This window comes from Leopardus geoffroyi, chromosome A1 (genome assembly GCF_018350155.1).
Source record: "Leopardus geoffroyi isolate Oge1 chromosome A1, O.geoffroyi_Oge1_pat1.0, whole genome shotgun sequence".
NCBI lineage: Eukaryota > Metazoa > Chordata > Mammalia > Carnivora > Felidae > Leopardus > Leopardus geoffroyi.
Window position 1 is genome coordinate 116,972,181 of NC_059326.1, and position 70,291 is coordinate 117,042,471.

The 70,291-nt window shown below is 41.6% G+C and overlaps 10 protein-coding genes across 11 annotated transcripts in view; all 10 read left to right on the forward strand.

Moving 5' to 3' along the window:
- The window catches only part of LOC123604977 (protocadherin beta-17-like), a 9,597-nt gene extending 8,353 nt beyond the window's left edge, over positions 1 to 1,244 (forward strand). Inside the window, exon 2 of the mRNA XM_045491167.1 lies at positions 1 to 1,244. This exon is cut by the window's left edge and continues 1,449 nt beyond it. Within this exon, the coding sequence (XP_045347123.1) occupies positions 1 to 576 (576 nt within the window). The 3' untranslated portion in view covers positions 577 to 1,244.
- An 8,568-nt stretch (positions 1,245 to 9,812) lies between these two features.
- LOC123605027 (protocadherin beta-7-like) lies at positions 9,813 to 14,784 on the forward strand. The gene has a single exon (XM_045491291.1). The coding sequence runs from the start codon at positions 10,148 to 10,150 to the stop codon at positions 12,533 to 12,535; it is 2,388 nt and encodes a 795-aa protein (XP_045347247.1). The 5' UTR covers positions 9,813 to 10,147; the 3' UTR covers positions 12,536 to 14,784.
- Positions 14,785 to 15,055: 271 nt separating this feature from the next.
- On the forward strand, positions 15,056 to 21,076 carry LOC123604987 (protocadherin beta-8-like). The gene has a single exon (XM_045491195.1). It carries the CDS (start codon positions 15,574 to 15,576, stop codon positions 17,968 to 17,970), a length of 2,397 nt encoding a protein of 798 aa, XP_045347151.1. The 5' UTR covers positions 15,056 to 15,573; the 3' UTR covers positions 17,971 to 21,076.
- A 423-nt stretch (positions 21,077 to 21,499) lies between these two features.
- LOC123605003 (protocadherin beta-16-like) lies at positions 21,500 to 36,503 on the forward strand. Of its 2 annotated transcripts, none has more exons than XM_045491233.1 (2): positions 21,500 to 25,829; positions 27,524 to 27,864. In XM_045491233.1, exons 1-2 carry the CDS (start codon positions 23,574 to 23,576, stop codon positions 27,569 to 27,571), a joined length of 2,304 nt encoding a protein of 767 aa, XP_045347189.1. In that variant the 5' UTR covers positions 21,500 to 23,573; the 3' UTR covers positions 27,572 to 27,864. The 2 variants fall into 2 exon arrangements, with proteins under 2 accessions (XP_045347189.1, XP_045347198.1); XM_045491242.1 differs by lacking the exon at positions 27,524 to 27,864 and adding an exon at positions 36,465 to 36,503 and having other exon boundaries at positions 23,065 to 25,829.
- LOC123604990 (protocadherin beta-10-like) lies at positions 27,956 to 31,134 on the forward strand. Its single transcript, XM_045491209.1, has one exon. It carries the CDS (start codon positions 28,096 to 28,098, stop codon positions 30,487 to 30,489), a length of 2,394 nt encoding a protein of 797 aa, XP_045347165.1. The 5' UTR covers positions 27,956 to 28,095; the 3' UTR covers positions 30,490 to 31,134.
- Positions 36,504 to 37,010: 507 nt separating the features above from the next.
- Positions 37,011 to 39,791, forward strand: LOC123604996 (protocadherin beta-11). Its single transcript, XM_045491221.1, has one exon. The coding sequence runs from the start codon at positions 37,058 to 37,060 to the stop codon at positions 39,449 to 39,451; it is 2,394 nt and encodes a 797-aa protein (XP_045347177.1). The 5' UTR covers positions 37,011 to 37,057; the 3' UTR covers positions 39,452 to 39,791.
- A 6,749-nt stretch (positions 39,792 to 46,540) lies between these two features.
- Positions 46,541 to 50,337, forward strand: LOC123604980 (protocadherin beta-14). Its single transcript, XM_045491181.1, has one exon. The coding sequence runs from the start codon at positions 47,376 to 47,378 to the stop codon at positions 49,770 to 49,772; it is 2,397 nt and encodes a 798-aa protein (XP_045347137.1). The 5' UTR covers positions 46,541 to 47,375; the 3' UTR covers positions 49,773 to 50,337.
- Positions 50,338 to 56,874: 6,537 nt separating this feature from the next.
- On the forward strand, positions 56,875 to 62,185 carry LOC123605016 (protocadherin beta-18-like). The gene has a single exon (XM_045491268.1). It carries the CDS (start codon positions 57,796 to 57,798, stop codon positions 60,181 to 60,183), a length of 2,388 nt encoding a protein of 795 aa, XP_045347224.1. The 5' UTR covers positions 56,875 to 57,795; the 3' UTR covers positions 60,184 to 62,185.
- Positions 62,186 to 63,104: 919 nt separating this feature from the next.
- Positions 63,105 to 66,335, forward strand: LOC123605032 (protocadherin beta-15-like). The gene is given in 2 exon segments (XM_045491302.1): positions 63,105 to 66,077; positions 66,079 to 66,335. Coding segments are annotated over 2 exon segments (2,376 nt in total). The 5' UTR covers positions 63,105 to 63,822; the 3' UTR covers positions 66,200 to 66,335.
- A 2,883-nt stretch (positions 66,336 to 69,218) lies between these two features.
- The window catches only part of PCDHB15 (protocadherin beta 15), a 3,427-nt gene continuing 2,354 nt past the window's right edge, over positions 69,219 to 70,291 (forward strand). Inside the window, exon 1 of the mRNA XM_045491154.1 lies at positions 69,219 to 70,291. This exon is cut by the window's right edge and continues 1,583 nt beyond it. Coding sequence (XP_045347110.1) covers positions 69,422 to 70,291 — 870 coding nt within the window. The 5' untranslated portion in view covers positions 69,219 to 69,421.

Genomic DNA, 70,291 nt, shown 5'->3' on the forward strand with positions numbered 1-70,291 from the left:
CTGCTCAAGGCCACGGAGCCCGGGCTGTTCGGCGTGTGGGCGCACAACGGCGAGGTGCGCACGGCCCGGCTGCTGAGCGAGCGCGACGCCGTCAAGCACAGGCTGGTGGTGCTGGTCAGGGACAATGGCGAGCCGCCGCGCTCGGCCAGCGTCACGCTGCACGTGCTGCTGGTGGACGGCTTCTCGCAGCCCTACCTGCCGCTCCCGGAGGTGGCGGCGGCCGAGGCGCGGGCAGACCCGCTCACCGTCTACTTGGTCGTCGCCTTGGCGTCCGTGTCGTCGCTCTTCCTGTTCTCGGTGCTGGTGTTCGTGGCGGTGCGGCTGTGCAGGCGGAGCCGGGCGGCGTCTGCGGGTCGCTGCTCGGGGCCTGAGGGCCACTTTCCGGGCCACCTGGTGGACGTCAGCGGCGCGGGGACGCTGTCCCAGAGCTACCAGTATGAGGTGTGTCTTCGGGGAGGCTCGGGGACCAGTGAGTTCAAGTTTCTCAAGCCCATTTTCCCCAACTTCGTGAGTGAAGCAGCTGGTAGGGACGCCGAGGAAAACTCTAATTTTACAAATAATTTTGGGTTCACTTAGGCATCTCACCTTAAGGGGAGATATATGATAATACTAACTAATGTATTATTAGTTCTCAACCTGTTCATTCACATAAAGAACTACATATTCACACAATAATTATTGTCATATTTATAGGTATTTCAGCCTATTGAAGTATTTTACGTTCTGAATCTCTGGGTTTTTGTTGTTGGTGGTGGTGTTTTTAGCCAGCTCACATTTTGCATGTTCATACAATAGGGGAGAAATGGTGTATCTGTTTTGTGGGGGAAGATTTTTGGAGGTCAGAAATGTTTTCAGGTTCCTGATGTTTGAGCTTGTTCACTAATATCTTGTTATGGCTAAGAGAATTGTGTTTTCTGATTATCATTAGCATAGAGTATTGTAAATCATGACTTCCAATTTTAAAAATACTTTTCATTTATACAAATGAATTATACTTTTCATTTATACAAACAAATTTTGTCACGTTAGAAATTGTTAGATTTCTGTAGTAGTGTTTTGTCTTGCCTCAAAGGAACTAATATTTTATCTGGGTGTCGTCTAAGTTGAGTATTGTCTTTCAAAATTGATCTCTTTGGACTATACCATCTGATACAATTTTAAAGAATTCAATCCCTGTTAAATAGGAAAAAAATGTTGGTAGACTTATGATTACTTTTTCAAAATAAATGATTTGGGTATGTAAATAATGATTCTCATTCTTTTAAAATAATAGAAAGTTACATGATTCAAACATATTCAATATGAATAGAAAACAGAAAATTTTTTTCTCTTTCAGATTTTTGTTTAAATTCTAATTAGTTAACATAGAGTGTAATATTAGTTTCAGTAGAATTTAGTGATTCATTACTTACATACAGACCCAGTGCTCATCATAGATTCATAATTAAAACTATGTTTCACCTGAATGTAATAAAGCAAAAATTATATGCAACTATAGATTTTGCTTAAGCTTAGATAAATAATCTCTATAAAGTTAAAACACAAGAATATAATGCATAGTAAGATATTAGCATCACTTGGGGCGCCTGGGTGGCTCAGTCGGTTAAGCGTCCGACTTCAGCCAGGTCACGATCTCGCGGTCCGTGAGTTCGAGCCCCGCATCGGGCTCTGGGCTGACGGCTCAGAGCCTGGAGCCTGCTTCCGATTCTGTGTCTCCCTCTCTCTCTGCCCCTCCCCCGTTCATGCTCTGTCTCTCTCTGTCTCAAAAATAAATAAACGTTAAAAAAATAAAAAAAAAAAAAGATATTAGCATCACTTAACTGCCTGCTAAAAAATGAGGCATCCTCTAATACATGCCCCTTTCACCTTACTTTATACTTTTTGTTCTATATAGTACCTTTTCAATGTTTATAGTATTTACAATGTATTTTTAAAGGATAATCCCCATGATTTTTTAGACTTTTTATGTTTTCAAAGTCAGTGTACCCTTTCACTCTGTTTCATGCAAATATGTTCAAGCAGTCATTTATTTATTTACATATGGTAAGCATAGTTAGTTTTTAAAGCTGTCTGATACTTCTGATAGCTGAAGTTTGTATGTGCCTATTTCTGCTGTATTGTTACTGATTTTTCTTATTGGTTTTATCTTTGTTTCTTTGTGTGACTCATATGGTTGATTGCCCTTGAAAAATTTACTTGTAGGATGTCCTCAAAGCCTAGGTTGCATGTTTCATCCTTCAAAATGTATTTTCATTGGGTTCAGCTAGGATTCTTAAATCACTCTCAGTAGGGAACCACTGCAAACCAATTTTATGGCTTGATGTTTCTCACAACTCAACATATGCATATTGAAAATTAAACACACATGAAGACCAGTCAGTAGCTATAATTTCCCAGGCATCTTTTCTTTTTTTTCTGCTCTACTTAACATCAGGAGCGCTTCCATATAGTTCCCTGAAGTTGGGGTGAGGGAGCATCTTTAGATTTGTTTATGTTTACATTGTATAAACATATGTATATATAGTGGATATAGCCCTGTAGGGATCTCTTAAAATGGGAGGATCTTTGTAGAATATGCTGCAAATTTGGTTGACCCTGAGTCTTGATTTATATTTAATCTCAACGTTTATTCATTTTTGGGACAGAGAGAGACAGAGCATGAACGGGGGAGGGGCAGAGAGAGAGGGAGACACAGAATCGGAAACAGGCTCCAGGCTCTGAGCCATCAGCCCAGAGCCTGACGCGGGGCTCGAACTCACGGACCGCGAGATCGTGACCTGGCTGAAGTCGGACGCTTAACCGACTGCGCCACCCAGGCGCCCCGATTTATATTTAATCTCATGAATAGCTTCAAATCAAAGTCCAAGGGCAAATATTTTTAATTGCCCTGAGGGAATAATGAGTTTTGTTGTTCTGACACACGGTTTACTCCTCCATTACAAGCTTCCATCAAAAATTGGGCTTTTTTTCCATTGTGTTTTCTACTATGTTTTTAGCTCTTTAATTTTTTTAAGAGAGAGAGAGAGAGCGAGTGGGGAGAGGGGCAGAGGGAGGGGGAGAGAGAGAGAGAGAGAGAGAGAGAGAGAGAGAATCTTAAGCAGGCTCCACACTTAGTGTGGAGCTGGAGGCAGGACTTGATTCCAGGACGATAACTTGAGCTGAAATCAAGAGGGAATTGCTCAACCGATCAACCCACTGAGCCACCCAAGCACCCCTAGCTCTTCAATATTTTTAAAGTAGTTTTTTTTTTTTAATTTTTTTTTCAACGTTTATTTATTTTTGGGACAGAGAGAGACAGAGCATGAACGGGGGAGGGGCAGAGACAGAGGGAGACACAGAATCGGAAACAGGCTCCAGGCTCTGAGCCATCAGCCCAGAGCCCGACGCGGGGCTCGAACTCAGGGACCGCGAGATCGTGACCTGGCTGAAGTCGGACGCTTAACCGACTGCGCCACCCAGGCGCCCCTAAAGTAGTTTTTTTAAAAAGTCTTGTACATTATTCTTTATTGTTTTCCATGGGAAAGTCATCTGAATTATCTATACCATCCATTTCAGAAATGAGGAGTTTTGCCTAATGTTGTTTCAATTTGCAGATTCAATTTTGCCATCATTCCAATGATATATGAGGCTATTTTTTCTTTGAATCCGGTGTTTCATTCTTTGGGTACCCTGCCCAGGCAAATGATCTCCTTTCCTCACTAAACTTTAATCTCATGGAGAGAGCTCTTTTTCTATTACATTTAGGAAAATACATACTGAGGTAAATATAGACGAATGAGAGTTGAATAAATTATTGAATTAATGAATTAGTGTGTTATTTTATCATCTGGCTTTATAAACTTACAACAAAAAAATTACAACAAAAAACTACAACAAAAAAATTACCTATTTTTATAAAATGCTCATGTACTGTTTACACTATTTGACATTTGTTTCGTTCACCTAACAATTTATCATTTACAAGTGCCTGGGCTCAGTGGTTGGGTGTTCGACTCTTGATTTTGGCTCAGATAATGATCTTACAGCCCATGGGTTCAAGCCCTGCATCAGTCTGTATGCTGACAGTGTAGAGCCTGCTAGGGATTCTCTCTCCCTCTCTTTGCCCCTCCCCCACTCATGTGTGCACGCACACACACACACTCTCTCTCCCAAAATAAATAATAAAACTTAAAAAAGAATGATTTATCATTTAGAATATGTGAGCCAACTATCATCTTGTAAAGTGTATGATATGTTGAGCATTTTCCATATTTATTCACAAATAATGAAATTTCAGCTAATTTTATTGTATTACATATAAGGGGAGAAAGAGTCTAAGATTCAGTTTCAGACTGTATATATATATACACATATATATATACACATATACATATGTATATGTGTATATATATGCAACTAATTATATATATAATTAGATTATTAAACATTTTTATCCTTAGTTTCTCAGGAATGCACCTGTAATTTTTTATTCTGCCCTATTTTTGAACCAACTAAGATGTGTTAGCATAAGGGAACACTTTAATTGCTTGATGATTTTATACTTCTTTTCCTTTACAAACTCTGACAAGCTCCTATTCCTTATAATTTGAGTGAAGGTATGCAATTCTGACTTTGACCTTGGGTGACTTTGGGTGAATTATTCAGAATTCAGCACAATAAAAAAATAGAAACCACTTTATGTATATCTAACCAAAAACAGATATTTGCTAGAAGGTATTAGATGCTTACAGAATCAGAAGAACTGGACAAGCAGAAGTGAGAGAGCCTGCAATTAACTCCTGGTTTTGAAGCCATACTACCATTTTTGTAGTATAGAAATCAGGAAGCCACTGCTACTGCTACTATCAAAACTGTTGCTTCTACAATATCCTCTCCCATCATCACCTCTAAAACTGGTGAAAATTCAGGGGAATCTAGTGTCTAGCTGCCACAATGGCTTCCAATTACTTCTGAAACTGATGGCTCGACACAGAAATGCTGACTTGGCTGCAAGCACTCACATCTCTCTGACCTTGCTGATTAATAGCAATGACAGTGGGTAGATGACCTTTGCCTGTCTTCTCTAGCTCATCATCTGAAGCCATCTCATTGGTAAAACCTAGTTTTCATCCAGAATAATAATTCAGAGTCCTTAAAATTAAATTTTAAGATTTCTGGACCCAGAATTTTTTTAAAGTCATAAAAAGAAGTAGGAATGGATGACAGTTGCCAAGAGCCCACTGAGGAAACATCATTAGTTCAAAGAGAATCTTGTCTCGGCAAATGAATTCATTTATTGCTTTGGGGCTAAGTTTTCAGTGGAACAAAAATTCTTTTGGCTACAAATCACAGCACCAATATGTAGAAATGCAATAATATGCTCCTCTAATAACCAACCCAAACAGGCAAGTTAGTTGACCCTATCTGCTTCTAGTGAGCAATGGGAACTATAGGTGTGGTTTGAATGGGTATGACATAGACTACTCATTTCACCCAAATATATGTTATCCCCTTATTTTTTTTTTTACTAATAGACCTCTCATTTTTTAGTTGCTCATGTGGATATGTGGGCTATAAATTATATTTCCCAACTTCTGCTGTGATTGGAAGTGGTCTTGTACCAAAGTTATGGCCACTGAGACATGACTACAAGTGTCATGGAATATTTCATGGAAGTAGTCTTTAAAAATGAAGACAAAGCCTTCCCTTTCTCCTACTTATTGGTCTTAATGGAGCTATAAAGGGTGGATATTAGACAGCGATCTTGAACTGTAAAGTGAAGGCCATGATTTGAAGGTGATAAAACAACAAGATGGAAAGTGACTATACCAGATAGCACTGAATGCATTTCAAGCCACTATCCTTTTATAAGAGAAAATAAAATTATATTTTGGAGAAGCCATTGTTGTTATGGTTTCTTCTATAATATCAGGTTGAAATTATAGAGAACATATTTATATATAGAAATTACCTAGAACATAATTCTTGCTGTTATAGTAAGCTTCTTTAACAAAACAATATTTAAGATAACCAAAGAAGGAACAGAGAAAGTTATGAGGTTTACATGCATGTCTTACAAAGAAAACAGCTCAAGATTTAAGAAAAATAATTTTTAAAAATAAAAGGTATTGATTATAGGAATAAAAGTAAATTAATTAAGTAGAATAATAACCACAGAAGATTTCACCAATAAAACATAAGTCTATTTCTTTGAAAAATTCAAGGGTATTTTGAGTTAAATTGGTGGGTTGGACATATACCTTTAATTTGGCTTCCTCTAAATATGCACTAACATGAAAGTAAAGAGATATTTTCAAAAATATAAACTTATAATAATGGAAAGAACAAGGTAGAGGACAACAGGGAAAAATCTTAGTAGTTGGAAAGTAAATGAATGACTTAGTGGAATGACAAACCAACTACCAAATCCTGAAGTGTGAAAAGCTGAGAACCAATCCTGTTGAGGCTGCAGGATTTTCAGAAGCATCAGAGCCACCAGCCCTAGATACTATGGAAATGATGATAGCATGCCAAATATGGAGGGTCACATTAAAATTGCCTGAAAAGTGGTTAAATCTACAGCAGATAACTTTTCCCCAATGTAGTCAATGAGCAACCTCTTTCTCTGATCCTAGCATTAATTCTAGAGTTTTGATTTCTCATCACCACAAAAAAGGAGAGTCATTATATTAGAGGTTCCACTGGCAAAGTTGAGAGCAGGGGTCATACGGGTAGTAGAAATAAATGACCATCTAAACATTGTATGCTGACGGATTGTTAAAATGCAATGAGAGTCATTGGGACCAATTACAGATGCTTCCGTTCTCAGACACATGGCAGAATTTTAATTGTATTTCTTCTTTAAATTACATGTGGCCAATAAAATGTGAGAATAAATGATATATGTTACTTCTGGGCTAAGGCTTTCAGAGACTGCACATGGTTTAACACATTTACTTTCTCCAATACAGTGATCCTGAAAGCATAGGTAGAGATGGAGTCTCCAGAAGCCTGGATCCCTGGCTGAGCACCATGAGGACTCCATGCTGAACTGTATAGGATATATAGTGTGAGAAATGAATCAACCTTCATTGCATTAAGCTTCTGAGATTTGGAGGGGTTGTTTGATATTGAAGCGTTACCTATCATATCCTGAGTGATGCAGATATCCACTCGTCCTCCTCCATCAGTCCTTTACCTTTTCAACTTATACCTTTTCCTTTTGAGTAGGAGATTTTATAGAGTTGAAGAATCTAACCAGTCCAAGTGGCAAAGACCTACTCTGACTGACACTAGGGTTTCCCCAACCACAAGTGCTTCCAGTTCACCTTAGAGCACACATCAAAATGGACAAGCCCTGCCAACATGCTTAGAGCTAGCACTGAACTCCTTAGGCTACCAAACTAAGTTAAGAACAGACACCTGAATGATACCCCTGAAGAAAGCTTCTAAAAAGAAAAACTGAAACAAAAACCAGGCAAAGAGGGAAAAAAGGTAAATTGGACAAAATAAAGTTTTCAGAGATGAAAACTTGAAAAAAAACCCTAAAATTAATATCATCAGATAAGTTGTTGCATCTATGAAATAAGCACAAAAAGAGGACTCTCTTGAAAAATTCCTTAAGGGGCGCCTGGGTGGCTCAGTCGGTTAAGCCTCCGACTTAAGCTCAGGTCACGATCTCGCGGTCCGCGAGTTGAGTCCCGCCTTGGGCTCTGGGCTGATGGCTCAGAGCCTGGAGCCTGTTTCCCATTCTGTGTCTCCCTCTCTCTCTGCCCCGCCCCTGTTCATGCTCTGTCTTTCTCTGTCTCAAAAAGAAATAAACGTTAAAAAAAATTAAAAAAAAGAAAAATTCCTTAAAAAACAGAGCTCTTGTAAAATATGAACATAATAAATGAAAATCTCAATACAAGAGCTTGAAGGTAAGGTTGAGAAAGTATTCCAGGAAATATTGCAAAACTATTTTAAAATGGCAAAAAGGTGAGAAAAAATAAGGAAATTAGAGATCATACCAGAGGTCCAACATCTTATTTGTAGTAATTGAGAGAGACAGAGAGAGGGGAGAGAGAGAGAAAAAAATATTACCCATGAAATAATTCCAGAAAATTTCTAAAAGCTGTAGAAAATTAGTTTCCTAGTAGAAAGTGCTTACCAATTGTCAATGCATGAACTTAAACCCAAACCAAGACACATCAGTGTTTAATTTGAAAATAGCACAATGATGAAATGCTCCAAGAAGTAAAAATACAGGTTACATAGAAACTATAAAATAAGGTTTCCTTTAGACTTCTTAGCAAGCACATTTATTTTAGGGAGCTCACTGACAAAATATATTAAAATTCTGAAGAAAAATATTTCCAACCTCAAACTCTATCATCAAATTTCCAATCAAGTTTGAGGGCAGACTAAAGATATTTTAATACCCTCAAGGTCACAACAAAATGTAACTCTCATACATTCTTCTCTGGAGACTACTGGAATATATCTATTAAAATGATAGAGTAATCCAAGAGAGGAAGTCAGAATAGAAAGAGAAGAGAATATTGAAAAAAAGAAATGAAATGAATCTTCAAATGATGTCCAAGGATAATCCCAGGATGACAACTGTGTCTCAAGTGCAAACTAGTCCAATTTGGAGCTGTGTAACTCAAGAGACAGGCATTTTGGAGGATATCATCATCAAGTCCCCTGACATCTTTTCAGATGAAACTATTATAGGATGAATCTATTAAAGCCATGGAGTAAACCAAAAAAAGAGGAAGAAATAAAATCCTAAAATAGGAAATCCAACGAGAATAAAAGACAAAGAGAACTCCAAGAATGACAGCAAAGGAAAGTTCCAGGATGATAGCAATGCAGCAAATGTAGAAAACACTCAATTTAAAGAAAATTGGTATCTCGGGAGATATGGGAATGACCATGTGGAAAATTCTACTGAGAGGCAATTGGAAGTATGGGAAGAACACGTGATAAATAATAAAGAAAATCAAGTAAATGAAAAAACAAGGCAATTATTAACTTCAAGAAAACAGTGAAAAAGAAAATATAATTAGTACACAACCATGTTTGAAATAGTACTACAACTAAAGGAAGGCATGAAAGGGCCTTGAGTGTACAAGAGCTAAACCTAATCCAATATAATAAGGAGTCAATTGATAATGCCTAAAATTAATAAAAATACAGTAGAATACAGAATAAGGCAGAAGAGAAAACTAAAGGAGTTTAAAATGACTGCCTATTGGGAAGGGATCTAGGAAAGTAAGGAAACAAAGGCGGACAAAGATTTTATTCTAAACCACTTAGTACTATTTGATTTTGAACCAAGGGTCACATATTTTGAAAAAAGAACCGCATTTTAAAAGATCAGCAAAATAGAGATCTTACAAGTCTCCCCAAGAATAAAAAGGAGATAAAAAATTAAACATTACTAATAAGAACAGGGCTATAACCAAAGATAAAAAATACAATGAATTTTGCAAATCCAGATAAAATGACTAGTTTTTAAAATTAAATACAAATTACTTTAAAACTAAACAAAACCTTGACAGATAGATAACCAAAAGTGAAATGGAAAAGATAGTCATAGATTTACCACCAGAAAAGCCACCAAACCCCCAATCCGTTAAAAAATTGGAGAAAGGTTTAAGATTTACTTCTGGTGGGAAGCCAGAGTTGAATTTCCTGTTCCCAGATTAAGGAAAACAACAAATTTACTTTTCTACTAATTCAGACTATCAGAGGGGTAAACAATGTAGGCCCTTACTAACATTACTGTGACCATTTAAGGTAAATGGTAATAAAACCGCAAAGACACTTGGCGGGGGGGGGGGGGGGGGGGGGCGGAGCTACTCCTGTTGCAGTTCCTTTAATCCGCCATCTTTTTGTTCTATTCTTGAAAGTGGGAATAACATCCACAAAACGCAAGGTGGCGCTGCAGGCTTAAAAAGAGGGGGAAATACTCGCACAAAGGATGTTACAGACTCCAGTTTTCAGAGGAAAGCTGGCCAGACAAGAAAGGTAGAAGAAAGGAAACCGTGGTGTTGGAGTTGGGGAAAAGTAGGACCCCTCCCCACAAACATACCAACTCATTTCTAAGGATTCGGTTTCTGCCATTTCTGAGAACTGCTTGCGGCCGAGTGAACGTGGTTTTGAAAGATTGTTTAAACGAAGAATGGAGGCCAGAGTGATGCCTGAAGTGCAGAAAAGGCAAGTGTTTTTTCTTTGTGTATTTCTGGGAATGTCTTGGGCTGGCACCGAACCGCTTCGGTATTTTGTGGCGGAGGAAACGGAGAGAGAGACCTTTCTGGCTAACCTAGCAAATGATCTGGGGTTGGGGGTGGGGGAACTGTCAGCTCGGGGATCTAGAGTCATTTCAGATGAGAACATACGATTTTTACTATTCAAGCCGCTTACTGGTGATTTACTTCTAAATGAGAAATTAGACCGAGAGGAACTGTGTGGGCCCAGAGAGCCGTGTGTGCTACCTTTCCAGTTGTTACTTGAAAAGCCTTTTCAGATTTTCCGTGCTGAACTATGGGTCAGAGACATCAACGATCATTCTCCAGTATTTCTAGATAGAGAGACTACCTTGAAAATATTAGAAAGTACCACTCCAGGGGCAACATTTCTCCTAGAAAGTGCACAGGATTCAGATGTTGGAATCAACAACCTGAGAAACTACACCATCAGCTCCAATGCCTATTTCCATATTAATGTCCGTGATAGTGGGGAGGGGAATGTTTATCCTGAATTGGTCCTGGATGCAGTGCTGGATCGTGAAAAGGTTTCTGAGCTCAATTTAACCCTCACAGCCTTGGATGGTGGGTCTCCGCCCAGATCCGGGACTGCCCTCATACGCATCCTGGTTTTGGACATAAATGATAACATCCCTGAATTTGTACAGGCCCTCTACAAGGTGCAGGTGCCTGAAGACAGCCCTGTTGGCTCCCTGGTTGTCGCTGTGTCAGCTAGAGATTTAGATACCGGAACTAATGGAGAAATAGTCTATGCATTTTTTTATGCCACTGAAGTAATTCTCAAAACATTTCGAATCAATTCAACATCTGGCAAGCTTTATCTTAAAGCCGAATTGAACTACGAGGCAATACAAACTTATACATTAACTATTCAGGCCAAAGATGGCGGAGGGCTTTCTGGAAAATGTACAGTGGTGGTCCATGTAACAGATATAAATGATAATCCACCGGAACTGCTTATGTCATCACTTACTAGCCCAATTGCAGAAAACTCACCTGAGACAGTAGTAGCTGTTTTTAGGATTAGAGACAGAGATTCAGGGAACAATGCAAAGATGGTGTGCTCCATCCAAGACCATCTCCCCTTCGTCCTGAAGCCTTCAGTACAGAATTTCTACACCCTGGTAACAGAGAGACCCCTGGACAGAGAAAGCCGGGCCGAGTACAACATCACCATCACCGTCACCGACTTGGGGACCCCCAGGCTGAAAACGCAGCACAACATCACCGTGACGGTCTCCGACGTCAACGACAACGCCCCCGCCTTCAGCCAAACCACCTACACCCTGCGCGTCCGCGAGAACAACAGCCCCGCCCTGCACATCGGCAGCGTGAGCGCCACGGACAGGGACTCGGGCGCCAACGCCCAGGTCACCTACTCGCTGCTGCCGCCCGCGGACCCGCAGCTGCCCCTGGCCTCCCTGGTGTCCGTCAACGCGGACAACGGGCAGCTGTTCGCGCTCAGGTCCCTGGATTACGAGGCGCTGCAGGCGTTCGAGTTCGGCGTGCGCGCGGCCGACCGCGGCTCGCCCGCGCTCAGCAGCCAGGCGCGGGTGCGCGTGCTGGTGCTGGACGACAACGACAACGCGCCCTTCGTGCTGTACCCGCCGCAGAACGGCTCTGCGCCCTGCACCGAGCTGGTGCCCAGGGCGGCCGAGGCGGGCTACCTGGTGACCAAGGTGGTGGCGGTGGACGGCGACTCGGGCCAGAACGCCTGGCTGTCGTACCAGCTGCTCAAGGCCACGGAGCCCGGGCTGTTCGGCGTGTGGGCGCACAACGGCGAGGTGCGCACGGCCCGGCTGCTGAGCGAGCGCGACGCCGTCAAGCACAGGCTGGTGGTGCTGGTCAGGGACAATGGCGAGCCGCCGCGCTCGGCCAGCGTCACGCTGCACGTGCTGCTGGTGGACGGCTTCTCGCAGCCCTACCTGCCGCTCCCGGAGGTGGCGGCGGCCGAGGCGCGGGCAGACCCGCTCACCGTCTACTTGGTCGTCGCCTTGGCGTCCGTGTCGTCGCTCTTCCTGTTCTCGGTGCTGGTGTTCGTGGCGGTGCGGCTGTGCAGGCGGAGCCGGGCGGCGTCTGCGGGTCGCTGCTCGGGGCCCGAGGGCCACTTTCCGGGCCACCTGGTGGACGTCAGCGGCGCGGGGACGCTGTCCCAGAGCTACCAGTATGAGGTGTGTCTTCGGGGAGGCTCGGGGACCAGTGAGTTCAAGTTCCTCAAGCCCATTATCCCTAATCTGCAGTTTCAAAGTACAAGAAGGGAAGTGGAAGAATATCCCTCATTTCAGAATGATTTGGGTTTCTGATAAGGGATGGAACATAAATGTCCATATTGTGTCTGTAAATATTTTTCTATTGTGAAATTCGTCCTGAGTTACCTGTAGAGGAGTGCTTTAATATTATTTAAAGTCAGGGTAAATTTCTTTACAGAGAAACGGTCCCAGCTTTAGCCCTAGGAAACTTCCACAAAGCATGTAATGTATATGTGTTATATTTTATCTCAAACAGTTGTGCATTTTTTGCAGCCTATTACGTGATTAATCTTGTTTATGATGTTTTAAGTTGGTTTTGTCTTTAAAATTTTGCTACTCTTATTTTCTGAGTTGGAGTGTTGTAGTATACCTACTCTTAGTTTTAGAAGTATAGATAGTATCTTTTAAAGCTTTTTAAAAAATGCTTACTATGCATCATACACAATTTTAACACTTTTAATATTAGAAGTAAATCTGTAAGGTGTTTTAGAAATGAGCAAATAGATATTCATAGAGGCCCAGCGAGTTCACTAGGGTCAGCAACTAATAAATGGTAGAGCTGAGCATCTCTCCTAGATCTGTCTGACTCTGGGATCTTGCTATGATGCTATACTGCTTTCTGTCATTAGATATCACTTGGCAAGTTTCTCCTAATTAAGGAGAAGAATCTTCTCAGGTTAGTATTCCTGTTGAGTGTTTTCTATGTTTGGAAATAATGTGTGTAGTGGTCTGTGGTTATATGTTCTCACATACCAATAAGCCAGCTTTTCTGGATCAATTATTCAACTATTATTATTAGAGCTGTGATCTGACCAAAGCTTAAGTTAAAAAATATTGAAGGATCCATTTGTGCTTTCTCCTTGTTATCTGAACATATGACCTTCATATCACAGAAAACTTAATGACCCTGAATAGAAATAATACATCAGTTTGATTGCTTCATTAGTTTATTTTTCCTCACATTGCAATAACTTTTCTACAGTGGTCCCTACCTACTTTTAAAACACATTTTCCTTCCTTAATTTTAAAGTTAATTTTTAAAACTTCCTATTCAATATATTGCAGTGATGAATAAGGGAAATATAAGAAAAAGAATAGTTTTAAATATGTCATATTAAAGAAACAAATTGTCATTAAATTGCTTAGAGATTCTGGAAAGTTAATGAGAAGTTTTGCTTGCTATAATAATCTGCCACTGCTTTTTCTTTAACAACTATTCAGATAATTTCTACATAGCTGTATTCTGAATGTATTATATGCTAAGTGCTGGTAACTCTTAAAATAGTACTGCTACTATGAATTACTAATGGGATATAGTCTAAGGGCAAAAGAAAAACCCCTCATGGCAGTAAAATCCTAAATTGTTTTCATGGTGTCAGGGTAAAATTATTCTTTTTGCAACAAATCAATGAAATGGAAAAAGGGAGGAGGGAATTCTACACAATGAAAGAAATTAAGACACATACCAAGCAAATATAATGCTTGGTGGGTCTTGATTCAAACAACCATAACAACTGAAAGAATTAGAGAAATTTGAATCTAAGTGGATATTAAATAATGCTAACCTAACTTCTTAGGTGTGGGGATGGCATTATAGTTGTTTTATTTTTTTAAGTATTAAAAGTTGGAGATCTATAATGAAGTATTTATGGGTGAAAACTTAGTTTGGGATCGGAAAATGATGGGCAGATAGAGTGAGCAATAATGGCAAAATATTGAGAACTGTTGAAGCTAGTGATGAGTACCTGGAGATTCATCATACAGTTCTTCCTTATGGGGTTTGAAATTTTTCATAATAAAAAGTTTTTACAATTGACACTGTAAGAAGGGAAGTTAATGAAATTAGGACATCCATCTGAGATGTGGAATCACCACTGCAGTTACAGATTATATCTCTCTTAGATAAACTCTCCAGCCTTTCCTTGTTTCATCATTTGAGATGATAATTTCTGAGTAATCCTGCTCATGCATTCTTCTACCACATGAATCTTGGGTGTTTTCAAGTCAAGGCAATGGACTCATGTAAACTCTGCTACCTGATGGCATCAAATTACATGCTTAGTGTGTGTGTGTATGTGTGTGTGTGTGTGTGTGTGTGTGTGTGTGTGTGTGTGAAGTTAATCTCTCTCTGTCTCAGTATCTTCATCTGTAAAGTGAGGAAACTCAAGGCGTCCCTATGAGGTATACACTATTACTATCTCCACCCTACAAGTGAGAAAACTGGGAGAGGTTAAATAATTTGTCCAAGTTTCATAGCTAGCAGTTTCCATAGTTCTTGGCAATAAAAATATGTAACTCTGAAAGTTTTCTATATGGCTCCAATTGTGTGTGTGTATGTATATGTATGTGTGTGTATATATATATATATATATACATAATACATATACTATATACTATATATATATGAGTTTAATTTTGAGAGAGAGCACAAGCAGGATAGGGGCAGAGAGAGGCGGGGGCAAAGCATCTGAAGCAGGCTCTGTGCTGACAGCAGTGAGCTGAAAGTGGGCCTCTAACTCACAAAAGATCATGACTTGAAGTCAGACGCTCAAGCAATGAGCCACTCAGGCACCCCTCCAGTTGTATATTTTAATTGTATATGTTTTCTTCTTAGCCAGGCTGTTACATAAATATTTTCTTTTTGCTCCAAATTCACTTAGCGTTATTGAAAGTAGAAAGTCCTTAGTAGTGTTATTTCTCTTTTTTGGCTCTCAGACAGTTGTCTGCACCGTAAAGTCCAGGGATAGTAAAGGTAAGACTCAGTATAGTACATACAGGAAAGAGTTGGGAATACTGCATCATTTTTCATCCCAGAAAATGTAAGATCCTATGAGGACGCCTGGTGGCGCTGCAGGATAAGACGGTACAGACCAGCACCGCAGCTGCAGCACCATTAACAGGCAAAACTAAGCAACAGAACCTGGAAGCCCACGGGAAGCTTGGATGCCACTGGAGGAGGACTGGGTCCTTTGATAAGGACCACTCACTGGAATATTTCTGAGGTATCCTGTGACAGAGCCACAGTCTCGGATACTGAAGTCCTTACAGTTCAGCAGAACCACCCTGGAGGGAGGCTTTACCAGACAAGAACAATGGAGGCCAGTGGGAAGTTCATTTGCAGACAAAGGCAAGTCGTTTTATTCTTTGTCCTCTTGGGCTTATCTCAGGGGGGTATGGAACCTAGGCGCTATTCTGTGGTGGAGGAAACCGAGGGGAGCTCCTTTGTAACCAATTTAGCAAAGGATCTAGGTCTGGGTCAGAAGGAACTCTCCAAGCGTGGGGCAAGGGTTATTTCCAAAGGGAACAAACTACATTTGAAGCTGGATCAGGAGACTGGAGATTTGTTGCTAAATGAGAAACTGGACCGGGAGGAATTGTGCGGTCACACAGACCCCTGTGTGCTGCGTTTCCAGGTGTTGCTAGAAAATCCCTTACAGTTTTTTCAAGCTGAGCTACAAGTAATAGACATAAATGACCATTCCCCAGTATTCGTAGACAGAGATATGTTGCTAAAAATATCAGAGAGCAGTCCACCCGGAACTACATTTCCACTGAAGAACGCTCAGGATGTGGACGTAGGCCGAAATAATATTGAGACCTATATAATCAGTCCCAACTCTTATTTTCGCGTGCTCACCCGCAAGAGCAGTGATGGCAGCAGATATCCTGAGTTGGTGCTGGATAAAGCGCTAGATCGAGAGCAGGAACCTGAACTCAGGTTAACCCTTACAGCTCAGGATGGCGGCTCTCCACCCAGGTCTGGCATCGCTCAGATCAACATTGAAGTCGTGGACATCAATGATAACGCCCCTGAATTTGAGCAGTCTCTCTACAGGGTGAAAATTCCTGAGGACAGTCCGATAGGCTTCCTGATTGTCACAGTCTCTGCTACGGATGCAGACATAGGAGTCAACGGAGAGATTTCCTATTCACTTTTCCAGGCTTCTGAAGAGATTTGCAAAACCTTTGAAATCAATTCCATGACGGGAGAAATTCGACTTAAAAAACAACTTGATTTTGGAAGAACACAGTTCTATGAAGTCAATATTGAGGCCAGAGATTCTGGCAGCTTTTCTGGAAAATGCACCGTCCAGACTCAAGTCTTGGATGTGAACGACAATGCCCCAGAAATCACCATGTCTGCATTTATTAGACACATACCTGAGAACTCGCCTGAGGCTATGGTTGCAGTTCTCAGTGTTTCAGATCTTGATTCGGAAGAAAATGGGAAAATAAATTGCACAATTCAGGACGATCTACCCTTTCTCCTGAAATCTTCCTTAGAAAATTTTTACACCCTGGTAACAGAGAGACCCCTGGACAGAGAGAGCCAGGCCGAGTACAACATCACCATCACCGTCACCGACTTGGGGACCCCCAGGCTGAAAACGCAGCACAACATCACCGTGACGGTCTCCGACGTCAACGACAACGCCCCCGCCTTCAGCCAAACCACCTACACCCTGCGCGTCCGCGAGAACAACAGCCCCGCCCTGCACATCGGCAGCGTGAGCGCCACGGACAGGGACTCGGGCGCCAACGCCCAGGTCACCTACTCGCTGCTGCCGCCCGCGGACCCGCAGCTGCCCCTGGCCTCCCTGGTGTCCGTCAACGCGGACAACGGGCAGCTGTTCGCGCTCAGGTCCCTGGATTACGAGGCGCTGCAGGCGTTCGAGTTCGGCGTGCGCGCGGCCGACCGCGGCTCGCCCGCGCTCAGCAGCCAGGCGCGGGTGCGCGTGCTGGTGCTGGACGACAACGACAACGCGCCCTTCGTGCTGTACCCGCCGCAGAACGGCTCTGCGCCCTGCACCGAGCTGGTGCCCAGGGCGGCCGAGGCGGGCTACCTGGTGACCAAGGTGGTGGCGGTGGACGGCGACTCGGGCCAGAACGCCTGGCTGTCGTACCAGCTGCTCAAGGCCACGGAGCCCGGGCTGTTCGGCGTGTGGGCGCACAACGGCGAGGTGCGCACGGCCCGGCTGCTGAGCGAGCGCGACGCCGTCAAGCACAGGCTGGTGGTGCTGGTCAGGGACAATGGCGAGCCGCCGCGCTCGGCCAGCGTCACGCTGCACGTGCTGCTGGTGGACGGCTTCTCGCAGCCCTACCTGCCGCTCCCGGAGGTGGCGGCGGCCGAGGCGCGGGCAGACCCGCTCACCGTCTACTTGGTCGTCGCCTTGGCGTCCGTGTCGTCGCTCTTCCTGTTCTCGGTGCTGGTGTTCGTGGCGGTGCGGCTGTGCAGGCGGAGCCGGGCGGCGTCTGCGGGTCGCTGCTCGGGGCCCGAGGGCCACTTTCCGGGCCACCTGGTGGACGTCAGCGGCGCGGGGACGCTGTCCCAGAGCTACCAGTATGAGGTGTGTCTTCGGGGAGGCTCGGGGACCGGTGAGCTCAAGTTCCTCAAGCCAAATGTGCCCAATTTCCAGGGCCACTCCCCTGGGCCAGAAATAGAAGAAAACGCCAACTTTAGGAATGACTTTGGTTTTAGTATTCAGTGATTGTATTGTTTTTCATATTCCAGATATTTAAAATTGGTAAGTTCAAGATATAGCTTTCCTGGCAACCCGTTAAGACTTTTTAAATCACATTAAACTTGCCTGCAAAATACTTTATATTACCCATTTGTTATAAAGAATAGTCTTTTTTTCATCACTATGAGATGATTGGTCTTAAATTTTGCCCTCAAAACACTGGTGAGGTCATTAGTTGTACAAATTGTTGCTGTGGAATAGTTTAGGAATGGATTAGGATGGGGCACCTGAGTAGCCCGGGCGAGCATCCCAACTTCCCCTCAGGTCATGATCTCACTGCTCCAGAGTTGGAGCCCAGAATAGGGCTGGATGCTGTAGGAGCCCTATTCGGATCCTCTGTCTCCTTCTCTTTCTGCCCCTCCCCCTCAAAAAGGAATAAACATTTTTTAAATAGAGCTTGAAAAAAGAAATGGATTAAGAAAAAATAGTGGAAAGTTAATTTTATACAATCAATTGTATTCCCTTTTCTTGTTTTAAATCATTAGATAAATAAAAGCAGTAATACACTAACACATGAAGTATGCCTGGTGGAGAAGGAAATAACTGGTACAGTGAGAATCTGGCTCTTGCTTTATTCTGCTTTCATAGCTCTTTTTTAATTTACTTAGAGGATGTGTGCACACATGCATGCGAAGGAGGGGCAGAGAGAGGGCAGAAAAGAGAGAATCCCAAGCAGACTCTGCACATTCAGGGAAGCTGCTTTCGTAGCTCTTAACTCTGATATTGTTTTCTCTTAAATGTTATACTAACTGTGCTTCCTTTCATTCATATAGCAGTGTTAATTTTAATATAATTATTTTAATTGCTTTCTATTAAGTTTCATTGCTGTTAACTGGAGGAAAAATAGCTACATTGTGTTCATCCAGTGACATAAGATAGCATAGTAGTGAAATGGACTTTTTCTATTTGAGAAACATTGAGCATGGATGACAGTAAATGCAGTGGCCACCAAATATCCATTTATTTTTTCTTCCTTAGTAACATCACAAATTACATGTAGAGCATTAGCAAGTTTAGTAAAAAAAAAAAATACTTTTTCCCTCCTTGGCAGCTAGAATGGAGCATTTCACTAGGTTATTGCCAATGGAATGTATATACAGATGTTGTAGGAGATTTCCAAGAAGGCTATTTAAAGGGAGAGGTACCTTTTTGTTCTTCTCTAACTGCTTCTTATGGCTTGGAATGTGTAAGTAATAGCTGAAACACAGTTAGCCATGTTGGACCATAGAACAACACTAAGGATGGAAATAATGTACAAAGACAGTCAGTGTAGAATAAACTTAAAAGAAATGAGGGTCCCTGGTAACTATAGAGTCATCATATCACCCCTGGAGTGCCTACTTCTGAATTTCTTTTTTTACTTGAGAGATAAAAGAACTTCTATCTCATTTCAGCACCATCATTTTAGTTTTTGTGCTACCTCCAGTGGAATCCAATCCTAAGGCTTTAACAGTAAGATTTTTTAAAACTAAAATGTTATGTAAGACAGTAAAATGCACAGATCTTAAGTGTATAGTTTGATATAACTGATCTTTTAAAGCTCTTATTCATGATTTCTAATTTAGTTCAAAGTAGGGTACAGAAAAAAAATAGTAGACTAGAATGCTTTACATTCATTATCTTTTTAGTCCTCTGCCGAACTCTAAGGTCTGAATAAGGGACTTAGAAAAAATGTATGTAATAAAGTGAACTTTAACTTTCTAAGTTACATATGAGAAAACTGAAGCTTAGAAAGGTTAGTAACTTGCTAGCAATTATAAAGTAATAAAAGGAGAAATTTGAATATCTGTCTGTTTTAACTGAATACTCCAGTTCTTAATCCATGTGTTATAATGGCAGGCATTAACTGGTAGCATTGTCTTCCTAACTAAGGAAAGTGAAATCCATCTATTCCATAAACTGAACCTTATGTAGAAATGTAGCTTTTAGTCTACAGTTTGTACTTGTTTCTTTACTATAGACTAAAATACTACTCTGGACCAGTAGATCCAAAGTTCTTATAGAAGCACTGACCTACTATCTGGGTGAGACACCACAGTTAATCTTCACTGGGAGTAATACAGCCTGATCATTTTCCTGTACCGTCTCAACATTATCACATTCATTATTGCAGTAATGAATGCCCTGAATAAGGAATAAAGTTACCTTATGGTTATGTTTCTTGAGTTTCTTGTACTTAGCCCTTCAGTCTGTTTTCTGTCAGTCCTAATATAAAATTTTTATTTTCCTTAGAAAGTTGAAATTCACTTTATTATTTACATTTTTTCTAAGTCCCTTATGCAGATTAAATACACTGTATTTATTTTAGCACACTATTATTTGAAAGCAATTGATATTCTAGTATTAATTTTATTTTTTAAAGCTTATTTTTTTATTTTGAGAGAGGGAGAAGGAGCATGGGAGAGGGGCAGAGGGAGAGAGAGAGAGAGGGAGACAGAGGATCGGAAACAGGCTCTGTGCTGACAGCAGAGAGCCAGAAGGGGGTCTTGAACTCATGATTGCAAGATCATGACCTGAGCTGAAGTCAGATGCTTAACCAACTGAGCCACCCAGGTGCCCCTCATATTCTAGCATTAATTTTAAATGAAATAACTAATTTCAGAGAAGTATAGGCAATGATGTGGAAGAATTTTTTTCACTGAATAATGTAGAGATTCTGGAAATTTAGTAGGAACAAAACTGATAGGCTCCAGCTATGTTCTGTTAAAATTAACCACATCTTTGGCAACTCCACAAAAAAATTATGCTGCAAAATATTTAGAGAGTCATAAATGACTTTATTCTGAAAGGATGGCTTACTTACTGGAGCTGAATCAGACATCTTCCAGCAATTGCTGTGGGAAACTATTCTTGTAGAGTGATAAATCGTTGTTGACTCAGCTGTGAGGTGCATGAATATCCATACTCGTGTAATGTATTTTTTTTCCATTGTTGCTATTAAAAATTACCACAAAGTTGCTTAAAACAAAAAAAAATGTATTACCTTATAGCTTTTTAGGTCTCATGTCTGGTATAGGTATCACTGGGATAAATCAAAGTGTTGGCAGGAGTGCATGTCTTTCTGGTGGCTCTAGAGGAGAATCTGTTTCTTTGTCTTTTCCAACTTCTAGTTGCTGCCTACATTACTTGACTCATGTCACCTTTCATCCATTGTCAAAACCAAATATTGTATCTCTTAAACAGATTATTCCATAATCACATCTCCTTTTGACCATTCCCAACAAAAGTTTTCCCACCCAAAAAAACAAAAACAAAAACAAAAAAAAAAACGGGGCGCCTGGGTGGCACAGTCGGTTAAGCATCCGACTTCAGCCAGGTCACGATCTCGCGGTCCAGGAGTTCGAGCCCTGCATCAGGCTCTGGGCTGATGGCTCAGAGCCTGGAGCCTGTTTCCGATTCTGTGTCTCCCTCTCTCGCTGCCCCTCCCCCGTTCATGCTCTGTCTCTCTCTGTCCCAAAAATAAATAAACGTTGAAAAAAAAATAAAAAAAAAAAGTTTTCCCACCCAGATAATCCAGGATAATCTTCCCTTCATAAGATCTTCAATTTAATTACATCTATAAACCTTTTGCCATGTAAGATACATATTTACAGATTTGGGGAATTAGGATGTCTTTGGGTGGGTAGCCATTGTTCTATCTACCACAGATTGGCTGCTTGGAAGAAAATCATCCAGTCTAGCAATACCACTGGTAGCCAATGGAAAGCACATAAAGGTCTTTATAACAGGAATTTAGGCCTCATTGATTAGATGCTTTAATCCCAGACAAGGTATTTAACAAACTTCTAAGAATTACCAAGAAAAACACTGAATTGATAAAGATATGAAGCTTACTGCAATTCAATTCAAATTATAGAAATGGAAAGCCTGAACAAATAAATACAAATCTGAAAGGGACTTGTATCTAGGATATACAAAGAACGCTTGCAACTCAATTATGAAAAGATAAATAATCCAGTTTAAAATGGACAAAGATCTGAATAGATGGTTTTCTAAGGAAGATATGCAAATGGACAATAAGCACATGAAAAGATGTCCAACATCATTAGTCATCAGAGAAATGCAAATTAAAATCATGTGATACAACTTCATACCCACTAGAGTGGGTAGAAATAAAAAGTCAGATAACCAGTGTTGGAAGGATGTGGGAAAACTGGAATGCTGATACAAAGCTGGTGGGAATGTAAAATGGTGCAGCCACCTTGGAAAAAGTAGAGCTACCATATGACCTGGCAATTCTGCCAGAGAAATGAAAGTTTATGTCCACATGAACTCTTGTATATGAATGTTTGCAGCAGCAGGACTCTGAATAGTGAAAAGGTGGAAACAAACCAAATGTCTATCAACAGACGAATGGATAATCAAAATGTGATATATATCTATACAATGGAATATTATTCATCCATTAAAAGGAATGAAGTACTGATACATGCTACAACTTGAACCTTGAAAACATGCTCAGTGAAAGAAGACAGTCACAAAACTCCACATATTAAATTATTCTATTCATATGAAAGTCCAGAATAGGGAAATCTATAGAGATAGAAAGTAAATTAGTTATTGATTAGGGCTCAGCACGGGAGGGATAGGGGATTAGGGTTGTTGCTAAAGGGTATGGATTTTGAGGGGTGATGAAAATGTTCTAAAATTGACTATGTTGATGGATGTACTACTCTGTGAATATACTATAATTCACTGAATTGTACACTTTAAATGAGTGAACTGTGTGGTATGTGAGTTATATGTCATTAAAGCTTTTTAAATATAACAAATTATTCTTGTTATATATATTTTTTAAAAGAATCCAAAAGCATGGCAGGCCTAATCTTGAGATCTATGTATTTGGGAAATAATTTTTCAATAACTTGAAAATTGCAAAAACAGCTCTCAGTCTTCGGTGTTGTAAAGAAGAGGAAGTATGCAATTTAATAACGCATTGGTTAAATAATACCTTTAGAACTGTCACTAATTGCAATTTTGCAGTGTCCATTCATTTGTAATTCTGTAATGTGTACCATGAAAATGATCTACTTGTGAAACTGTTCCCACGGTAATTCAGAAACATTTTGCTCCTAAATGTACATTGTTTTCAGCTTAAATGTTAATTATTTTATTTAATCATTAACTCTCAACAGGTTTTAACAGTAACATAAGTGACAGTTTGATCTTTGTACTCCTCCTGTGCAACAACACAGAGCTCTATCTGAACACACACACATCACATGAAAATAGAGCTCATTGTTTTATATTACAGAACACATTTTACACAACTTATTCGGTACATTTAGGAGTATTTTGTGGAAAATATAAGACTCAGTGAGAACACATGGTGGCGCTGCAGGTTAAATGATGAAAAACAGAATTGCCTATGCAGCTCCAGGATCCAGCCAAACAATTTCACATTGCCTGGAAGCTAAAGTACGTTTTTCTTGGCCACAGCAAACGTGAATCTGAAATCTCTTTAAAACTATATTTAGTGGCATAGTTTTGATATCTGGATTGCAGGACCAGGCTACCAGGATCCTGGACATACACAAAGATCCTGTAAACCAAATTTTCATGAAAGAGCAATGGAGATTGGCTGGATGTGCTATCTGAGACAAAGGCAAGTCCTAGTTTTCTTTGTTTTGCTGAGCATGTTTGGGGTGGGTGCCGAGTTAGGTCCCTATTCAGTAGTGGAAGAAATGGAGAAAGGCTCCTTTGTGGCAAATCTAGGAAAAGACCTGGGGTTGGGATTGACAGAGATGTACAACCGCAGGGCTCGGATCATTTTTCAGGGGAACAAAGAGCATTTGCAGCTCAAGGTTCAGACTGGGGATTTGCTCATAAACGAGAAACTAGATAGAGAGGAGCTATGTGGTCCAGCTGACCCTTGCTTGTTATATTTCCAACTGTTAATGGAAAAGCCCTTAGAGATATTTCAGGCTGAACTGAGGGTGAAAGACATAAATGACAATTCTCCCGTGTTCACCGAAAGAGAAATGATTCTAAGAATACCTGAAAACAGTCCTCTAGGAATTGCATTCCCTCTGAGTAATGCTCTGGACTTGGATGTAGGAAGCAACAATGTTCAAAACTATAAAATCAGCCCCAACTCCCATTTCCGGGTTCTAACCCGCAAACTCAGTGATGGCAGAATATACCCTGAGCTGGTGTTGGAAGAAGAGCTGGACAGGGAGGAGGAGCCTGAAATCGTTTTAACCCTAACGGCGCTGGATGGCGGCTCTCCACCTCGGTATGGGACCGCTCAGGTGCGCATTGAAGTGGTGGACAGCAACGATAACGCCCCTGAGTTTGAGCAGCCCATCTACAAGGTGCAAATTCCTGAGAACAGCCAAGTAGGCTCCTTGGTTGTCACTGTCTCTGCCAGAGATTTAGACAGCGGAGAACATGGAAAAATAGCCTACACGCTCTTTCAGCCTTCAGAAGATATTAGCAAAACTTTGGAGGTGAATCCTGTAACAGGAGAAATTCAACTGAGAAAACAAGTAGATTTTGAAACAGTTCAATCTTATGAGGTGGACATCAAGGCCACAGATGGGGGAGGCCTTTCAGGAAAATGCACTCTTCTCCTACAGGTGGTGGATGTAAATGATAATCCCCCAGAAGTGACCATGTCTGCACTCACCAGCCCTATCCTGGAGAACTCACCTGAGATTGTAGTTGCTGTTTTCAGTGTTTCAGATCCTGACTCTGGGGATAACGGAAAGACTGTTTCCTCCATCCAGGATGACCTTCCTTTTCTTCTAAAACCTTCAGTCAAGAACTTTTACACCTTGGTAACCAAGAGAGCACTAGACAGAGAAGAAAGAGCCCAATACAACATCACTATTACCGTCACTGACTTGGGGACCCCCAGGCTGAAAACGCAGCACAACATCACCGTGACGGTCTCCGACGTCAACGACAACGCCCCCGCCTTCAGCCAAACCACCTACACCCTGCGCGTCCGCGAGAACAACAGCCCCGCCCTGCACATCGGCAGCGTGAGCGCCACGGACAGGGACTCGGGCGCCAACGCCCAGGTCACCTACTCGCTGCTGCCGCCCGCGGACCCGCAGCTGCCCCTGGCCTCCCTGGTGTCCGTCAACGCGGACAACGGGCAGCTGTTCGCGTTCAGGTCCCTGGATTACGAGGCGCTGCAGGCGTTCGAGTTCGGCGTGCGCGCGGCCGACCGCGGCTCGCCCGCGCTCAGCAGCCAGGCGCGGGTGCGCGTGCTGGTGCTGGACGACAACGACAACGCGCCCTTCGTGCTGTACCCGCCGCAGAACGGCTCTGCGCCCTGCACCGAGCTGGTGCCCAGGGCGGCCGAGGCGGGCTACCTGGTGACCAAGGTGGTGGCGGTGGACGGCGACTCGGGCCAGAACGCCTGGCTGTCGTACCAGCTGCTCAAGGCCACGGAGCCCGGGCTGTTCGGCGTGTGGGCGCACAACGGCGAGGTGCGCACGGCCCGGCTGCTGAGCGAGCGCGACGCCGTCAAGCACAGGCTGGTGGTGCTGGTCAGGGACAATGGCGAGCCGCCGCGCTCGGCCAGCGTCACGCTGCACGTGCTGCTGGTGGACGGCTTCTCGCAGCCCTACCTGCCGCTCCCGGAGGTGGCGGCGGCCGAGGCGCGGGCAGACCCGCTCACCGTCTACTTGGTCGTCGCCTTGGCGTCCGTGTCGTCGCTCTTCCTGTTCTCGGTGCTGGTGTTCGTGGCGGTGCGGCTGTGCAGGCGGAGCCGGGCGGCGTCTGCGGGTCGCTGCTCGGGGCCCGAGGGCCACTTTCCGGGCCACCTGGTGGACGTCAGCGGCGCGGGGACGCTGTCCCAGAGCTACCAGTATGAGGTGTGTCTGCGGGGAGGTTCGGGGACCAGTGATTTCAAGTTCCTCAAGCCCATTATCCCTAATCTGCAGTTTCAGAGCACAGGGAAGGAAGTGGAAGAAAATCCCCCCTTCCAGAATAATTTTGGGATTTAATTATTGCTAGGAACCTATTTAATAAAGACATTAACTTCTAATTTTTTTCTTGACTAAATTGTTTATGCCTGCCACCACAAATAAGGTGTTGTTTATTTTTCTCTATTTGGTTCATCCTCAATTTCCAATTTTATACCTGTCTTCACAGGTTTCTTTACCCTCATATTTTGGTCCAGTGAAGTATTTTTCAGTAGAATCCCAGTAAGTGAAATAAGTTCTACTTTCAAAGATGATACCATTAACATTTCCTACTACTTTATGAATAAGTGTCTTTATTGGCTTTGTACTTATAATTTTCATTTTAGTTTTCTTTCCAGAGATTCTTCAGTTATGAAAATAATGTGCATGTGATCTATGCATTTCCTATTTGGTAGTTCTTCTCTTCCCTTTTAAAACTGGTATTTTTGTTGGTTTATCGATCTCAATTTTTATTATAGCGATTTTTAAAACTATTACTTTTTTAAAGTTGTTTTCCCATTATTGGTAATTGCATCTTTAAAGTATTTACATTGTGTGATAAGATAAATAGATCCCTAATAAGTATTATGTAAAATAAGAAGAAACACCTCTGTAAGATACTGAGTGTGTGTATATGTATTTAAGTTTGGAGACAAAAACAATGTTTAGGTGTTTTATAGCATCATGTAGAAATATTTAATCATTTGTTTTAAATCCTGTATGAAAAAAAACAGAGATTCCTGTTAAGTTTTTAATGGCTAACAAAGCAGTCCCATTCAGTTGGAAAAAAACTGTAGAAATCATCAGAAGTTTATATGGTATAGATTCTTCGTTTAGCAGTTAGAGTTTTTGGCAGTATCTAGCCCTTTCCCTCTACAATGTCCTTCAGTTTAATCTGTATCTCTTGCTTATTAGAGGAAAAACAGAGTTATTTCTGGATATTAGGCCTTTGAATAAAATTCTCTATGAGGTAGATGTTATCATGCTTTTCTTACTGTCAGTAGTGTTTGGATAGGCATTATACTGGTTTATTCTTTCCCTCCCTTTTATTTGGTACAGATAAATTAGATCCCACCAGATTTTAATTAAGAGGGACTTTAAAATAAAGACCAGTCCCTTCTTTAATTTTGTAAGTAATTTTAAAGCTAATATAAGAAAAACAAAGATATATGAAAAAAAGAAACAAGTTGATAAGAATGAGTTTAAGTGACAATACAATTTTTAAATGTATGGATTTAAGGCACAGAAGGTCATTTCATATCCTAGTAAGTAGAGCTTATTTATCCATTCCTTAATATAGCAAGCATTGAGTGTCTGATTTGTGAATTTAAGATGATTAATTAAGGCATCCTTACATAGGGACAGGTTGACTTGAATAAGGGACAAATTGACATGAAACAGGAAGCAGTAATATGTACAGAGCAATTATACAAGTTTCTATGGGAGCACAGAGGAGGGAAAACCTAAACCCTTCCCTCTGGATGATTATATTTAGGCAATATGATTAGATTTTAAGGAAATTGTTGAAGAATGTGTGAAACAAGTTTCTTTTTTCAGTTTGGTCAATGTTTTTGGAAAAGTAAAATCTGTTATTTTGGTCCCAGAGGTCACCACTGTTTTCCACTTTGGTTCATGACATTGCATGGGAGTAGTTTCAGGAATGAAAGGCCTACTAAAGAACTAAATGTAGCACAATGAGGTGGACAGAGTTAACTGCTAGAAACATTTTCCAAGTTTTGAATTTTTAACTTTTCCCATGAATCAGTGAAAAATCTCAACAATGTAAGCAGTACTCTATCTCAACATTACTTTCTACCAAACAAAAGAAAAGAAAAATGAAATACTTAAATGAGCCACTAAAGAAAAAAAAAATGTAAATACACACACAAATTGGGTAGAGCCATTTGAGTCTGTTGGAGGCCACGCGGTGGCGCTGCAGGCTAAAGAGACAAAAAAAAAAAAATCGACCACGAACTGAGAATGCTGCGGAAGGCATTAACAAAAAGGATCAAGGCAGATGAGCTGGGAGAAAACCTGTACTGGCCCAAGATTGGAAAAGGAAAAAAACCCAGACTCCTGCTACAAATGGCATAGGTCTGGGGGTTGCAACTGCTGGTTGTATGCTGGGAGCTGTGATTGTGACCAACATTGACAAAAGACGTGTTCTGAAAAAGCAATGGAGGCTGGAATGTTGTGCTGCCCAAGACAAAGGCAAGTCCTATTTCTCTTTATGTTTGGGGGAGTATCCTTAGCAGGTTCTGGGTTTGGACAATATTCTGTGACAGAGGAAACAGAGAGAGGATCATTTGTGGTTAATCTGGCAAAGGATCTGGGGCTAGGGGACCAGGAATTGGTTTCACGGGGAGCCCGGGTGGTCTCTGATAACAAACAACACTTGCTCCTGGATCCTCATTCTGGAGATTTGCTCACAAATGAGAAACTGGACCGGGAAAAGCTGTGTGGCCTCACAGAGCCCTGTTTGCTGTATTTCCAAATTTTAATGGATAACCCCTTTCAGATTTACCGGGCTGAGCTGAGGGTCAGGGACATAAATGATCATTCACCAATGTTTCGGGACAAAGAGACGGTCTTAAAAATATTAGAAAATACAGCTGAAGGGACAGCATTTCGACTAGAAAGAGCAGAGGATTCAGATGGAGGACTTAACGGTATACAAAGCTACATCATCAACCCGAACCCTTTTTTCCATATTAAAATTAGTGACAGTGATGAAGGCATGATATATCCAGAACTAGTATTGGATAAGGCACTGGACCGGGAGAAGCAGCACGAACTCAGTTTAACACTCACGGCACTGGATGGTGGGTCTCCACCCAGGTCTGGGACCACCACAATACGAATTGTGATCCTGGACATCAATGATAATGCTCCCCAGTTTTCTCAGACAATGTATGAGACCCAGGCCCCAGAAAACAGCCCAGTAGGGTCCCTTATTGCAAAAGTCTCTGCAGGAGATATAGATTCTGGAGTCAATGCAGACATATCCTATTCATTTTTTGATGCTTCTGAAGATATTCGAGAAACCTTTCAAATCAATCCTTTTTCTGGAGAAATTGTCCTCATAGTGTTGCTTGATTATGAGCTAGTAAAGTCTTACAAAATAAATATACAGGCAATGGATGGAGGGGGTCTTACTGCAACATGTACCGTTTTGGTGGAAGTATTAGATATCAATGACAATCCCCCTGAACTGATCATGTCATCACTTTCCAACCATGTCGCTGAGAACTCTCCTGAGACGGTACTGGCTGTTTTTAGAATTAAAGACAGAGACTCTGGAGAAAATGGAAAAATGCACTGCTACATTCAAGATAATCTGCCATTCCTTCTGAAACCCTCTGTGGAAAATTTTTACATCCTCATGACAGAAGGAGGGCTGGACAGGGAAAGTCAAGCCGAGTACAACATCACCATCACCGTCACCGACTTGGGGACCCCCAGGCTGAAAACGCAGCACAACATCACCGTGACGGTCTCCGACGTCAACGACAACGCCCCCGCCTTCAGCCAAACCACCTACACCCTGCGCGTCCGCGAGAACAACAGCCCCGCCCTGCACATCGGCAGCGTGAGCGCCACGGACAGGGACTCGGGCGCCAACGCCCAGGTCACCTACTCGCTGCTGCCGCCCGCGGACCCTCAGCTGCCCCTGGCCTCCCTGGTGTCCGTCAACGCGGACAACGGGCAGCTGTTCGCGCTCAGGTCCCTGGATTACGAGGCGCTGCAGGCGTTCGAGTTCGGCGTGCGCGCGGCCGACCGCGGCTCGCCCGCGCTCAGCAGCCAGGCGCGGGTGCGCGTGCTGGTGCTGGACGACAACGACAACGCGCCCTTCGTGCTGTACCCGCCGCAGAACGGCTCTGCGCCCTGCACCGAGCTGGTGCCCAGGGCGGCCGAGGCGGGCTACCTGGTGACCAAGGTGGTGGCGGTGGACGGCGACTCGGGCCAGAACGCCTGGCTGTCGTACCAGCTGCTCAAGGCCACGGAGCCCGGGCTGTTCGGCGTGTGGGCGCACAACGGCGAGGTGCGCACGGCCCGGCTGCTGAGCGAGCGCGACGCCGTCAAGCACAGGCTGGTGGTGCTGGTCAGGGACAATGGCGAGCCGCCGCGCTCGGCCAGCGTCACGCTGCACGTGCTGCTGGTGGACGGCTTCTCGCAGCCCTACCTGCCGCTCCCGGAGGTGGCGGCGGCCGAGGCGCGGGCAGACCCGCTCACCGTCTACTTGGTCGTCGCCTTGGCGTCCATGTCGTCGCTCTTCCTGTTCTCGGTGCTGGTGTTCGTGGCGGTGCGGCTGTGCAGGCGGAGCCGGGCGGCGTCTGCGGGTCGCTGCTCGGGGCCCGAGGGCCACTTTCCGGGCCACCTGGTGGACGTCAGCGGCACCGGGACGCTGTCCCAGAGCTACCAGTATGAGGTGTGTCTGCGGGGAGGCTCTGGGACCAGTGATTTCAAGTTCCTCAAGCCCATTATCCCCAATATCCAGGCACAGGACTCTGGGGGGCATAGCGAAGAAAATCCCACCTTTCGAAATAGCTTTGGATTTAACTTACAGTAAAAATTCTTTTTTATATTTTCACGCACTTTTAAGTGGTGTACAATCATATCAATATCAGTTTAGTTTTAAAATTCCTAGTTATTGTACAATTTTAAGCCTAATTTTAGGTACTATATATCTATGATTTACAATGTCATTTCATCCTTTTTTGCATTTAATCAATAGGTAGCTTTAATTAGCACCCATTTGTAAATAATAGTTTAAGGTTTAATCATTTCAAAATGTACAAGGATGTAGTTATTCTTACCTAGAAAATTGAAATTTGTCTTTTCCTTTTAGTATATTTCATAGACTAATCTCTGTCGTCATCACCTTGTACTTCCTTTATGTCAGCAGACATTCCTCCACTTCTGATCTTCTCTAACATTCTGTTTAATCATGTGAAAAAAAATCATGTCATCTAGCATTTTAAAGATATTTCTCTCTTACTCTGCTCGTGAGAAAATGAGAGAGATCATTTTGTGAGTGATATGGGACTACAGTAATATCTTGTAGTCATATTATTCCATTTCCTTTAAATACACTACTCTTACTATTTTCTAGTGTTCACTTTTGCTGACATATGTTAAAAAAATAGGTCATGTCTCTTAATGGCAACAAAATGTAATAACCTGCATGAAAATAAATAAAAACATTTTGAAAATTTGTGAAGAATATTTGTGGACTGTTGGAAAGGTACTCACTTTTCATTTCATTTTATAAATATATTTTAGTTATGAAATTTTTAAATCACGATGAACTAAAAATCACAAAGAAAAACAATAAATTCTTCGATGTCTGGCCCCTCTTATGGAGTAGTTTCTCTAGAATTGATCATCTTTTGAAGTAATATGTTTATGCCACTATATCTTAACAGTTTTACACTTTAATCACTCCTTCATATGACAAAAGACGATTTCACTTCCTTACTTTCCAACTAATACACATACAACATTGCATGTGCCCTTTCTCCTGTTCTCCCAATAGAGCTGTCATTTTTTTAGGATAAACTAGTAGTTTTTATGTATATTGCAAAAATTACTTCAAAATACACATTAGTGTAATGATTACATTTCTTTTCTTGAAAAACTTAATTCCTAGAGTTGATCCTTGTTTTTACTTGCATCATTTTCTATTTACTACTATTGATTTTTCACATTAACTCTCATTTCAATAACAATAATTCTCTTAAATATTAAAAATGCCAGATACCTATCAATTTATTTTAGATAATTCACCCAGAACCTTTTGTATCTCTGATTCATTAACATTGGTTGTTCTTTTTTTTTTTTTATTTTTAGTTTTTATTTTAATTCTGGTTAGTTAACATACAGAGTAAATATTAGTTTCAGATGTAAAATTTAGTGATTCAGTGTTTCCATCCAACACCCAGTGCTCATTGGTACAAGTGCCCTTCTTAATCCTTATCACTTATTTCACCCATCCCCCACCCATCTCCCCTCTGGTAACCATTGGTTTGTTCTCTATAGTTAAGAGTTTGTTTTTTGGTTTTTTTCTCCTATGATCGTTTGTTTTCTTAAATTCCACTTACAAGTGAAATCATATGGTATTTGTCTTTCTCTGACTTATTTCGCTTAGCGTAATACTCTTTAGCTCCATCCATGTGGTTGCAAGTGACAAGATTCCACTCTTTTTATGGCTGAGTAATATTCCATTCCATATATACATACACACATACATCTTACTTTATCCATTCATCAGTCAGTGGACACTTGGGCTCTTTCCATAATTAAGCTATTGTTGATAATGCTGCCATAAATATGAGAGTGCATGTATCCCTTCAAATTAGTATTTGTGGGGGCGCCTGGGTGGCGCAGTCGGTTAAGCGTCCGACTTCAGCCAGGTCATGATCTCGCGGTCTGTGATTTCGAGCCCCGCGTCAGGCTCTGGGCTGATGGCTCAGAGCCTGGAGCCTGTTTCCGATTCTGTGTCTCCCTCTCTCTCTGCCCCTCCCCCGTTCATGCTCTGTCTCTCTCTGTCCCAAAAATAAATAAACGTTGAAATTAGTATTTGTGTATTCATTGGATAAATACCCAGTAGTGCAATTGCTGGATCATAAGGTGGTTCTATTTTTAACTTTTTTAGAAACTTCCACACTGTTTTCTAGAGTGTCTGCACCAGTGTACATTCCCACCAACAGTGTAAGATGGTTCTCTTTTCCCTGTGTCTTCACCAACACCTGTTGTTTGTCTTGTTAATTTTAGCCATTCTGGCTGGTATGAGGTGATATTTCACAGTACTTTTGATTTATGTTTCCCCAATGATGAATGATGGTGAGCTTCTTTTCAGGTGTCTGTTGTCCATCTGAATGTCTTCTTTGGAAAAATGTCTATTCAGTCTTCTTCCCCTTTTTAAACTGTTTTTTTTGGGGGGGGGGGGGTTGAGTTGTATAAGTTCTTTATACATTTTGGATACTAACCCTTTATCAGATATGTCATTTGCAAATATCTTCTCCCATCACTTAGGTTGCCTTTTAGTTTTGTTAATTTTTTCCAACATTGGTTGTTCTAATGGCTGTCACCCTAGAACTTTTTCCTTTATTACTTTCTTGTGTTGGTCCCCTTTTACAAGATCCAATATATTCTTTTTTCTTAGTGTATTCCTTACTTAACTAACACACATCTCTCACTAGTTTCATAAAAATGACTCAGAGGAGGTGAAAGTTTTTGAAAATTTGCTTAGTAAAGCACTCTTGTTTTTCTTTTGAGTGGTACTTTGGGTGTAAAATTCTAAGTTGAAAATAATTTTCCCTCACATTTTGAAAGCAGTGTTCTTTTTACTGATTGCAATTAGAGTTCCTGTTCAGAATACTGAATCCCTTCTAATTCTGATCTCTTTTAATGTCACCCCTAGTTTTTCATTCTGGAAGAATCGGAAACTTTTTCTTCATATTCTGAAAATACTCTATTATCACTTATCTATTTATCTGGTCACAGGGGTGTACTCTATTAACATTTAAACTCTCACTTCCAGTTCTGAGAAATTTTCTTGTTATGCTTTTGATAATAAGTTCTCCCTTGAATTTTCTACATTCTCACTTTATCCAGAATTTTGTTAGTTAAATATTGGATCTTCTAGATTGATACTCTAAGACACTAAATTTTTTCCTTATTTTCTCTGTCTGTTGCTCTACTTTTTTGAACAATTTATTTTATAATCCAACCTTTATATTTAAGTTTTTCTTTTTGGCTGACTATATTTTTATAGCTCTTTTGGTTCTCTGAGTGTTTTGCATAGGATCCTTTTGTAGATATGTAAATGTATTATCTTCTCTCATCTATAATTAATTTATTCTTTTAAAATACATTATACACAAAATGCATTATGCAGTAGAAACCGTTACATCCATTATTAAAATGAGAGTGAGTTACAGGGAAGTTAAGAACTTATCCAAGGTTATATGGTTAGTAAGGGGGACTTAAGCCATAATCTATTCTCAATCTTATAGTAAGAACACATACTTCATGAAGTTACTGTTAATATTAAATGAATAAAAGCATATGTGTCACTTAGAACAATGGATATTACAGAGCAAATTTTCAGTAAGTGTTAACTGTTATGAGATTTTACTACTCTGGGAATATTAGACATTTTTAAAGACTTTCTTCTGTTTTCTCTATTATGTCTATTTCCTCTTGTTTTTGTTTTTGTTTTTGGAGATGGTGGTTTGACCTTGCTATGTCATGTCATAGGTATTTCTTCAAATTTCTTGTGGTCCTGGGCTATCTTTTCATTATTAAGAATGATATTCTCAGGGGTGCCTGGGTGGCTCAGTAGGTTAATCATCGAACTCTTCTTGATTTTGGCTCAGGTCATGATCTCACATGGTTCATGAGTTCAAGCCCCCCATCAGGCTCTGTGCTGACAGTGTGGAACCTGCTTGGGATTCTCTTTCTCCCCTCTCTCTTTGTCCCTACCCCATTTGTGCTCTTTCTATCTCAAAATAAATAAATAAACTTTAAAGAAGGATGATGCTCTCATATTTAAGAGTGATGAGAGGGGCTCCTGTGTCACTCAGATGGCTTAGCCTCTGACTCTCAATTTCGGCTTAGGTCATGATCTCACGGTTGTGGGACTGAGCCCATCCCAGCATCAGTGAAAGAGAGAGAGACAGACAGAGGAAGGAAGGAAGGAAGGAAGGAAGGAAGGAAGGAAGGAAGGAAGGAAGTTAGTTTGGATGGAAGGATGAAGAGATACCATCCTGTCAGCTCTTTGTGAGTGCGTGAGGCCTGTTGATGGTAGGACTTCACTCTAATGTAACCATGCTAGGATAAGACTATTATCTTTGGAGACCCTTCCGAATATTAGTATGTGTAAATGGTTTTTTATAAGATTTTTTAAATTTTTAAGTAATCTCCGCATCTCGTGTGGGACTTGAACTCACAACCCAGAGACCAAGAGTTGTATGCTTTACTGACTGAGCCAGCTAGGCGCCCCATTATGTGTAAATCTTTATCTAAGCTTTTCATATTCTCCAGGTTAGAATTCTACAATATCTGCTGTGTGAAGGAAAGTTAGACAGGAGATCAGGTATATACCCTGTGTGCTACAATTGGAGAGTATTGCATGATAAGGGTGATCTGGAAATTTCATCATTCAGGATGCAAAGTTTTGCTTCACCTCCCTATTTTTACTTTCACGCTTCAACTTTTACTCAGCTTTGCCTAAGGTCTCCGAAACTAGGGGTCATCCCATTTAATTTCTTCAAAGAAGTAACTTCCCATTCTCTGCCTCTGAGATACTTTCCTGTCTATATAGGCTGATGAAATGGTTGGACTATCCAACTTTCCTTTTTAGTTCTTAACTGACTTCAGCTTTCTTATACATGGTTCCTCTAAATCTTGTACCTAAATTGAATACTGTAGGACAAACCCACTAGTTTTGTATGAACATTTCCAATGCAGGCACTTTACATGTTTCTTAGAACTGCTAACTCAATTGCTCTTCTTTTGGCTTTCTGTCATCAAAATTTTGGGTGTTCATTTGTGCATTCTTAGTCTTTATGTGTTCATACCACTTTTCCTCTTTTCTGTCATTTTAGTTAGTATTTTATGGGTTTTATGTTTATTTATTTTTGAAAGAGAGTACAATTGGGGAAAGGGCGGGGGGGGGGACAGGATCTGAAGCAGGCTCTGCACCGACAGCAGAGATTTGAGCCTCAAACTCACAGAAATAGGATGCTCAACTGACTGAGCCACTCAGGAGCCCCTTAGTGAGTATTTTTAAAGGAGGGAGAATAACTAAGAGTAGTCAACCCACCTACTTTTCTATTTCTACCCTTGTAGTGGTCAATTTTTCAATAATGTATCTATCTTACATTTTTTAAATGTAATTTGAACTTAACATTTTTAGATGCAAATTTTTTAGATCCCTCCTTAATCCATTTTTGAGAGCATTTTTGAGATCATTGAATTTATAGCATCTATTCCAAACAATTTCCCTCCTTATGTAGCAACCTTTCACTTTGGCTAGGACTCAGACCACCCAAAGCTTCCGAGGTGGTCCCAGACAGTTAAAGCAAGGCCAAAGATGGGTCTTCAGATTCTGAGACTAAAATCTCCACGTTATAATTCTCTGCCTCGTGAAATAATGATTGCTTCAATAGCAGGTATACTATCTTAATTAGTCTAATCAGAGTAAAACTAAGTTTTGCTCTATGACTGGGAATGGGAATCTCTTGTGGGGCGGAAAATGAGAGCAGGTGACCATAGTTGTAGCTGGAATAAATCTTGTGAACCTAAGGGAAGGTGGCTTTAGGAATAAGACTGCTCTAAACAAAACTAGCATGTTTGTGTACTTATTAAATACTTTGGTAAATTATGAGAAGCTGCAACTAAATTATGACTTTACATAATGCGTTCCACCCCAATATTTTACTTCATTTTCTCCCAGTTCACAGTTCACTGCTGTTAAGGAAATCTACAGAGATGCCTTCTTGTACTATAATAACTATCTATTTGTGTTCCATCTTACAGTTTATCCAATTTCATATCCTCTGAGAAGACTCTCAAAGTGACTCATGTATACTTTCCCTTTGCATTACAACCGAAAGAAGGCCAAGTAATGATGCAATCTTCTTTCAGGTTTTCAGTCTTCTCAGAAATACCACAAAGTTCTGGGGGCCAGGAATCACATCTTGTTTTTAAAACAATACTAACAACATCAGAAACTGTAAAGAGTATAAAACAATTCTTATGGAAGATAGAATATATTTTTAATCACTACACACAATGAGTAAAACAACATTTGTTTCTAAAGGGACATTTATATTAGTGGAATTTAGGTAGCTTTCATCTAACTGAAAATCTGTGGAGACGCATGGTGGCGCTGCAGGATAACATCGCGCCGGGGGAAAACTGAATTGGATGTTCTGGACCCTGTTACCCAGTGCGCACAGAGCGTTGGGAAGACAAAAAGAACACACCTTCAAAGGGCGAACTACAAGCTATTCAACGGGGTTAAAATCCTTAGGCCTCCGAAGATTCGACGGACATTATCAGAGGCACATTTCCCAGAACTGCGAAGGGTAGCTGAAGCGATTCTGCAGGAAGCTTTCAGGAAAGGAGCTATGGAGAACGGAAGAGCAGACACTCTGCAGATAAGGCAAGTCCTGCTTCTCTTTGTTTTGCTAGGAATATCTCAGGCGGGTTCCGAGTCTGGGCGCTTTTCTGTGGCAGAGGAAATGCAGAGTGGGAGCTTTGTAGGCAACTTGGCAAAGGACCTGGGAGTAGAAGTGGGTGAGCTGTTCTCAAGGGGGGCTCAGGTGGTCTCTAATGATAACAAAAACCGTTTGCAGCTGGACAAAAACACCGGGGATTTGCTCTTAAGCGAATCGCTAGACCGGGAGGAGCTCTGTGGCTCCACTGAGCCTTGTGTGCTGCATTTCCAGGTATTAATGAAAAACCCTTTGCAGTTTTTACGCATTGAGCTCCAGGTCACGGACATAAATGACCACTCTCCCATATTCTTAGAAAAAGAAATGCTCCTAGAAATCCCAGAGAATAGTCCTGTTGGTGCTGTGTTCTTACTAGAAAGTGCGAAGGATTTAGATGTAGGAATCAATGCTCTGAAGAACTACATAATAAGCCCCAACTCTCATTTCCACATTAAAATGCGAGTCAATCCGGACAATAGGAAATACCCAGAGTTGGTTCTGGACAAGGCACTGGATTATGAAGAGCAGTCTGAGCTCAGTTTCATCCTTACTGCTCTGGATGGTGGGTCTCCACCTAGGTCTGGGACTGCAACTGTCCGGGTGGTGGTTGTGGACATTAATGACAACTCCCCCGAGTTTGAGCAACCATTTTATGAGGTGAAGATTCCAGAGAATAGCATATTAGGCTCACTCATTGTCACCGTCTCAGCTTGGGATTTAGACTCAGGAAAAAATGGAGAAATATCATATTCTTTTTCCCATGCCTCAGAAGATATTCGCAAGACATTTGAAATTAATCAAAAGTCTGGAGAAGTCAGTTTAACAGCATCCATGGATTTTGAAACAATTGAATCATATTCAGTAATCATTCAAGCTACAGATGGGGGAGGTCTCTTTGGAAAATCAACAGTCAGAATTCAGGTGATGGATGTGAATGACAATGCTCCTGAAATAGCCATATCGTCAATTACCAGTCCAATCCCAGAAAATTCGCCTGAGACTGTGGTTATGGTTTTTAGCATCCGAGACAGAGACTCTGGGGACAATGGGAGGATGATTTGTTCTATCCCAGAAGACCTCCCTTTCATGCTAAAATCTTCAGTTGAGAATTATTACACTTTGGAAACGGAGAAAATGCTGGATAGAGAGAGCCAGGCCGAGTACAACATCACCATCACCGTCACTGACTTGGGGACCCCCAGGCTGAAAACGCAGCACAACATCACCGTGACGGTCTCCGACGTCAACGACAACGCCCCCGCCTTCAGCCAAACCACCTACACCCTGCGCGTCCGCGAGAACAACAGCCCCGCCCTGCACATCGGCAGCGTGAGCGCCACGGACAGGGACTCGGGCGCCAACGCCCAGGTCACCTACTCGCTGCTGCCGCCCGCGGACCCTCAGCTGCCCCTGGCCTCCCTGGTGTCCGTCAACGCGGACAACGGGCAGCTGTTCGCGCTCAGGTCCCTGGATTACGAGGCGCTGCAGGCGTTCGAGTTCGGCGTGCGCGCGGCCGACCGCGGCTCGCCCGCGCTCAGCAGCCAGGCGCGGGTGCGCGTGCTGGTGCTGGACGACAACGACAACGCGCCCTTCGTGCTGTACCCGCCGCAGAACGGCTCTGCGCCCTGCACCGAGCTGGTGCCCAGGGCGGCCGAGGCGGGCTACCTGGTGACCAAGGTGGTGGCGGTGGACGGCGACTCGGGCCAGAACGCCTGGCTGTCGTACCAGCTGCTCAAGGCCACGGAGCCCGGGCTGTTCGGCGTGTGGGCGCACAACGGCGAGGTGCGCACGGCCCGGCTGCTGAGCGAGCGCGACGCCGTCAAGCACAGGCTGGTGGTGCTGGTCAGGGACAATGGCGAGCCGCCGCGCTCGGCCAGCGTCACGCTGCACGTGCTGCTGGTGGACGGCTTCTCGCAGCCCTACCTGCCGCTCCCGGAGGTGGCGGCGGCCGAGGCGCGGGCAGACCCGCTCACCGTCTACTTGGTCGTCGCCTTGGCGTCCGTGTCGTCGCTCTTCCTGTTCTCGGTGCTGGTGTTCGTGGCGGTGCGGCTGTGCAGGCGGAGCCGGGCGGCGTCTGCGGGTCGCTGCTCGGGGCCCGAGGGCCACTTTCCGGGCCACCTGGTGGACGTCAGCGGCTCGGGGACGCTGTCCCAGAGCTACCAGTACGAGGTGTGTCTGACGGGAGGATCTGGGACCAACGAATTCAAGTTCTTGAAGCCGATTATCCCGAACCTCCCACCCCAGTGCTCTGGGAAAGAAACGGAAGAAAATCCTACCTTCGGCAATAGCTTTGGGTTCAATATATAGTGACATAAGTAGCTTTTATATTCCATATATGACACTTTTTTGTTGCCCCTTCCAAATCAATGCTATTTCCCCTAATTTGTGTGTATTTTAAATTGTACTCAGTGTACATTTATATTGTCACAAATTCTACCCATTTTTACTTTTAAGAATGTTTATCTTTGTGATTGTAATGAGATGGTAATTTATTTTGTAATCCAAGGCGTCTTAATGTGTAATGAGTTTGCGTCCTTAAGTTATAACACCAAATCACTTTTTGTCCATGACCCTCTCTCCAGTTGAATTTTGAACTTTCACCCACAATTATGCTTATGGTAAAATAAAGCAGACCATTTTCGGAGTATTTCAAGTGTGCAAGTATTTCTTCATTCTTTCTTGCATTTTTTTTCTTGCGGTGTAGTAATGGTTACTATTCAGAAATGTAATTTTTGTTTCCTTAAATTCACTGCATTTATTTTAACATTTAAAAATGTTTATTGCTGTTTAAAATACACCTGAAAAATCATGTCCTTAACAGAATTGTAAGTGTAATCACCTTGTTAGAAAGGGCCAGAGCCAAATTTTTAGCATCTCTTCTTCATGCATCCTGGAGAGTGATTGTGAAAGCATATCAATATTGTGGCTACCCAGAGAGTCTTGGAATATGAAGTTCTAATTTTCCAGATTTCTTGTTGATATTACAAACCTATAATACAATCCACTTGACTCCATCTGAATAATTATTTGTATAGCATAAAGTGGACTGTATGCTAATATTTATAATTTTTGCTTTCTGTATCCTCCCAGAATCTCACACACACACACACACACACACACACACACACTGGGCACCAATTTCTTTTTTTTTAAATTCATTTTTAAGTCCTCTCTACACTTAACATGGGGCTTGAACTCATGACTCAAGATCAAGGATTGCACACTTTACCGACTGAGCCAGCCAGTGCTCCTGGGTACTAATTTCTAAATGTAAAATGACAGCCAACAGAAAAGTTATGTTGTATATATTATGTAATATACAAACATAATAGAAAGAAATGTTTTGTAAATAATTATTAGATTTTTTATGAAGTCTGAAATTGCCCATATTATTCCATTCTCATTAATTTTCAAGCATGGTTATGATCCACTAAAGTGATTTCATGACCCCACTAATAATGGACTGTAATCCAAAGTGTGAAAACCACTTTTCTCAGAGGTATATGTAAGTATTTGGAGAGCATTGAGAAGTATCAAACGATAATCCTTTAAGGTTCTAATTCAAAACATTTTTTTTTTCGAACACATTGTAAGAGAAAGTTTTGTCTAATGCAGCACAGGCACCAACAAACCACTCTTGGCTTTAGTAATGTGACTACATTACAGAAGAGAAAGCTTTCATTGTTGGGGCAAGAGTTTGCCAGTGAATCTCATCAATAAGCCCAAAGTCTATACATTGTGGAAGGAAAGTGTAGAGAAACAAAATGAGTGAGGCTATTGAGGAAAGGAAGTGTGTGTGAGAGAGAGAGTAGGCACAGAAAGGATGAAATGGGTGAGGGTGAGGAAAATGATTGTTCTGTTACCTCTAGTACCTCTAGAATCAGTGCCAGAAACTGCCTCTTTAATAAATTTAAAAACTTTATCTTGGGGCGCCTGGGTGGCGCAGTCGGTTAAGCGTCCGACTTCAGCCAGGTCACGATCTCGCGGTCCGGGAGTTCGAGCCCCGCGTCGGGCTCTGGGCTGACGGCTCAGAGCCTGGAGCCTGTTTCCGATTCTGCGTCTCCCTCTCTCTCTGCCCCTCCCCCGTTCATGCTCTGTCTCTCTCTGTCCCAAAAATAAATAAACGTTGAAAAAAAAATTAAAAAAAAAATAAATAAAAACTTTATCTTATCAATTAGCAGGGCTAGGTATTAGTTAATGTCGGGAAGCAGAATCTCTTGCTCTAGCATATCCAAAATAATGTTCACACTTTCTGAAAGCTACAATTTCACTACCAGTTCTTCTGAACTGCATGAACTGATCCATAATGCTTTGAATTCAAGACAAATGGAGGGAACAGAAGTTTCTTCTGCAGGCTAATTAAATCCTAATTTCCTATTTTTAGAAGTGGAACTAGGAGCAAGTTCTTTCCTCCCCTAAATGAAAGCTGCTTTACATAGAGAACAAAGATTCATAAAAAAATTTATAAATCAAAGTAAAGTATTAAGATTACCTCCTCTCTTGGGGTACCTGGGTGGCTCAATTGGTTACGTGTCTGACTTTAGCTCAAGTCGTGATCTCATTGTTTTTGAGCCCCACATTGGGCTCTGTGCTGACAACATGGAACCTGCTTGGGATTCTCTCTCCTTCTCTCTCTTCCTCTCCCCAAATTGTGCCTTCTCTCATAAATAAATAAACTTTAAAAATATCCTATATTGTATGATCCCATTCGTATGATATGTTATGAACAGGCAAATCTATAGGGACAGAAAGCAGATTAGTGGTTGCCTACAGCTGGAGGGAGGGTATAGGATGGAGAATGGCTAAAGGGTAACAGGTTTCTTTTTAGGGCATGGTGTTCTGAGATTAGACTGTGGTGATAATTGCACAACTCTGGAAATATACTAAAAACCATTGCAGTGTACACTTTAAATGGGAAAACTCTCTGGTATGTAAGTGATATGTCAATATTGCTATTAATAGCAGTGGTGAGAGTGGTTCTAGCAGCCTGTGTCCCAAGTTAGTTGGGCCTTCTGTCATCTATAATATGGGAGGGGGAAAGTGCAGTTCAAATAGCTCAGGCACGGGTCGCTTGGGTGGCTCAGTCAGTTAAGTGTCTGACTTAGGCTCAGGTCATGATCTCACATTCACGGGTTTGAGCCCCACATCAGACTCTGTGCCGAATGCTTGTTCAGAGCCTGAAGCCTGCTTCAGATTCTGCGTCTCCTCTCTCTGCCCCTCCTCTGCTCATGCTCTGTCTCATTCTTTCTCTCAAAAATAAATAAATGTAAATTAAAAAATTTCAAATAGCTCAGGCAGAAAATCTAATGTGTTGCAAGAGCAGAAAAAAAGACTAGGTTTTCTTGCTTCAAGTTTTTCCAGAAATCTGAACAGGAGGACTTGGAACTTGTGTATTTATAAAAAGAACTATGTGTTTCCTGACTCTAATGGAGAGTGGCCAGGCCTTCAGGAGCTCAGATGCCCAGATAAAAGCAACCAACCAATTCTCTTCAAAGGTATAACTCAAAACAAATTTTGTTCTTATGCATCAAATAACTCATTTATAGTTAAATTTAAGCCAATGCATAGAATTCAAACTGCATCAGCCAATTTTATATCAAAGGACTATACATTGTCCACTAGGGAAAAGGTCACTTACAAAACAGAGATTTGAGAGATGGCCCAGCCTCCCAGAGATGATTTCCCTGAAAATCATTACCAATAAAAATCAAGTAAAAATTTACGTTGGGATTCACTATGAGAAAGGACATAAAGACATTTTAGCTTACAAACACTTTGTTCTGCTCATCTCCTTTCTACCTCAAGTCCTGCTACCACTCCCAGGTCCACTGGTTAATCTAACAACATGGCTTTTCAATCCCTAGATATTCACCTCTCCTCTGGGTCAATCCTTATGCCCTGGCCATGTGCTGTACTTTTCCACCACCCCAAATTGGTTCTTTATATGAAATAAAAATTTCAGATATCTCTCTGAGAATATAATCCACTATGTCTTTAACCCTCTCATTCTGCTATTCCTGTCACATCTGGTCTTTACCTTATTAGAATCTTTATTCCATGATGCTTTTACTATATATTAACTCCCTTCATGTTCTAATTTCTCTCCTGTTCAGCTGATTCCCTGGTCTACCACTTCTAATCATCCTCATGCCCATATTCTCTATTCCCTTGTTCAATTCTCCTTCACAAAAACCACCTGATGAAAATCCACTCCAGATGAATATAATTGTCTCCTTCCTCTTCTGTCACGTCAGGGATGCTGCACTCTCTAAGTGGAAAGTTAGAGAATTATCACTACTATCACACTAATTTTATCACATCTAAACTTAATTGGGCTTTCAAGACCAAGAAATCATTTTATATTTTCCTAATCAGTTTTCTCTTCTATTCTTCATAACAACTACTTCAAACCTAGTTATCTTACTTTAAATTTCTCACTCTACTACTTACTTACCCACCCCTTTCAGCAGATAACTTGCTTAATACCTTACCAAGAAAACAGAATCTATCAGATAGGAATTCTCTTAAATTTCTGGCCCCAAACCTACACACTGGATAGCATCGGTACTTATAATGACCTTCTACCCAAGTCCAATCCCTTCATTTGTTTTCTGGATCCTATCTTTAACCACCTTCTAGGGGCTTCACTTTGATTAAGTCTTCTCGTTTCTCCCTCTCTATTGAATACTACAAATCAGCATTTTAAATAAGTTCAAATTTCCCTAGGTTTAAAAAAAAAAACCCTACTGAGTCCCAGGTATCAATTTTTTTCTTTGGAGCTAAATTTGAAAGGATTGTCATCTTTACTTCCTTATCCTTCTCTCTTTTCAACCAAGTGCAATCTGATTTTCATTGTGACCATTCTAAACCGCTACTGTAAAAGTGATTGAAGATTTCTGTACAAGTTAGATAAGGTTATATTGCTGAACAAAGCAGTACAATTACATAGTGGCTTGTAAAAGTGTGTATCTCCTTAAAACAATTCAAGTGTAAATGACTAGGTATACGAGGCAGCTTTGCTCATTGCAGTCCTTTGTTCCAAGTAATTGCTCCTACATTTCCTACTGCAAAGTCATAATCTGCATGACTGTAGCTGAGTCACTGCCACATCTAGGTTCTAGTTGGCTGGGAGGGAGGAAACACATCCAGATGTCTTCTATTATAGACCTAGGAGTGGCAAACAAAAATTCTATTCACAATGTTAGTGAGAACTTATTTCAATTGGCCATGCCTAACTACAAGGGAGACTGGGACTGGCAGCTATGAATAGCCAATGTGCCTGGGTACAGGGAACAGGTTCCCTGTTCTATAAAGGGAACAGGTTTTGGCAGACATCTATTAGAATCCTCCACAATGACCATCTTCTTAATCCAAGGAACCATTTCAACCTTCATTTTTCTTGAGTTTACTGAAGCATTTGCTACCATTCATCTTCCTCATATCCTTGAAATGCTATTTGCTTTTGGTTTCATGATTCTCAACTCTGAGCTGTCTTTGTCTTTTAGAAGATACTTTATTTCCCCTCTCCTCTAATGAAGGTGTTTTTTTCAGACTTTTGCCTCTTCTGTTGTTACCTGACATACTTTTGCTTGATTATCTTAGAATTCTCATGGTTTCAATCACCATATACATGCTGGTGAAACCCAAAGTCCATATCTACCCCAGTTTATATTCTATATATAATTACATACAGCTCCACATAGGGACATGCATGTGCGAACACTTACACATATCTCCCAAAGGCATTCATGTTAGTATCAGCATGTACAAAATTGACTTCAGCTTTTTCCACTTCAGTCTTTTTTGTTCTTCAGTGTTCTCTGTCTTAGGGAATGACACAACTAACCATCCAGTTGCCAAGTCCAGAAGTGTGTTAATCATCCTTGATTCTTTCCTTTTTTTTTCTCCACATGCAACCTATCAGTGACCAGATCCTAAGTATCTTTCTAAGCATCCCTCTTCTCTCCATCCACACCAGCATTACTTTTAAACAGGCTGCCACCATCTCCTAACTGGTGTCTCTGACTCCAGTCATTCCTCCTGAAATTGATTCTCTATACTTCCTTCAAACCGATTTTTCAAAAATGCAGATGCAATCATGTTAATCGAATGTTTAAAACTCTACATTGTGTTATAATTTTCCATAGGATAAAATTTTAAATTCATGCTATATCCTATATAATAACTTGTGTCCTCACCCCACTCCCCCCACCCCGCCAGTCTCCCTTTTTTTTTAAACAACAAACATTTATTTCTCACAGTTATGGAGGCTGGGAAGTCCAAGGTCAGGGTGTAAGCAGATTCTATGTCTGGTGAGTCCACTTCCTAGTGGTTCTCTTCTTGCTGTGTCCTCACAAGGGAGCTCTCTAGGATCTCTTTTATAAGGTCACTAATCCCACCCATGAGAGCTCCAACCTAATGACCAAATCACCTACCAATGGCCTTACCTCTCCAAATAACATCATACTGGGGATTAGGTTTAAACATGTGAATTTGGGAGAACAAAAACATTTAGTATCAGTTTCCTTTATATGTTAAATATAATTTATTATCAAGCTGACAAACAGTGTATACAGTGTGCTCTTGGTTTGCGGGGGTTGGGGGGTAGATTCCCATGATTCATCGCTTACATACAACACCCAGTGCTCCCCCCAGTCTCATTTTTAAATTATCCCCTTCTATGGTTTAAAGTTCAAGGCATATTTAACTTCTTTCTGTTCTTCAAAAGGTCTGCCGGAAACACTCCTTCTCCTGGCTAGCTCCTTCAGATCACAACTCATAGTTTACTACCTTAGGAAAGCTTTTACTGATGTTCAAAAATCTGGGCTAGATTTTATTTTTTAGTAGGTACTTAACTAGCACTTACTAGCAATTTTGTAAATATTAATTCATTTGATTCCTACTATAATAATCCTAGGAGGTAAATACCATTATCACCCCTATTTTACAGGTAAGGAAACAGAGGTACATTACTTGTCTAAGACTGAAGATATTGAATGGTAGAAGTAGGATTCAAATGTAAATATTTTGGTTCCAGAATCCATGTTCATATGCTATGCTGCCTCCTAGGTACAAGATGGCCCTTCTAGGTATTTCTCTATTACTCTTTACCTATGAATACATTGTGAAATATTTTAATAATGTGTCTGCCAAATTTTCAGCCAGTGAACTCCATAAAGACAAGGACTAAATCTATTTTATTTATTCCACATTCTTACATGTAAATTAAATTTTTTTAAATGTTTATTTATTTATTTTGAGAAAGAGAAACAGAGCACAGGCAGGGGAGGGGCAGAAAGAGAGGGAGAGGAAGAATCCTGAGAAGGCTCTACACTGTCAGTGCAGAGCCCGATGTGGGGGCTGGATCCTGCAAACGGTGAGATCATGACCTGAGCTGAAATCAAGAGCTGGAGGCTTAACTGACTGAGTCACTCAGGTGCCCCCACATGTATATTTTTTAAATATGTGAGAAAAAGGTAATGACATTACTAACTATAGTTAACTGAATTCAAAAGTATTTACAAGAGTAAAGGAGATAATATATTTGAAATTCTCAAGAAATGGCCTAAATAAAATATTATTTCTTCAATTCAGGACATCTTTCTTCCCAACCTCCCTTCAGTTCAAGACATTTTAATAGAGTCTTCTTGTCAGCATTCAAAACAGCACTAATTAAATGCCCTGTATAGACTTTGTTTGGATCGTGATTCAAACAAACCAACAGTAAAAAACATTTTGGAGAAAAATGAGGAATACCAAACACACACTGAGTATAAAGTATATCGAGGAATTATTGCTAAATTTGCTGGTTTTAATAGTGGTATCGTATTTATATTTTAAAGCCTTTATCTATTAGAGATACTTGGTAAAGTATTTAGAGGTAAAGATATATGATGTCTGGGATTTGCTTTAAAATACTCCAGAGGTATTCATGAATTATTTGTTGAAAGAAAACAAAATTTTTAAAAAAAATTCATGGAAACACATGGTGGCGCTGTAGGATAAGATGAAATCAGTGCATGGACAACACTGTGGGCTCCATTATTCAGGGAACAGAGAACATCCAAGCCACTGAGAAGAGAGGGAGTAAAGGAGCTTCATCTACTAAAGCTGCTGGAGGACTATATACTCTCCGGGGGGGGGGGGATCTTATTTTTTAAAATTCAGCTTCAGCTTCCAAAATTAGGGCTGAACTTAAATTTTTCTACAAAAGAGGTTGCTGGAAGGAGCCATGGAGATCAAAGGGGTGCTCGCTCTGCAGAAAAGGCAAGTCCTGATTCTCTTTGTTTTGCTGGGATTATCTCAGGCGGGTCCTGAATCGGTGCGATACTCAGTGGCAGAGGAAACAGAAGTTGGTTCTTTTGTGGCAAATCTTGCAAGGGATCTAGGGCTTGGGGTGGAAGAGCTGTCCTCACGGGAGGCCCGGGTAGTGTCTGATGATAATGAAAAGCACTTACAACTTGATTTACTGACGGGGGATTTGCTCCTAAATGAGAAACTGGACCGAGAAGAGCTCTGTGGCTTCACCGAGACGTGTGTGCTACACTTTCAGATGGTATTGGAAAATCCTTTAGAGTTTTTTTGGGGTGAGCTGCATGTCAAAGACATAAATGATCACTCCCCTATGTTTCTGGACAAGGAAATACTTATTAAAATATCAGAAAGTACCAGTAGTGGAACCACATTCCTAATGGAGAGTGCCCAAGATTTGGATGTAGGAACCAACAGTCTCCAAAACTACACACTTAGCCCTAATTCTCATTTCTACATTAAAATTCGAGACAGTGGTGATGGAAAGATATACCCAGAACTGGTCCTGGACAGAGCATTAGATCATGAGGAGGAGCCTGAGCTCACATTAACTCTCATAGCACTGGATGGTGGATCTCCACCCAGGACTGGAACAACTTTGGTTCTCATCAAGGTCTTGGACATCAATGACAATGCCCCTGAGTTTGCTCAGAGGCTCTATGAAGTACATGTCCTGGAGGACACACCTGCTGGCTCCTGGATTATCACCATTTCTGCTAAGGATATGGATTCAGGAAATTATGGGAAAATATCATACACATTTTTGCATGCATCAGAAGATATTCGTAAAACATTTGAAATCAATCCAATATCTGGGGAGGTTCACTTGAGATCATGCCTGGATTTTGAAGTAATACAGTTCTACACTATAAATATTCAGGCAACAGATGGTGGGGGTCTTTCAGAAGAATGCAGTCTTCTGGTTAAAGTAGTAGATATAAATGATAATCCACCAGAAGTGACCATCTCATCATTTACAAAGACAATTCCAGAGAACGCCTCAGAGACTCTGGTTGCTCTTTTCAGCGTCCGAGACCAAGACGCTGGGGACAATGGGAGGATGGTTTGCTCTATTCAAGACGAGCTCCCTTTTTTTCTGAAACCAACCTTCAAGAACTTTTTCACTCTAGTTTCGGAAAAAGCACTGGACAGAGAGACAAGATCTGAGTACAACATCACCATCACCGTCACCGACTTGGGGACCCCCAGGCTGAAAACGCAGCACAACATCACCGTGACGGTCTCCGACGTCAACGACAACGCCCCCGCCTTCAGCCAAACCACCTACACCCTGCGCGTCCGCGAGAACAACAGCCCCGCCCTGCACATCGGCAGCGTGAGCGCCACGGACAGGGACTCGGGCGCCAACGCCCAGGTCACCTACTCGCTGCTGCCGCCCGCGGACCCGCAGCTGCCCCTGGCCTCCCTGGTGTCCATCAACGCGGACAACGGGCAGCTGTTCGCGCTCAGGTCCCTGGATTACGAGGCGCTGCAGGCGTTCGAGTTCGGCGTGCGCGCGGCCGACCGCGGCTCGCCCGCGCTCAGCAGCCAGGCGCGGGTGCGCGTGCTGGTGCTGGACGACAACGACAACGCGCCCTTCGTGCTGTACCCGCCGCAGAACGGCTCTGCGCCCTGCACCGAGCTGGTGCCCAGGGCGGCCGAGGCGGGCTACCTGGTGACCAAGGTGGTGGCGGTGGACGGCGACTCGGGCCAGAACGCCTGGCTGTCGTACCAGCTGCTCAAGGCCACGGAGCCCGGGCTGTTCGGCGTGTGGGCGCACAACGGCGAGGTGCGCACGGCCCGGCTGCTGAGCGAGCGCGACGCCGTCAAGCACAGGCTGGTGGTGCTGGTCAGGGACAATGGCGAGCCGCCGCGCTCGGCCAGCGTCACGCTGCACGTGCTGCTGGTGGACGGCTTCTCGCAGCCCTACCTGCCGCTCCCGGAGGTGGCGGCGGCCGAGGCGCGGGCAGACCCGCTCACCGTCTACTTGGTCGTCGCCTTGGCGTCCGTGTCGTCGCTCTTCCTGTTCTCGGTGCTGGTGTTCGTGGCGGTGCGGCTGTGCAGGCGGAGCCGGGCGGCGTCTGCGGGTCGCTGCTCGGGGCCTGAGGGCCACTTTCCGGGCCACCTGGTGGACGTCAGCGGCACGGGGACGCTGTCCCAGAGCTACCAGTACGAGGTGTGTCTGACGGGAGACTCGGGGACCAATGAGTTTAAATTTCTGAAGCCAATTATCCCCAGCCTTCCAGTCCCTGACACTGGTAGGAATATAGGGGGAAATGAGAACTTGAGGAATAGCTTTGATTTCAACATTCAATAAAATTACTTTAAAGTTTGAATCTTTTGTTATTCTTGACAATCTGTGGATACTTTTTGCCAGTCTATAATGAATATTAGGCTGTACTATAGTTGCATGCACTATCACTTCTTGCGCTCTCCTTATAGTTGCTTTGAAAATATTAGTGGTCATAATGAAATGGAAATATAATCTGTGTTTTCTGTTTTTTTACACTTATTTGGTCATAAATGTTATATTAACAGAGTTATTAGTAATTTTTTGTTTTGATAATGGTGTTATTTTGCAAGATAATGTTACTAATTATTTGGAGGTACAAACTGATGTATTAAGAGTGAATGCCCCTATATATGTGATTGACTACTAGACATTACATTAAGTCATAAAGAAAAAATAAAAAGTGCTGTTGGATCTGGGTGGAAGCATATTGGATTTTATTGCAGTATTCACTTTGCAAAGTTTCATCATAAAGTTTAAAAAATGATACTCCTCCATATTCAGTACCTAGGATACCTTATTTGCTTGCTTTTTGTAGTGTTTTTCAAGAATTCACTTTATGACAAAATAAAAGTGACCACATTGAAAATTATTGATTTCTTAAGTAAGTTTCCTTTGTTGTTCTTGTTAAGCTGTTGTGGGGAAGGAGCCTTATAATGCTGTGGGCCTTGATGTCACTGTTTTGTTTTCTTAAATACCATGTTTGCTAGTTTAAATTTATTTTTTATAGTTTATGATTTAACAAGAATGTAGGTCATGGTATCATCCTGGGTATGATAATAACTCTCCTTCAGAAGAGTACAGATAGAAACTTCTTAAGAAATTGAAATGAAAATTCAAAACTGTTAAAGAAATGAATGAGGTTCGCTTTTCTATTGATTTGTAAGAGTAAATATAAAAAATCTTTAATACTTTGTGGTCTCTCTCAGATATCCACAAAGAAGGAATGCGTCTGTATTTATGGTTTATAGATATCTCATGGTATTACAGATTATGTCTCTAATATAGAGTAGACAGTTTAATGGAAGATTATAGGTAGAGATTTTCATAGCTATAATGCAATGTGGATATAGAGCTAGTGTACCTTACATTTTTGTAATTTCTCTCTTAAAATTAGATATTATAGACTAGATGGTCTAATAAAATGGAATTTGACATTGTGAAATGGGTGAAACAAATACCAATTTCCTTAGGATTTTTTTTCTTTCCTTCATTAAATTTTTACTTATTTTGTGTTGCAATAGGTATTTACTAGTTGTGAGAATTTCATATAAATAGATATTTAAACAGTAAAATCTTGAAAAACAATGTTTGGGCCCTGTTAATCCCTCAGACTCATAAGAAGTAAATCTTATGCTTTTTACACACTAATAAGAATGGATAAGAACAGAATAACCTATTTGAATAATGTGGGAACAAATTTGTAGACTACCAGATAGAGTAGAAGAGAATAGAATCCAGGGTCAGATCCTTTTATATGAGAACTTGGTCTCTTTTTTTTAATTCCAAGATTTTTTATTTAAATTCAAGTTAGTTAACATATACTGTAGTATTGGTTTCAGGAGTAGAATTTAGTGATTCATCACTTACATGTTGTTACCCACTACTCATCCCAACAAGTGGCCTCCTTAATGCCCATTGCCCATTTAGCCCTTATCCTCACCCACCTCCCCTCCAGCAACCTTCATCAGTTTGTTGTCTATATTTAAGAGTCTTTTATGGTTTGCCTCCCTCTCTGTTTTTATCTTATTTTATTTTTCCTTCCCTTCCCCTATGTTCATCAGTTTTTGTTTCTTAAATTCCACATGTGAGTGAAATCATAGTATTTTTCTTTCTGTGACTGACTTATTTTGCTTAGCATAATACACTCTAGCTCCATCCACATCTTTGCAAATGGCAAGATTTTATTCTTTTGATAGTTGTGTAATATTGCACATCTTCTTTATCCATTCATAAGTCAATGGACATTTGGGCTCTTTCCATAATTTGGCTATTGTTCATGGTGCTGCTATAAACATTGGGGTGTATGTGCTCCTTTGGATCAGTAGTTTTGTATCCTTTGGATAAATACCTAGCAGTGCAATTGCTGAGTTATAGGGTAGTTCTATCTTTAATTTTCTGAGGAACCCTCACACTATTTTCTAGAGTAGCTGTACCAGGTCATGTTCCCACCAACATTGTAAGAGGGTTCCCTTTTCTCTCCATCTTTGCCAACTTCTATTGTTTCCTGAGTTGTTAATTTTAGCCATTCTGACAGATGGGAGGTAGTATCTCATTGCAGTTTTGACTTGTATTTCCCAGATGATGAGTCATGTTGACCATCTTTTCATGTGTCTTAGCTATTTGTATGTCTTATTTGGAGAAATGTCTGTTCATGTCTTCTGCTAATTCTTAACTGGATTATTTATTTTTGGCCATGTTGAGTTTGATCAAGAGAACTTGGTTGTAGTAGGGGAGGTGTTAAAATCACTAGGAGGTAGGAGCAAGACATATTACTTAGAAAATGTTATTGGGAAAATTGGGTCACTATATAAAGAAAATCCTGATCTCATGCCATATAAGAATAAACTTTATATGGATCTAAGAGGTGAATTTAAAGTATTTTAATTGAGAAAATGTAATAAATCTAGGTAAAAATATATTTATGACCATACTATTAGTTTGAATTTCTTAAACAAGGCTTTAAAAGTACAAAATAAAAGGTACAAAATAAAGATGAAAGCTGACAAATATTTCTATCTCAGAACTAGAGGACAGCATAGGCAAGATAAAAGACGGGTAGAAGCTACTTGCAGCAGTTTACCTGAGAAGGATTAATATTCAGATTATTCAAATAGTTGTTGCAGATAAGCAAAAATCAAAAAGTCGAGAGACAATAAGATTTTTTAAAGGATAAAGGGAAAAGAAATTTTAAAAAGGGAAACCTAAGTCTGAAAAGAACTTGAAATTATGCTTGACCTCATTAGTTGGTGAAAAAACATACTACAATAAGACACTAGTTTACACCCATTGCATGCGTAAAAATGAGAAATTTGCATAATATCAAGTGGAACAACAGGAAATCACATGTACAGCCCACTTTGAGAGATTTTCATAGGACTTAATGAAATTTAGAATGAATATACCCTCTGATTCAGGAATTCTACTTCAGGTAAATAAGACAGAAAATTCTTTCATTTTTAATTGAAGTATAGTTGACACACAATGTTATAAGTTTAAGAGGTATAAGCCAGAAAATTTCTTTCACGGCTTCACAAATGATATATATATAAGAATGTTCATCTTGGGAATCAATCCCAAGAATAGGAGTCAATCCTACATATCCATCAGTGAAACAACTGATAAATGAAATATGGAAAAGGTTTCTGAAGGCTATTTTACTTTTTATTTTATTAGTTTTTTTAGTGTTTATTTTATTTTTGAGAGAGAGACAGAGCGTGAGCGGGAGAGAGGCAGAGAGAGAGAGGGAAACACAAAATCTGAAACAGGCTTCCAGGCTCTGAGTTGTCAGCACAGAGCCTGATGCAGGGCTCGAACCCACGAACTGCGAGATTATGACCTGAGCTGAAGTTGGACGCTTAACCGAATGAGCCACCCAGGCACCCCTAAATCCCAAATACTTTAAAGTTTATTTTTATTTATTTATTTTGAGAGAAACAGAGGCAGCATGAGTCAGGGAGGGGCAGAGAGAGAATCCCAAGCAGGTTCTGAGTTGCCAATGCAGGCCTTGACGTGGGACTTATCTCATGAACCATGAGATCATGACCTGTGCCAAAATCAAGAGTCAGACACTTAACTGACTGAGCCACTGAGGCTCCCCCCCCCCGCCAGATATTTTGAAAGGAAGAAAGATACTGAAATTTATGGCACAGTGCCATACATATCTATGTAATACATAATATATATTTATAAATATATAAATAAGCATATTGGAGGGAGAGAAATAAGGAAGAAATGCAGGAAAGAAGATGTGTTTAAAGCAGAATAAGGGACACAGAAGTGGGAGATATACCAATGTCAATGACAGAGATTGTGTCTTCCAAGAGATTGTTTTAATTGATTGCAGCATTATAGAGTTGATTTAGTATTGATTAGTTGAAGTTGGTAAAAAATGCATATTATTTCTCTATCTTCCTGAGGTCAATTGCCCATACTCTAGGAAGCTAAGAGTTGTAACTTTGAGACATAATAATATCCTTGAGACTTATTTTTCATAAGGATGGTATAGATTATGTAGACCGATGCTTCCACTGAAAAAAATTAGCTAATAAGACACTAATATATTATCAGGTCACAATTAATGTCTAAGGGTAATCCAAGGAGATAAATGAACCTAAAAACTACCTTTTCCCTGGAATCTATAGAATCCTGGAAAGTGTGAACCCCTATTTTGATGGTTTATATAATAAGGGAGGAAATCAAAGCATAACAAAGTGAGAAGTTTACAGAAGAGCTCTGCATTAATAAAAATGGATCCCTAAGAGATATACCTTTGAGATGAAAGTAAACTGGAAATGGGCAAGTCCTTGTGTGGAAATTCAGCTCTGAACTTGTTAGTGGTTGTTGACAAGTAGTGCTTCCAGATCCTGATGGAACCAAAAGCAGACCTTCTATGTAAGAAAGCTCATCCTAAGGCTAAAAACATTCATATAAATAAGTTTTCCATTCTTAACTTGAACAAAGATAACTGCATACACAAGGAAACATGACACCATGAGTGAGAGCCAGCAGAAAAAAAACAGAATACAGAAGTATACCTCAAACATTTTGATTAGCAGACATAATCTAATAATATACTGAATACTTAAAGGTTATACTTGAAGATGTATAGGGAATAAGAAATGTGACAGATTATTAAAGAACCAAATAGAAATCCTAGATCTGAAATATATAACCAAAATTTAAATTCAATCAAAACTGAATAAAAGGTTTATTAGGAAAGTAGATATTACCAGATGAATAATTTGAGAAGTGAAAGATAGGTCAGAACATAATTTATCTAGCATATAGCTCAGAGAGTTCAGAAGATGAAAAATATGGAGGATATGGTTAGAAACATAGGACAGACTAAAAAGGTTTAAGATAGGATCAGAAGCAATATTTGAAAAATATTGTAGGGATGTCTGGCTGGTTCATTGGTGGAGCACATGACTCTTAGGGTTGTGAATTCAAGCCCCACGTTGGTTGTGGAGCCCACGTAAAAAATTTATATATATATATATATATATATATATATATATATATATTATATAGAGATTGCATAAATTAAAAAAATATATAAAAATGAAAACGCATAGGGAAAAGACATGTAATCTTTAAATACATGACAGTTAGGCAGACAGCTACGTTCCATGTTGACAATCTCTAAACTGTGGCACTGAAAACTAAAAGTAAGATATCTTCAATATGCTGAAAGAGATTAGCAAATCTTCCTGCCTTAACAGTCTTTGCACATATAAGAGTCATCAAATGAGAGAATCAAATGAGAGAGATCAGTTTGGGTTTAAATTAAACAAGATGGGGGGGCACCTGGGTGGCTCAGTCAGTTGGCCAAGGGACTACTGATTTCAGCTCAGGTCATGATATCCTGGCTTGTGGATTCAAGACCAACCCTCAAGCCCCTAGTTAGACTCTGGACTCCGCACACTGTCCTGGAGCCTGCCTGGGGTTCTATCTCTAACTCTTTCTCTGCCTCTCTCCTGCTTGAACTCTCTCTCTCTCTCTCTCTCTCAAAATAAATAAACTAAAAAATTAAACAAGATCATAGGAGAGAGGTGGTGTAAAGACATTTGATTTCTCAAATATAACTTCTTACAGTTTTCCTCTGTCCATTCCTTGCCACAATTTCAAGTCCAGGAGTCTGACCTCTCTTCTAGCCTTCTTCGTTTCTGGTGACATTCACTTCTAGTCTAGTCTTAGTCACTTAAGATCATGGTCACTTTCTGGAGGTGGTAGTCTCTCAGAGCTACATCATCTCTGAAATCACAAAATCAAGCACACTCCTAATGTACAGCTTACATTCTTTAAGGGCTGCAATCACTATTTATACCAATAAACCCCAAATTAGCTTCTGCCCCTCAAACGTCTCTTCTCAACTTTATTTATATAATGTAAGATCATTTATAGAACTATTTATATGGGATGCTCTATGGATAATTCAAACTCAACATGTTTTAAATTAAAATTTTTCCTTCCTCAAACCTAAACATTACCTCCAACTCTATACCTGTTCCTTTCTTCTCCTCTTCCTGTTTTTTTTCTATCAGTTAATAGCACCGACATTCACTCCATTCCCTAAACCTGAAAAAAGGTACATTTACTTCAGTTTTTCTTATCAGACCTCCTCCATGTTTAAATCTGTCACACATCCTGTAAAGTTATCATTTTTTAAAATGCTTATTTTTGAGAGAGGGAGGGGGCAGACAGAGAGGGAGACAGAAGATCCGAAGCAGGCTCTGCACTGGGCTCAAACTCCGGAACCATGGGATCATGACCTGAGCCGAAGTTGGATGCTTAACCGACTGAGCCATCCAGGCATCCCTTGTCATCTTTTTAATACAATCTTATTATTGCATTTCTAGTTGAGGTTAATATCATCTCGTTTTATATTTAAAAGCCTTTAAAACATTGCATTTCCACTGATGTAGAGTCCAAATGCCTTGGCAGGGCTTACAAAATATTTGCTTATCTCTCCAGTCTCAGTTCTCATTTCTTTCCTCTTGCTCTATGGCTCAGCCATATTGATCCTATTTTAGTTATTCCAAAACAGTTCTGTCATCTCAGATTTGTACAAGTGTTTTTTGAAATTGTCTGGAAATTTTACTTAACCCCCAATTTTTGTTCCAGGAAAGTGTTTCCTGTATTTCCAAATTCTGGTCAGATGACCCTTATCTATGTCGTTAACAATAGCATATGAACTTTTGCTATCATGGTATTCATTATGTTCTATTTTTAAATGTGTAATCACTTTTCTGCCTCCATCTTTCAGGACAGGAACTATGTCTGTCTGCTTACCACTGTATCGCTAATACTCACTACTATTCCTAGCACAAGTTATATGCTCAATAAATATTTGCTCGACAAAGTAATGAATGGATGAGTAAAATATTTATAATTATGCCTCTGGAAGGCCTGGGTCTACAAAATAGGTTTATTTTCCACAACTAAACTTGGATCTATTTTGTTCAACTTTTTAATGTCAGAAACTCGACATATCTTACTTTATTAACTACTGTTGAGCATTTACTTTCTACTGCTGACAGGTAAGTCTCCTACAGAGTATCCCTAAGTAAATAGTACCATTTACCGAACCTGAAATGCCCAGCCTCCCCAAAGCAACTATTTGCATATATCAGGTTCAGTTACAAATGCATGATCTTATTGCCTTTTCTAAGAGACTTTGCTGATAGCTAAAGAAGACTAAAGCCTCTGGTTCCCCTTTCCTTTCCAATTTTCCTGGGAACATTCTGCTTACAAAATCAATTACATGAATCCACTTAACTATTTGTAGTTATTTTATACATTGTCTTCAAAGAGAGATCATAACTTACTTGAATTGGGGGCTATATCTTACATATGATTTTTGTATTCACCCAGCTCTTAACAGATGGTGGTTTATTCTGTTAAAGACTGAATAGTAATAGCATCGCATATCACAAAGAATGCAACTCAGAAAATAAGAATATAGGAGAAAGTGTAATTTAAATTAATCAATACAGAAGATAAATTAATATTTTGTCTCACACTTACTTGACTGTTTAAAACCTGAGAATCTGCAGTCGCGTGGTGGCGCTGCAGGATAAGATGGGGACTTTTCTGTATCATCAAATGCTCTGGTCTCCATTAGTCAGTGGAACTGAGAGCACAGGAGAAGCAGGAAGGGGGAAAAGAGGATTTCAAGAGAAAGCTAAGGAACCAACAACACCTTCGTGGCAGGATTACAAGTCCACAGATTACCAGTGGTCCAGGCTGATAGATGAGAGGAGCAACTTAGGAGCTGTTTGTGACTGAGTTGAAACATTTCTGCAGAAAGACGTTTGGCTAAGGAGCCATGGAGTCAGGAGAGAGGTGCCCTCAGCAGATAAGGCAAGTGCTGCTTTTCTTTGTTTTCCTGGGAGGGTCTTTGGTGTGTTCAGAGCCCTGGCGCTATTCTGTATCAGAGGAAATGGAAATTGGCTCCTTTATAGCCAATGTGGTGAAAGATACAGGCTTGGGTGTTGAAGACTTGGTTGCACGGGGGGCAAGAGTCATCTTTGATGACCATAAACCATATTTACAGTTGGATCAGCAGACTGGCAACTTGCTCTTAAATGAACAACTGGACCGGGAGGCACTTTGCCATCTCACAGAACCATGTATATTGCATTTCCAGGTATTATTTGAAAATCCTTTACAGTTTTTTCGGGCTGAGCTTTGGGTCAATGACATAAATGATCATACCCCTGCATTCCTAGACAAACATATACTTCTGAAAATCTCAGAAGGTACTACTCCAGGAGCCTCATTTCCAATGGACAGTGCCCAGGACTTGGATGTAGGAAAGAATGGTGTCCAAAACTACACATTAAGCCCCAATCCTTATTTCCATCTTAAATTACAAGACAGTGATGACGGAAGAAAATACCCAGAGCTGTTCCTGGACCAATCTCTGGATCGAGAAAAGGAATCTGAGTTTACATTAATTGTAACAGCTTTGGATGGCGGGTCCCCGCCCAGGTCTGGAACTACACTTGTTCGTATTTTGGTCTTCGATATCAATGACAATGCTCCAGAGTTTGAGAGGTCTGTCTATGAGGTTCAGGTACCAGAAAACAGCCCTCTGGACTCCTTGGTCGTTAGGGTGTCTGCTACAGATTTGGATGCGGGAATATATGGAGAACTATCATACTCATTTTCCCATGTCTCCAGAGACATACGGAAAACATTTGAAATCCATCCAATTTCTGGTGAAATCCGCTTAAAAGCTCTTCTGGATTTTGAATTAATTCAGTCATTTACAATAAATATTCAGGCAACAGATGGTGGTAGCCTTTCGGGAAAATCCGCAGTTTTAGTTCAGGTTGTGGATGTGAATGACAACCCACCAGAAATAGTCATGACATCTCTTACCAGCCCCATACCAGAAAATTCGTCGCCTGAGATGGTGGTCGCTATTTTCAGTGTAAGAGACCAAGATTCTGGGGACAACGGGAGGATGGTGTGCTCAATTCAGGACGATCTCCCCTTTCTCCTGAAGCCTACCTTCAAGAATTTCTACACTCTGGTAGCAGGACTCCCACTGGACAGAGAAAGCCAGGCCGAGTACAACATCACCATCACCGTCACCGACTTGGGGACCCCCAGGCTGAAAACGCAGCACAACATCACCGTGACGGTCTCCGACGTCAACGACAACGCCCCCGCCTTCAGCCAAACCACCTACACCCTGCGCGTCCGCGAGAACAACAGCCCCGCCCTGCACATCGGCAGCGTGAGCGCCACGGACAGGGACTCGGGCGCCAACGCCCAGGTCACCTACTCGCTGCTGCCGCCCGCGGACCCGCAGCTGCCCCTGGCCTCCCTGGTGTCCATCAACGCGGACAACGGGCAGCTGTTCGCGCTCAGGTCCCTGGATTACGAGGCGCTGCAGGCGTTCGAGTTCGGCGTGCGCGCGGCCGACCGCGGCTCGCCCGCGCTCAGCAGCCAGGCGCGGGTGCGCGTGCTGGTGCTGGACGACAACGACAACGCGCCCTTCGTGCTGTACCCGCCGCAGAACGGCTCTGCGCCCTGCACCGAGCTGGTGCCCAGGGCGGCCGAGGCGGGCTACCTGGTGACCAAGGTGGTGGCGGTGGACGGCGACTCGGGCCAGAACGCCTGGCTGTCGTACCAGCTGCTCAAGGCCACGGAGCCCGGGCTGTTCGGCGTGTGGGCGCACAACGGCGAGGTGCGCACGGCCCGGCTGCTGAGCGAGCGCGACGCCGTCAAGCACAGGCTGGTGGTGCTGGTCAGGGACAATGGCGAGCCGCCGCGCTCGGCCAGCGTCACGCTGCACGTGCTGCTGGTGGACGGCTTCTCGCAGCCCTACCTGCCGCTCCCGGAGGTGGCGGCGGCCGAGGCGCGGGCAGACCCGCTCACCGTCTACTTGGTCGTCGCCTTGGCGTCCGTGTCGTCGCTCTTCCTGTTCTCGGTGCTGGTGTTCGTGGCGGTGCGGCTGTGCAGGCGGAGCCGGGCGGCGTCTGCGGGTCGCTGCTCGGGGCTTGAGGGCCACTTTCCGGGCCACCTGGTGGACGTCAGCGGCGCGGGGACGCTGTCCCAGAGCTACCAGTACGAGGTGTGTCTTCGGGGAGGCTCGGGGACCAGTGAATTCAAGTTCCTTAAACCCGCTATCCCCAACGTCTCTCCCCCAGAAGGTAAAATGGAGGAAAGCCACACCTTTCTGAATGGCTTTGAGTTCATTTAGGGATTTGATTACTCTGCCGAACTTTTAGAGTGAGTGCTATTTCTTTGTAAAATATGTTCATTGTAATGCAAAATTCTTTGTTTTGGGTAACTTCATTTTACTTAAGAGTTTCCAGAAGTTTTGATGAATTTTCTGCTATCTACTTTTTAAATAGTAACTGTGGAAAAACTAAGGGAGCTAGGATTTGCTTAGACTTTCTTCCAAAATGCAACCTCAAGTAATTTATTCAAATATACAGCATTTTCCTTTCAAGCTTAATGGTACACTGGGTTCAGTCATATTCTCTGGGTGTCTAAGCTGTAGATCCTCTCACTGAAACTGTTTTTATATGTTTGATAGAGGAAAGTGCATGATATAAATAAAAACCATGCATGGTTTCTGAGATGTTATCTTATTTAGATTTTTAAAAAAACCATAATCAATTTTGCCAATCTTTCCAGCCAAATATTTGAGTAATTTTTCTGCATTTAGGTATTTTTCTTTGTAAACACTTTGGAACTGTATATATTGCTGGAAGATGTATTAAAATAAATTTTAATCTTGTTTGGATTAAGATACATATCCAGCCCACACTTCTTGTCTGAGAACTTCCTGGGACTTCCCAAGGGAGGTAATCACTGTTGAGATGTTTATTATACTTTTCTTTACCTCTCTTGGCCATTTTTGATTAGCCTAGTAATAGACTCCTGATTAAAGTAGGCATAGTCACATTCTCCAAGCCTCTAAATTTCTACTTATGATGTAGTTCATCTATTTTTTTCTTGATTGCTTGTAACTAGGAAATAAATATTAAGTATGGGCTGAGGTAGCCATGTTATACTTGTGTAAGCTGGCAGCACAGAGTGGCATGTAGAGAGGGAAGAAAGAAAGGAGGACGGGAAGGAAAATGAGAAGGAATAAGGGAGTGGTGGAGGCAGAAGCCTAAGAAACAGAAGAGACTAAGAGCCATTTGATTCTAGGCATGTTAGTTCCTGATTCCAGTGTTCCTAAGTCCCTAATGTCTAATTGTCCTTCACATTTGCAGTGAAACTCCAGTTCCCTAATAATAAAACTCCTTTATTTAACTCATCTTGGGGAGAAGGCATTTGTTGAAACCAAACTCTTTTGGAACGATACATGCAATTTTGAGTATTCAATTAGACTACCATAAACTCTGGTCTTTTACTGCAGGTTTTTAATATTAACTTAATCAATGAATGGGATAAAAATGTACAAGCTTAGAGATAACTAATCTGTACTAGAGAGTTTTGTTACAAAACTTAATTTTGTAAATAATTTATAAGATCTTTCAACTTAAAGATGTTATAAAATGTTTTATGGAATATTTTGTTAACAGGTATCCCTCCTTTTTTTAAATGTGCTTCAGGATTAGTTTTAAAAAGTAACATTGACTTTGTTATTGTTTGGATATCTATACATCAAACCTTCCTTAGCATCTCTTTTAAAAATAACTAAGTTCAATGTGAACAGAATTATTTTATCATTTAATGTAAAATCTTCAGGATCTATAAATAATCCCATTTATAAATAATATGGGGTAATTAATGATTTCATTAGTAGTAATTTGATTGATGCTAGTCTATTACTAGAACTTTCATGAAAAAAATTTCAAGCTTTCTACCAAGTATATGGGCTTAAAATGTTCTTCTCAGAAGAGAAAATGAGAAAATTTATCTGAGAGATGACAAATGGGAATGAAAAACTAATTTTGATCCATTAATTTACTGATACAGGTACCAGCATCTACCTATTAATATTTTTTAAAGTGCATGGACATTAAGGGCACATTTTCTTGGACTTTTGATTCTATAATAAAGAGTTTGATGCATGACCAGCATCTTTCTATGAGTAAAATTATCAGATTTTAATTGTTACCAGCATGTTCTCACATTTTGGATTTACATAATCAAATTTGTTTTGCTGTGTAGAGGAAAACATTATAAAATAGAATGTCAATTTGAGTGATTTGTACCTTAATAGAATTAAACTAATATGCAACACAGTTTTTACACTTGGCCCATGCTGTTTTCCCAGTTAGCCACGTATTAGTGTACCAGAGTACATGATAGTATCTATTTAAAAGTTATTAAAATTTTGGCTAAAGTTTGATGCAATGGGGGAGACACAGATCCCCTACCACAAGATGTTTTTCCCATTGCTAGGACTCTGAAGTCATGCTAGGGTGCCAGGATCCCAAGCTATTCAGAGACATGTGAGCTGCTTGCTAAAAATGAGTTGTGATCTTCCTTATTTGATATAAGTTTTACCTGCTTTTTCAGATGCATCCAACTTATTTTCTTCTGCACTTTATTTATTGGTTTAAGTTCAGCCCTTTATTTTTATGATCTTCACCATGCTATTTTTCAAGATCTCAGTGAATCTTTGCTTCAACATGTGTCTTGATTTTAGGAATAAATGTAGATATCTTCACAAATTGTTTTGGACAATGGAACAAATCAATACAGTATGCTCACATAGGTACAGACACGTTCTCCTTAGACAATATTTACACATAAGTCATCCATAACCCCTTCAACTTTTTTTATGTTTATTTATTTTTGAAAGAAAGAGAGTGGGGGGAGGAACAGAGTGATCTGGGGACAGAGGATCCCAAGTGGCCCCATGCTGACAGTGGAGAGCCTAATGTGGGGCTGGAACTCACGAACCCTGAGATCATGACCTGAGCCAAAGTCCCAACACTTCACCTATTGAGCTGCCCAGGCACTCCTAAACTTTCTTTTTTTTTTTTAATTTTATTTCTTAAGTTTTAAGTTTATTTCTTTATTTTGAGAGAGAGAGCAAGTGCAGGTTAGCGGCAGAGAGACAGAGAATCCCAAGCAGGCTCCACGCTGTCAGCATGCCTTATGCAGGGCTGGATCCCACCATCCCTGAGATCACGACCTGAGCAGAAATCAAGAGACTGATGCTTAACCCGCTGAACCACCCAGGTGCTCCACCCCTTAAACTTTCTATTGAATTTGCATAGTAAACCAATTCTAGCTGGTCTATCACTTAAGTTTATACTCCTGAAACATGTGAATGAATCTCTTCACCTACTGTAGTGGCAGTGAGTTTGTGTATATTCTTTGTTTAGGAATAGACTGATAGCAACACTGTTTTCTACTTAATTTTTACCCAGAGCACAGATTATACAATATAATAGACAAGTCCATGAGGTCAGAGAAGGTATTTGTATTTCCAACACTTAGTACAATATTTGACGTATAACATGAAATAAGTGTTTGTTGAACAAATACAGTTGGCTTTGTTCTTGCCAACATCCTTTCCTACAGTGCCTGTCACCATTTCCACATTTATAACTTCACAGGAGAATACAAGTAATCATTTTATTTATAAACCATCCCATGTGTAATCTGTGGTATGTTTTTGTGTGTGCGTGTAAATAAAATGAGTGTGATACGTTTTGTAGCATCGTCAGCAAACTAGGTTTAAGTACAACACATGGTGGCGCTGTAAGCTAAGGCTGGGAATACCAGACAGGCGGATGGTTACTGTTCCTGCAGTCATACGCAGATCTAAGAGAAGAGAATTAACCTTGCGGCAGGGATCGACTTGCAGAGCAGTTTGCCTAAAGACCCAATAAGTACCCAGATTCTAAAGGTTTTTGGCGTTGGAGAAATGGAGGCTGAAGAGGAGCGTTTTCCTAAACTAAGGCAAGTTCTTCTTCTCTTTGTTTTGCTGGCTCACACTTGCGCGGAGCGGGAAGATTATTTTATTACAGAAGAAACAGAGAGTGGTTCTTTTGTGGCCAATCTAGCAAAGGATATAGGGCTAGGGGCAAGAGAGCTCTCTCGGCGGAGGGCTCGGATCATTTTTAACAATGACAAAAAGCATTTTCAGCTGAACCTTCAGACTGGAGATTTACAAGTAAATGAGAAACTGGATCGGGAAGAATTGTGTGGTCCCACTGAACCTTGTGTACTGCAATTTCAAGTGTTACTGGAAGAACCTTTGGAGGTATATAGGTATAAGCTTTTGGTCACTGACATAAATGACAATTCCCCTGTGTTCCCAGAGGCAGAAATGATTTTAAAAATCATGGAAAATACTCTTCCAGGGGCTGTGTTTCCCCTGAAAAATGCGCAAGATTTGGATGTAGGTGTCAATAATGTTCAAAACTACACCATTTATCCCAACTCCCATTTCCACGTGCTCACCCGCAACAGCGGTGAAGGCAGAAAATACCCGGAACTGGTTCTGGACAAAGCCCTAGATCGAGAACAGCAGCCCGAGTTTAGATTAACTCTCATGGCAGTAGATGGTGGAACTCCTCCCAAAACTGGGACTACCCTGGTACTCATTGATGTTTTGGACATCAATGACAATGCTCCTGAGTTTGTGCAGCCACTCTATCGTGTGCAGATCCTGGAAAACAGTCCCCTGGGATCTGTTATTGTCACTGTTTCAGCTAGAGATTTAGACACAGGAATAAACGGTGAAGTAGTCTATTCATTTTTCTATGGCGATGAAGAGATTACTAGGACATTTGCACTTAATGAACTCACAGGAGAAATTAAAATAATTAGGAAATTAGATTTTGAAAAAATTAAGTCATATGAGCTAGATATTAAGGCTTCTGATGGGGCAGGTCTTTCGGGAAAATGCACTGTCATAATAGAGGTGGTGGATATAAATGACAACACCCCAGAAATGACGGTGGCTTCCCTTATAAATTCCATCCCTGAAAATTCCCCTGAGACGACGATAGCCCTTTTCAGTATTCAAGACCCAGACTCTGGGGAAAATGGGAGGATGGTTTGTTCCATCCAGGAAGATATTCCGTTCACTCTGAAACATTCTGTTGAAAATTTCTACAAGTTAGTAACAGAAGGAGTGCTAGACAGAGAGACAAGATCTGAGTACAACATCACCATCACCGTCACCGACTTGGGGACCCCCAGGCTGAAAACGCAGCACAACATCACCGTGACGGTCTCCGACGTCAACGACAACGCCCCGGCCTTCAGCCAAACCACCTACACCCTGCGCGTCCGCGAGAACAACAGCCCCGCCCTGCACATCGGCAGCGTGAGCGCCACGGACAGGGACTCGGGCGCCAACGCCCAGGTCACCTACTCGCTGCTGCCGCCCGCGGACCCGCAGCTGCCCCTGGCCTCCCTGGTGTCCATCAACGCGGACAACGGGCAGCTGTTCGCGCTCAGGTCCCTGGATTACGAGGCGCTGCAGGCGTTCGAGTTCGGCGTGCGCGCGGCCGACCGCGGCTCGCCCGCGCTCAGCAGCCAGGCGCGGGTGCGCGTGCTGGTGCTGGACGACAACGACAACGCGCCCTTCGTGCTGTACCCGCCGCAGAACGGCTCTGCGCCCTGCACCGAGCTGGTGCCCAGGGCGGCCGAGGCGGGCTACCTGGTGACCAAGGTGGTGGCGGTGGACGGCGACTCGGGCCAGAACGCCTGGCTGTCGTACCAGCTGCTCAAGGCCACGGAGCCCGGGCTGTTCGGCGTGTGGGCGCACAACGGCGAGGTGCGCACGGCCCGGCTGCTGAGCGAGCGCGACGCCGTCAAGCACAGGCTGGTGGTGCTGGTCAGGGACAATGGCGAGCCGCCGCGCTCGGCCAGCGTCACGCTGCACGTGCTGCTGGTGGACGGCTTCTCGCAGCCCTACCTGCCGCTCCCGGAGGTGGCGGCGGCCGAGGCGCGGGCAGACCCGCTCACCGTCTACTTGGTCGTCGCCTTGGCGTCCGTGTCGTCGCTCTTCCTGTTCTCGGTGCTGGTGTTCGTGGCGGTGCGGCTGTGCAGGCGGAGCCGGGCGGCGTCTGCGGGTCGCTGCTCGGGGCCCGAGGGCCACTTTCCGGGCCACCTGGTGGACGTCAGCGGCGCGGGGACGCTGTCCCAGAGCTACCAGTACGAGGTGTGTCAGGAGAGGATCTGGGACCAAGGAATTTAAGTTTTTGAAATCTGTTGTCTCCATTGCTCAACAGAAGTCTGTGAATGATGTGGAGGAAAACACACATTTTGTAAATTTTGGATTCAATTAGGAATTTGGATGAAGGTTAGTTCTTTCTAAATATGATAGGTCTCCATTACTGCTTTGGTCCATATAGAATGTCTTTCTTGGGTGTTTTGCTGAATCCACATTCCTATTAAAGGGATTAGAAATATTCTTTAAGCATATCCTCATATTTACTGTTTTTTTAATTTCTATTTTGATGGAAACAAAGAAATTTCAAATTTATTGCATTACTGAAAAATCATGAACATGTGTTTCCGTTTATCAACTTTTCATTATCGAGCACTGTTGATTTGAAGATGATTCCAGCTCCATCCTCTATTTGGTTGTTATATGGAAGCTCTAAATTTTTGAGGTTGTGGTTACTTAGGAGGTATCATTCATTAACATAATGAAGCCTATGTTTAATCTGATATTAAGCTTACCTATCTTAAATTTTTAAATGGAAAAAAGTTCTGCAAAAAATGCATATTTTTGTTTCACGGTAGTATTAAATAGAAAGGCTAAAATTTCTCCCATATTTAAGGGCTTTTCTTCTATAACAACCTTCAATATATCATATATATGAGTATTATTAAAAGATTATTAGATTATTTCAAGATACTTAAATGATAGATCCTTTTTGTCTAGCCCACCCCATCATGTTCGGTAAACTTCTCTCTTCAGTTGAAGTGTACTGTTGCAGCTACATTTATTTCACTCATTTCCCCTTGTGACTTCAGACAATCAGACCAGATGGTAGATATTGCTAATCCAAGCTGAGCAAATCTGACTCTTTTGTTTAAAAAATGGCTTTAGAAATCAGATCTAAAATAGTTTTTCTGTTGGGCAGCTGGGTGGCTCAGAGCCCCTCATCAGTCTCTGTGGTGACAGCCTGGAGCCTGGATCCTGCTTCGGATTCTGTGTCTCCTCTCTCTGACCCTCCCCCACTCATGCTCTGTCTCTGTGTCTCTCTCAAGAATAAGTAAACACTATGGGGCGCCTGGGTGGCGCAGTCGGTTAAGCGTCCGACTTCAGCCAGGTCACGATCTCGCGGTCCGGGAGTTTGAGCCCCGCGTCAGGCTCTGGGCTGATGGCTCAGAGCCTGGAGCCTGTTTCCGATTCTGTGTCTCCCTCTCTCTCTGCCCCTCCCCCGTTCATGCTCTGTCTCTCTCTGTCCCAAAAATAAATAAACGGAAAAAAAATTTTAAGAATAAGTAAACACTAAAAAAATGTTTTATTTATTTATTTTTGTTTATTTATTTTTGAGACAGAGAAAGAGCGTGAGCAGGGGAGGGGCAGAGAGAGAGGGAGGCACAGAAACTGAAGCAGGCTCCAGGCTCTGAGCTGTCAGCACAGAGCCCTATGCGGGGCTTGAACTCACAAGCTGTGAGATCAGGACCTGAGCTGAAGTCGGTCGCTTAACTGACTGAGCCACCCAGGCGCCCCTAAAAAAATGTTTTAAAATAGTTTTTCTGTTAAGAACTTAACAAGAATGTGATATCATGTTGGCTAAATAAATGGAAAGAAACACAGAAAGTCAATCCACTTAGGGAAAAGAAGAAAGGAGATGCCTAAAAAGCAACTTTACAGATTATCCAATCTCTCCCAAGTCTGCTTTCTCCGTTGGATTTTTGGAAACAAATATGTGCTCTTTTAATAAATCTCCTTTTAATTATGATAGCTAAGTGGATTTTTCCCTTGTCAAAAGCATGTTTAGATATTCTTTCATGGGTTGAACTTTACTATTAATTGGAAATTTTTAACTTAGGGTTTTTATATTAATGTAATATTTGGGATCAAAACTTTGTAGAATATTAGTAAGGGATACGCACAAGCTTTTGTTAAAATTTATGATTTTGAGAAGAATTGGTGGCTATTTTCAAATTTTACAGTTTTTGGAATGTCTTAGGAAAATTCTACGTAGGAGTGTTTGAATATAATTAGTGTCATAATAGCATTAGGGTGAAATAACATTGACAATGTGAAATGTGTTCTAAAAGAGATGTATACCTTTTTTGTAGAATCTTTATAACCTGGTTGTTATGTTCTGGTTTTTGTTTGTATTTTAGAATCTATTCCATTGCATAGTGGAAGCCAGAGTGTTTTGCCATTTGATGAAATACATTTAGATCACTCTGAATTATTGCAAATTACTATTCAAAAGAGCACAGAAAATGGCTACTTGGGAATATGGGGTCTTGTTTATCCAGCTCATATAATGAACTAGGGTCCCAGAAAAAAAGGGGGTCTTCTACATTAGGAGGAGAATCCATCTATGAGAATTTTAAAATTAATTGTGATTTATTGATTGATCTATTCAACAAATATTTGTTGAGTATCCACTATGTGTCAGGGACTCTTATAGATGTTGGGGGATGTGGAAGTCAACAAAACAAAGTTCTCAAGCACAAAAATGACACAGAAAAGAAAAAACTAATTATGTATGTATATACTATATCAGATGGTGGTCAATACTAAGGAGAAAAAGCAGGGTAAGAATTATAGGACTTATATGCATTTTCCCATAGTTTGAAAGTTTCATAAAATCATAATTCTCTGACCTTATGTTGAAATGGCATCATAAACTGGAACTAACTGGTAGTTTTTTCTTTGATATGATTCAACCAATGGGAACCACAATTCTGTCACATACACTGCCTAGAATTTGAAAGAAAATCCAGAAGAATTAACCCTTTCCTTTTTGCTGAGGGAATTTTAAGAAATCACGTAAGCATATGCTGTTATTTTTATAAGATGATATACCACTATTGTCTTCTTTCACTTCTCATCTTTCGGAGCACCTCACCCATACTACAGGTTTTAAAAAGTAAGGACCATGTTTAGGTTCTTTGCTGATCTGTTTCAGAACTTAGTACATAGATATCAATAACACTTTTTTTAAATGAACAATGAATAATTATAATTGCATGGTTTTCTGATTACATCATCTCCAAACCATTTCCAAACTCCTAATAGCTGGCTAGATATCATACAGAGGGAATAAATTGTAGCAATTCTTTTCGAAGATAACGCATGGTGGCGCTGCAGGCTAAGGCGTAAAAAAAAAAAAAAAAAAGAAAAAAAGAAAAAAAAAAGCCCTGGAACTGCTACGAACTCTACCTTAGATCTATAGCCGAAGACAAAAGCCTGTAAGCAGAGTTCCGGACTGTAAGTCTTACTACTCACCATCATTTCTGGACAGGTTACCGACTAAGAGATCTATCACCGTCCCTAAGGTAGAGCTGAGCCCCGTTTCTGGAAAGCATTTATGGAATTAAAGATGGAGGTCGGAAAAGGGTGTTTTCCTAAACAAAGGCAAGTCCTGATTCTCTTTCTCATGTTGGGAGTGGCTCTGGCAGGCTGGAAATCCCGACGCTATTCCGTGATGGAGGAAACAGAGAGTGGTTCGTTTGTGGCCAATCTGGCCAAGGACCTGGGGCTGGGAGTTGGGGAGCTAGCCGCGCGGGGAGCCCGGGTGGTCTCTGAGGATAACGAACCCCGCTTGCAGCTTGATCTGCATACCGGGAAATTGATACTGCATGAGAAACTGGATCGGGAGGAGATGTGCGGCCCCACAGATCCATGTGTAATGCATTTCCAAGTGTTACTGAAAAAACCACTGGGAGTATTTCGAGCTGAACTACTGGTGAGAGACATAAATGATCATTCTCCTGAGTTTCCTGAAAGAGAAATGACTCTGAAAATCTCAGAGACTAGCCCTCCTGGAACCGTGTTTCCACTGAAAAAAGCCCAGGACTTGGACGTGGGCAACAACAACATCCAAAATTACAGTATCAGTTCCAACCCTCATTTCCATATTTCTACCCGCACCCGGGGGGATGGCAGGAAATACCCAGAGCTGGTACTAGACAAAGAGCTGGATCGCGAAAAGCAGGCCGAACTCAGCTTAACCCTCACAGCGCTGGATGGCGGCTCTCCACCCCGGTCTGGCACCGCCCAGGTTCGCATCTTGGTCTTAGACGTCAATGACAATGCCCCTGAGTTTGCACAGACACTCTACCAGGTGCAAGTTCCAGAGAACAGCCCTGTAGGTACGCTAGTAGTCAAGGTCTTTGCTAGAGATTTAGACACTGGGACAAATGGGGAAATATCATACTCCTATTTTTATAGTTCCCAA

Bases quoted from the DNA above. Each gene is read 5' to 3' on its own strand.
- LOC123605003 (XM_045491233.1), top strand. From the start codon at position 23,574: ATGGAGATTGGCTGGATGTGCTATCTGAGACAAAGGCAAGTCCTAGTT. The intron at 25,830-27,523 runs GTGTGTCTGCGG...TTTTGGTCCCAG, and splicing joins CCCAGAGCTACCAGTATGAG to AGGTCACCACTGTTTTCCAC.
- LOC123604990 (XM_045491209.1), top strand. From the start codon at position 28,096: ATGGAGGCTGGAATGTTGTGCTGCCCAAGACAAAGGCAAGTCCTATTT.
- LOC123604996 (XM_045491221.1), top strand. From the start codon at position 37,058: ATGGAGAACGGAAGAGCAGACACTCTGCAGATAAGGCAAGTCCTGCTT.
- LOC123604980 (XM_045491181.1), top strand. From the start codon at position 47,376: ATGGAGATCAAAGGGGTGCTCGCTCTGCAGAAAAGGCAAGTCCTGATT.
- LOC123604987 (XM_045491195.1), top strand. From the start codon at position 15,574: ATGGAGGCCAGTGGGAAGTTCATTTGCAGACAAAGGCAAGTCGTTTTA.
- LOC123605027 (XM_045491291.1), top strand. From the start codon at position 10,148: ATGGAGGCCAGAGTGATGCCTGAAGTGCAGAAAAGGCAAGTGTTTTTT.
- LOC123605016 (XM_045491268.1), top strand. From the start codon at position 57,796: ATGGAGTCAGGAGAGAGGTGCCCTCAGCAGATAAGGCAAGTGCTGCTT.